Here is a 72,089-nt window from a genome sequence, read left to right as displayed (position 1 = left end):
ATCAACACGCATAGTAGAGTGGAGAGTGTCCGGTTCGTGACCTTCGTTTGGCCGTCGGTTTGAGGATGGTATGCCGAAGAGAACAAAAGGTTGATTCCGAGCTTGGCGCATAAGGTCTTCCAAAAGTAGCTCAAGAACTTGACGTCAGGTCTGAGACAATAGTCTTGGGCACTCCATGGAGTCGCAAGATTTCCCTACAAAAAAGATTCGCAACATGTGAAGCATTGTCTATCTTGTTGCATGGGATGAAATGAACCATTTTGGAGAATCGGTCCACAACAACAAACACGAAATCTTTGCCGTTTTGAGTTCGAGGCAAACCAAGCACAAAGCCCATGCTAATATCTTTTCATGGGTGATATGGAATAGAAAGTGGCATATAGAGACCACGGGATTAAGCTTTTGACTTAGCTTTGCGTCATGTCGAGCATCGGTTGGTGAAGCATGAGACGTTGCGGTTGGCCAAAAATAGTTCTTGTAGAGCGTGGAGAATGTCTTGTCACGTCCAAAGTGTCCCATTAGTCCACCTCCATGAGCCTCTTGCAAAAGTAGCAAACGAAGAGAAGACTCGAGGATACAAGTTTGCCTTAAGAAGGCTAGCACAAACTGGGATACATATCGAAAGAGGCGCAGGCCTCCTGCCTGGGATCCTCCTAAACTACTCCTGGTCGTCATCAGCGGGCTGCACGTAGAGGTAGGCACCTCCAGAGTAGTAGGAGTCGTCAACGGTGGCGTCTGGCTCCTGGACTCCATCGTCTGGTCGCAGCAATCGGGTATAGAAAGGGGGAAAAGGGGGAACAAAGCAACCGTGAGTACTCATCCAAAATACTCGCAAGCAAGGAGCTACACTACATATGTATGCATTGGTATCAAATGGAAAACGGGTATCATATGTGGGCTGAACTGCAGAATACCGGAATAAGAGGGGGATAGCTAGTACTGTCGAAGACTACGCTTCTGGCCACCTCCATCTTGCAGCATGTAGGAGAGAGCAGAAGGTAAGTTCACCAAGTAGCATCGTGTAGCATAATCCTACCCGGCGATCCTCTCCTCATCGCCCTGTTAGAGAGCGATCACCGAGTTTGTATTTGGCACTTGAAAAGGTGTGTTTTATTAAGTATCCAGTTCTAGTTGTCATAAGGTCAAGGTACAACTCCAAGTCGTCCTGTTACCGAAGATCACGGCTATTCGAATAGATTAACTTCCCTGCAGGGGTGCACCACATTTCCCAACACGCTCGATCCCCTTTGTCCGGACACACTTTCCTGGGTCATGCCCGGCCTCGGAAGATCAACACGTCGCAGCCCTACCTAGGCTCAACAGAGAGGTCAGCACACCGGTCTAAATCCTATGGCATAGGGGTCTGGGCCCATCGCCCTTTGCACACCTGCACGTTGCGAACGCGGCTAGAGAGCAGACCTAGCAACCTCCATTACAAAGGAAGTTGCGTTACGCAGTCCAACCCGACGCGCGCCGCTCAGTCACTGACGTCACGAAGGCTTCGGCAGATACCACGACGTCGAGTGCCCATAACTGTTCCCGCGTAGTTGGTTAGTGCGTATAGGCCAGTAGCCAGACTCAGATCAAATACCAAGATCTCGTTAAGCGTGTTATTTTGAAATAACCACGAACGCCGACCAGGGCCAGGCCCACCTCTCTCCTAGGTGGTCTCAACCTGTCCTGTCGCTCTGCCACAGTGTAACAGTCGGGGGCCTTCGGGAACTCAGGCCCACCTCTACCGGGATGGAGCCACCTGCCCCTTCAGCCCCCCAACATCGGAATCACTCGCGGGTACTCAATGAGCCGACCTGACTTTAGTCACCATCTGTATAGTATGTATATATGTATAAGTATATACCCGTGATCACCTCCCGAGTGATCACGGCCCGATAGTATAGCATGGCAGACGAACAAGAATGTAGGGCCACTGATGATAAACTAGCATCCTATACTATGTTGGGGAACGTTGCAGAAAACAAAAATTTTCCTACTCGTTTCACCAAGATCATCTAGGAGTTCATCTAGCAACGAGTGATTAGATGCATCTACATACCTTTGTAGATCGCGAGCGGAAGCATTCAAAAGAACGGTGATGATGTAGTCGTACTCGACGTGATCCAAATCACCGATGACCAGCGCCGAACGGACGGCACCTCCGCGTTCAACACATGTACGGAACAGCCACGTCTCCTCCTTCTTGATCCAGCAAGGGAGGGAGGAGAGGTTGAGGGAGATGGCACCAGCAGCAGCACGACGGCGTGGTGTTGATGGAGCTGCAGTACTCCGGCAGAGCTTCGCTAAGCACTATGGAGGTGGAGGAGGTGTTGGGGAGGGAGAAGGAGGCAACCAAAGGCCAAGGCGTTCAGGTATGAAGTCCCTCCTCTCCCCCACTATATATAGGAGGGCCAAGGGGGGTGGCCGGCCCTAGGAGATCCAATCTCCTAGGGGGTGCGGCGGCCAAGGGGGGTTTCCCTCCCCCCCAAGGCACCTAGGAGGTGCCTTCCCCTCCTAGGACTCTTTCCCCCTCAAACCCTAGGCGCATGGGCCTATGTGGGGCTGGTGCCCTTGGCCCATTAGGCCAAGGTGCACCCCCTACAGCCCATGTGGCCCCCCGGGACAGGTGGACCCACCCGGTGGACCCCCGGGACCCTTCCGGTGGTCCCGGTACAATACCGATAACCCCGAAACTTGTCCCGATGCCCGAAACAGGACTTCCCATATATAAATCTTTACCTCCGGACTATTCCGGAACTCCTCGTGACGTCCGGGATCTCATCCGGGACTCCGAACAACATTTAGGTTACTGCATATACATATCCCTACAACCCTAGCGTAACTGAACCTTAAGTGTGTAGACCCTACGGGTTCGGGAGACAAGCAGACATGACCGAGACGACTCTCCGGTCAATAACCAACAGCGGGATCTGGATACCCATGTTGGCTCCCACATGCTCCACGATGATCTCATCGGATGAACCACGATGTCGAGGATTCTATCAACCCCGTACGCCATTCCCTTTGTCTATCGATATGTTACTTGCCCGAGATTCGATCGTCGGTATCCCAATACCTCGTTCAATCTCGTTACCGGCAAGTCACTTTACTCGTACCGTAATGCATGATCCCGTGACCAGACACTTGGTCACTCTGAGCTCATTATGATGATGCATTACCGAGTGGGCCCAGTGATACCTCTCCGTCATACGGAGTGACAAATCCCAGTCTTGATCCATGTCACCCAACAGACACTTTCGGAGATACCCGTAGTCTACCTTTATAGTCACCCAGTTACGTTGTGACGTTTGGCATACCCAAAGCACTCCTACGGTATCCGGGAGTTACACGATCTCATGGTCTAAGGAAAAGATACTTGACATTGGAAAACTCTAGCAAACGAACTATACGATCTTGTGCTATGTTTAGGATTGGGTCTTGTCCATCACATCATTCTCCTAATGATGTGATCTCGTTATCAATGACATCCAGTGTCCATAGTCAGGAAATCATGACTATCTGTTGATCAACGAGCTAGTCAACTAGAGGCTCACTAGGGACATGTTGATGTCTGTTATTCACACATGTATTATGATTTCCGGATAACACAATTATAGCATGAATAAAGACAATTATCATGAACAAGGAAATATAATAATAATGCTTTTATTATTGCCTCTAGGGCATATTTCCAACAGTCTCCCACTTGCACTAGAGTCAATAATCTAGTTACATTGTGATGAATCGAACTCCCATGGAATTCTGGTGTTGATCATGTTTTGCTCTAGGGAGAGGTATAGTCAACGGATCTGCTACATTCAGGTCCGTATGTACTTTACAAATCTCTATGTCTCCATCTTGAACATTTTCACGAATGGAGTTGAAGCGACGCTTGATGTGCCTTGTCTTCTTGTGAAACCTGGGCTCCTTGGCAAGTGCAATAGCTCCAGTGTTGTCACAGAAGAGCTTGATCGGCCCCGACGCATTGGGTATGACTCCTAGGTCGGTGATGAACTCCTTCACCCATATTGCTTCATGTGCTGCCTCCGAGGCTGCCATGTACTCCGCTTCACATGTAGATCCCGCCACGACGCTTTGCTTGCAACTGCACCAGCTTACTGCCCCACCATTCAAAATATACATGTATCCGGTTTGTGACTTAGAGTCATCCAGATCTGTGTCGAAGCTAGCGTCGACGTAACCCTTTACGACGAGCTCTTCGTCACCTCCATAAACGAGAAACATTTCCTTAGTCCTTTTCAGGTACTTCAGGATATTCTTGACGCTGTCCAGTGTTCCTTGCCGGGATTACTTTGGTACCTTCCTACCAAACTTACGGCAAGGTTTACATCAGGTCTGGTACACAGCATGGCATACATAATAGAACCTATGGCTGAGGCATAGGGGATGACGCTCATCTCTTCTATATCTTCTGCCGTGGTCGGACATTGAGCTGAGCTCAATTTCATACCTTGCAACACAGGCAAGAACCCCTTCTTGGATTGATCCATATTGAACTTCTTCAATATCTTATCAAGGTATGTGCTTTGTGAAAGACCTATGAGGCGTCTCGATCTATCTCTATAGATTTTGATGCCTAATATATAAGCAGCTTCTCCAAGGTCCTTCATTGAAAAACTTTTATTCAAGTAGGCCTTGATGTTGTCCAAGAGTTCTATATCATTTCCCATCAAAAGTATGTCATCTACATATAATATGAGAAATGCTACAGAGCTCCCACTCACTTTCTTGTAAACGCAGGCTTCTCCATAAGTCTGTGTAAACCCAAACGCTTTGATCATCTCATCAAAGCAAATGTTCCAACTCTGAGATGCTTGCACCAGCCCATAAATCGAGCGTTGGAGCTTGCACACTTTGTCAGCATTCTTAGGATCGACAAAACCTTCCGGCTGCATCATATACAATTCTTCCTTAAGGAAACCATTAAGGAATGCCGTTTTGACGTCCATTTGCCATATTTCATAATCATAGAATGCGGCAATTGCTAACATGATTCGGACGGACTTCAGCTTCGCTACCGGTGAGAAAGTCTCATCGTAGTCAACCCCTTGAACTTGTCGATAACCCTTAGCGACAAGCCGAGCTTTATAGATGGTCACATTACCATCCGCGTCTGTCTTCCTCTTAAAGATCCATTTATTTTCTATGGCTCGCCGCTCAACGGGCAAGTCAGTCAAAGTCCATACTTTGTTTTCATACATGGATCCTATCTCGGATTTCATGGCTTCCAGCCATTTGTCGGAATCCAGGCCCGCCATCGCTTCTTCATAGTTCGAAGGTTCACCGTTGTCTAACAGCGTGATTTCCAAGACAGGGTTGCCGTACCACTCTGGTGCGGAACGTGTCCTTGTGGACCTTCGAATTTCAGTAGGGGCTTGATCAGAAGTATCTTGATCATTTTCATTAACTTCCTCTCTAGTCGGTGCAGGCACCTCAGGAACATTTTCTTGAGTTGCGCCATTTTCCGGTTCAAGAGGTAATACTTCATCAAGCTCTACTTTCCTCCCACTTACTTCTTTCGAGAGAAACTCTTTCTCCAGAAAGGACCCATTCTTGGCAACAAAGATCTTGCCTTCGGATCTGAGGTAGAAGGTGTACCCAATAGTTTCTTTTGGGTATCCTATGAAGACGCATTTTTCCGACTTGGGTTCGAGCTTTTCAGGTTGAAGTTTCTTGACATAAGCATCGCATCCCCAAACTTTTAGAAACGACAGCTTAGGTTTCTTCCCAAACCATAATTCATACAGTGTCGTCTCAACGGATTTCGACGGAGCCCTATTTAAAGTGAATGCGGCAGTCTCTAAAGCATAGCCCCAAAAAGAAAGCGGTAAATCGGTAAGAGACATCATAGATCGCACCATATCTAACAGAGTGCGATTACGACGTTCGGACACACCATTATGCTGAGGTGTTCCAGGCGGCGTGAGTTGTGAAACTATTCCACATTTTCTTAAGTGTGCCCCAAACTCGTGACTCAAGTATTCTCCTCCACGATCTGATCGTAGAAACTTGATTTTCCTGTCACGTTGATTTTCAACCTCACTCTGAAATTCCTTGAACTTTTCAAAGGTTTCAGACTTGTGTTTCATTAAGTAGATATACCCATACCTACTTAAATCATCAGTGAGGGTGAGAACATAACGATAGCCACCGCGAGCCTCAACACTCATTGGACCGCACACATCAGTATGTATGATTTCCAATAAGTCGGTTACTCGCTCCATTGTTCCTGAGAACGGAGTCTTGGTCATTTTACCCATAAGGCATGGTTCGCACGTGTCAAATGATTCATAATCAAGAGACTCTAAAAGTCCATCAGCATGGAGCTTCTTCATGCGTTTGACACCTATGTGACCAAGGCGGCAGTGCCACAAGTATGTGGGACTATCATTATCAACCTTACTTCTTTTGATACTCACATTATGAACATGTGTAGCATCACGTTCGAGATTCATAAAGAATAAACCATTCACCATAGGAGCATGACCATAAAACATATCTCTCATAAAAATGGAACAACCATTATTCTCAGATTTGAAAGAGTAGCCATCTCGAATTAAACGAGATCCTGATACAATGTTCATGCTCAAAGCTGGCACTAAATAACAATTATTAAGGTTTAAAACTAATCCCGAAGGGAGATGCAGAGGTAGCGTGCCGACGGCGATCACATTGACCTTGGAACCATTCCCGACGCGCATCGTCACCTCGTCCTTTGCCAGTTTCCGCTTATTCCGCAGCCCCTGCTTTGAGTTACAAATGTGAGCAACTGCACCCGTATCAAATACCCAGGAGCCACTACGGGCACTAGTAAGGTACACATCAATTACATGTATATCACATATACCTTTTGTTTTGCCGGCCTTCTTATCCGCTAAGTACTTAGGGCAGTTCCGCTTCCAGTGACCGCTTCCCTTGCAATAAAAGCACTCAGTCTCGGGCTTGGGTCCATTCTTTGGCTTCTTCCCGGCAACTTGCTTGCCGGGCGCGGCAACCTCCTTGCCGTCCTTCTTGAAGTTCTTTTTACCCTTGCCTTTCTTGAACTTAGTGGTTTTATTGACCATCAACACTTGATGTTCCTTCCTGACTTCTACCTCTGCTGATTTCAGCATAGCAAATACCTCAGGAATGGTCTTTTCCATCCCCTGCATATTGAAGTTCATCACAAAGCTCTTGTAGCTTGGTGGAAGCGACTGGAGGATTCTGTCAATGACCGCATCATCCGGGAGATTAACTCCCAGCTGAGTCAAGCGGTTATGCAACCCAGACATAGTGAGTATGTGCTCACTGACAGAACTGTTTTCCTCCATCTTACAGCTGAAGAATTTGTCGGAGACTTCATATCTCTCGACCCGGGCATGAGCTTGGAAAACCATTTTCAGCTCTTCGAACATCTCATATGCTCCATGTCTCTCAAAACGCTTTTGGAGCCCCGGCTCTAGGCTGTCAAGCATGCCGCACTGAACGAGGGAGTAGTCATCGAAACGTGCCTGCCAAGCGTTCATAACATCTTGTTCTGCAGGGAGAACGGGTGCGTCACCAAGCGGTGCTTGTAGGACATAATCTTTCTTGGCAGCTATGAGGATGATCCTCAGGTTCCGGACCCAGTCCGTATAGTTGTTGCCATCGTCTTTCAGCTTAGTTTTCTCTAGGAACGCGTTGAAGTTGAGGACTACGTTGGCCATTTGATCTACAAGACATATTGCAAAGATTTTAGACTAAGTTCATGATAATTAAGTTCAACTAATCAAATTATTAGTGAACTCCCACTTAGATTAGACATCCCTCTAGTCATCTAAGTATTACATGATCCGAGTTAAACTAGACCGTGTCCGATCATCACGTGAGACGGACTAGTCAACATCGGTGAACATCTTTATGTTGATCGTATCTTCTATACGACTCATGCTCGACCTTTCGGTCTTCCGTGTTCCGAGGCCATGTCTGTACATGCTAGGCTCGTCAAGTCAACCTAAGTGTTTGCATGTGTAAATCTGTCTTACACCCGTTGTATTTGAACGTCTGAATAAAACACCCGATCATCACGTGGTGTTTTGAAACAGCGAACTGTCGCAACGGTGCACAGTTAGGGGGAACACTTCTTGAATTTATTGTGAGGGATCATCTTATTTACTACCGTCGTTCTAAGTAAACAAGATGCAAAACATGATAAACATCACATGCAATCAAATAATAAACGTGACATGATATGGCCAATATCACATAGCTCCTTTGATCTCCATCTTGGGGCTCCATGATCATCTTGTCACTGGCTTGACACCATGATCTCCATCATCATGATCTCCATCATCGTGTCTCCATGAAGTTGCTCGCCAACTATTACTTCTACTACTATGGCTAACGCGTTTAGCAATAAAGTAAAGTAATTTACATGGTGTTTCTCGATGACACGCAGGTCATTAAAAGAATAATGACAACTCCTATGGCTCCTGCCGGTTGTCATACTCATCGACATGCAAGTCGTGAATCCTATTACAATAGCATGAACATCTCATACATCACATATAGATCTTTCATCATTCATCACAACTTTGGCCATATCATATCACAAACCACTTGCTGCAAAAACAAGTTAGACGTCCTCTAATTGTTGTTGCAAGTTTTACGTGGCTGAATTAGGGTTCTAGCAAGAACGTCTTCTTACCTACGTTAAAGCCACAACGTGATTTGTCAACTTCTATTTACCCTTCATAAGGACCCTGTTCATCGATTCCGCTCCAACTAAAGTGGGAGAGACAGACACCCGCCAACCACCTTATGCAACTAGTGCATGTTAGTCGGTGGAACCGGTCTCACGTAAGCGTACGTGTAAGGTTGGTCCGCACCGCTTCATCCCACAATACCGCTGAAGCAAGAAAGGACTAGTAACGGCAAGAAAGTTGACAAATCTATGCCCACAACAAATTGTGTTCTACTCGCGCAAGAAGAACTACGCATAGACCTAGCTCATGATGCCACTGTTGGGGAACGTTGCAGAAAACAAAAATTTTCCTACTCGTTTCACCAAGATCATCTAGGAGTTCATCTAGCAACGAGTGATTAGATGCATCTACATACCTTTGTAGATCGCGAGCGGAAGCGTTCAAAAGAACGGTGATGATGTAGTCGTACTCGACGTGATCCAAATCACCGATGACCAGCGCCGAACGGACGGCACCTCCGCGTTCAACACACGTACGGAACAGCCACGTCTCCTCCTTCTTGATCCAGCCAGGGAGGGAGGAGAGGTTGAGGGAGATGGCACCAGCAGCAGCACGACGGCGTGGTGTTGATGGAGCTGCAGTACTCCGGCAGAGCTTCGCTAAGCACTATGGAGGTGGAGGAGGTGTTGGGGAGGGAGAAGGAGGCAACCAAAGGCCAAGGCGTTCAGGTATGAAGTCCCTCCTCTCCCCCACTATATATAGGAGGGCCAAGGGGGGTGGCCGGCCCTAGGAGATCCAATCTCCTAGGGGGTGCGGCGGCCAAGGGGGGTTTCCCTCCCCCCAAGGCACCTAGGAGGTGCCTTCCCCTCCTAGGACTCTTTCCCCCTCAAACCCTAGGCGCATGGGCCTATGTGGGGCTGGTGCCCTTGGCCCATTAGGCCAAGGCGCACCCCCTACAGCCCATGTGGCCCCCCGGGACAGGTGGACCCACCCGGTGGACCCCCGGGACCCTTCCGGTGGTCCCGGTACAATACCGATAACCCCGAAACTTGTCCCGATGCCCGGAACAGGACTTCCCATATATAAATCTTTACCTCCGGACTATTCCGGAACTCCTCGTGACGTCCGGGATCTCATCCGGGACTCCGAACAACATTCGGGTTGCTGCATATACATATCCCTACAACCCTAGCGTAACTGAACCTTAAGTGTGTAGACCCTACGGGTTCGGGAGACAAGCAGACATGACCGAGACGACTCTCCGGTCAATAACTAACAGCGGGATCTGGATACCCATGTTGGCTCCCACATGCTCCACGATGATCTCATCGGATGAACCACGATGTCGAGGATTCTATCAACCCCGTACGCTATTCCCTTTGTCTATCGATATGTTACTTGCCCGAGATTCGATCGTCGGTATCCCAATACCTCGTTCAATCTCGTTACCGGCAAGTCACTTTACTCGTACCGTAATGCATGATCCCGTGACCAGACACTTGGTCACTCTGAGCTCATTATGATGATGCATTACCGAGTGGGCCCAGTGATACCTCTCCGTCATACGGAGTGACAAATCCCAGTCTTGATCCATGTCACCCAACAGACACTTTCGGAGATACCCGTAGTCTACCTTTATAGTCACCCAGTTACGTTGTGACGTTTGGCATACTCAAAGCACTCCTACGGTATCCGGGAGTTACACGATCTCATGGTCTAAGGAAAAGATACTTGACATTGGAAAACTCTAGCAAACGAACTATACGATCTTGTGCTATGTTTAGGATTGGGTCTTTTCCATCACATCATTCTCCTAATGATGTGATCTCGTTATCAATGACATCCAGTGTCCATAGTCAGGAAATCATGACTATCTGTTGATCAACGAGCTAGTCAACTAGAGGCTCACTAGGGACATGTTGATGTCTGTTATTCACACATGTATTACGATTTCCGGATAACACAATTATAGCATGAATAAAGACAATTATCATGAACAAGGAAATATAATAATAATGCTTTTATTATTGCCTCTAGGGCATATTTCCAACATACTAAGCATTAGGATTACAGGTAAAGGTAACAATAGTAGTAGCAAGGACAGGCTATGCATCAGGATAGGATTAACGGAAGCAGTAACATTCTACACTACTCTAATGCAAGAAGTAGAGAGAAGAGTAGGCGATATCTGGTGATCAAAGGGGGGGCTTGCCTGGTTGCTTTGGCAAGAAGGGTTCGTTGTCGATGTAGTCGATCACAGGGATACCATCAGCGGTGTCAGGGTCTACCGGAAAGAAGTAACGGAGGGGGGACACAATAAATAACAGAGCAATCAAAGTATCACAAAGCATATAACAAGACAATACGCGGTGCTAGAGGTGACCTAACGCGGTACTAGGTGATACCAGCAAAGGGGGGAAACATCCGGAAAAGTATCCCCGGTGTTTCGCGTTTTCGGACAGATGAACCGGAGGGGGAAAGTTGTGTGTTCTCTATGCTAGGGATGCCTAGTGGTCGAATGGGCTACGTATCCGGATTCGTCTCGTCGTTCTGAGCAACTTTCATGTATAAAACTTTTTCATCCGAGTTACGGATTATTTTCTATGATTTTTTCAAAGATTTAACAATATCAGGAAAAAATCCTTGAAATTTTGCTAAGTCTGAGAATTCGTAAATTTTAAACATCTTTTAGCTATTTTCAAAAGGCTACAACTATGGATCTGTACCTCTAATGATTTTGTGCCTTATATCAATTTTAAGCATTTCTCTGCGGTTTGCATGTTAGTAACACTTCCCTCCATATTAGAGTTCATTTGTTTGATCAGCAACAGCTCTAAAGTAGCTATGAATATAAAGCTATTTTTCAGTTTTGTGAATTTCATAGGATTTAAACCGCGCACCAAATGGATTTGGTCCGGTGGAAAGAATTGAACCCTGTCAAGTGTACTACACGCCCATATTTATTTTAGCTATGTTAAGCTTTGTTTAGTTGCTGTTTTGAGGCTGTTTAGAGGGCCACTCAGCGTAATAGCCGTAGAGCTAGCTAGCGCTACAGTAACATTCAGTTACTGTAGCAGCAGCAGCACGGCAAGCAGCAAAGCAAGCAGTGGCGTCCAGCGCCAGGAGCAGCGACGAAGCAGCAGCGGCGGCCAGCGACAGGAGCCAGCGCACGGGGGGAGGCGCCCAGGAGCAGCGGGCGGAGCGGGCATGCGACCAGGCCACGCGCGGGCGCGGGCGCGGTCGGGGCCAAGGGCCTGTGAGGACGGCGGGCGCAGCTCCGGGCAGGGGATGGGATGGCGGCCATGGCGACTATTTGGACCGAGGCCTGCTCCTACAAGATGCGGGCGACGCAGTGAGCACGGTGGTGGTGGCGGTGGTTCGAGCAGAGGTGACGTAATCCAACGGCGGTGACGAGCAGTGACGGCGGCCGGAGCTCGGGCACGGACGAATCCGAGGCCGTGGAGCACCGCACGATCCGCGCGGGGTCGCGTTGGGTGCCTGGGTCAGCGCCGAGCACGCCAGAGAGCTCGAACATGAGCTTAGCACCCGGTGGCCGCGGCGGCGCCATGAACGGCGGTGGCTAGATTCGGGACGACGACGGTTACAACTACGGGCACGGAATCAAGCTAGAGAGCGAGGGAGAAGATCCTCATGCTTACCACGGTCCTGTAGAGGTGCACGAGTGGGCTCGGGGAGGTCCGATGGCGGGGTAACGACGACGGTGATCGAGGCGGCCGAAGGTAGAAGAAGGGGTCGATGCAGAGGCTCCCAACTCCAACAGGTGGCACCAGAAGACGAGGAGGACGATGGCGGAGCTCGTGAACACGTCGGCGAGGCGAAGGGGGTTCGGTGGCCGCGTGGGCGTGCTCGACACTGGCGGCGATGGTTCGGCCTTGCTCGTGGAAGAGGAAAACGATAAGGGAAAGGAAAAAAACTGAGGCGCTAGGGTTTGTCCATAACGACGGAGGCTTTATAGGTCGTCGGCACGTGGCGATCTCGCCACGGACGGGCTCCCTGCGCCCATGGTGCGAGGGGTGAACAGGAGGAAGAAGGAGGTCTCTTGATGGGCTGGACCGGGCACTATTGAACTAGAGCCCACTACCACAGTAGGACTTGGTTCTTTTTTTACTGTTTGCATTTTCTATTCTGTTTTGTATTTTTCTTAGCTAGTGTGAATTTTGTTCAATACTAAAATTGGCACACAAATTATGCACAATGGAGTGGTGACGCACAAACAAAGTTTCAGAGCTTTTGTAAAGTTTAAATATATGTTTTTGAAATTGAAAAGGTCAACTAAATTGTTATTGGCACCATTTTGAACAGATTAGGAGCATTTAATCCTGTCAAATGATGTTGGCTTCTAAAATCTAAATACGTAGTGAATTTTTGTAACTCATCGAACATTTTTGTTTTACCATTTGAAGAAATAATAATTTGACTTCATTTTAAATTTAAATTTGAATTGGGTTTGGATCAAAGTGAGGTTTAGAAAATTAAATGCGATGACATGGCACCATTAGGAGGGAATTACTGTAGCTTAATTATCCGGACGTTACAATAGTGTGCCTTGTATCTTCATGCATCTTCTTGAGGTAGTTCACTCGGGCACTCGCGTCCATGTTGATGCGCTCTTGTAGTGGTAGAGGAAGAATGTCCAATGGGGACAATGGGTTGAAACTATAGACGACCTCGAATGGGGACTTGCCGGTAGTCGAATGTCTTGCACGGTTGTAGGCGTACTCGGCGATGGGTAAGCACTCCTCCCACACTCCTTGATGTTCTTCTTGATCAACACGCATAGTAGAGTGGAGAGTGTCCGGTTCGTGACCTTCGTTTGGCCGTCGGTTTGAGGATGGTATGCCGAAGAGAACAAAAGGTTGATTCCGAGCTTGGCGCATAAGGTCTTCCAAAAGTAGCTCAAGAACTTGACGTCCGGTCTGAGACAATAGTCTTGGGCACTCCATGGAGTCGCAAGATTTCCCTACAAAAAAGATTCGCAACATGTGAAGCATTGTCTATCTTGTTGCATGGGATGAAATGAACCATTTTGGAGAATCGGTCCACAACAACAAACACGAAATCTTTGCCGTTTTGAGTTCGAGGCAAACCAAGCACAAAGCCCATGCTAATATCTTTTCATGGGTGATATGGAATAGAAAGTGGCATATAGAGACCACGGGATTAAGCTTTTGACTTAGCTTTGCGTCATGTCGAGCATCGGTTGGTGAAGCATGAGACGTTGCGGTTGGCCAAAAATAGTTCTTGTAGAGGCGTGGAGAATGTCTTGTCACGTCCAAAGTGTCCCATTAGTCCACCTCCATGAGCCTCTTGCAAAAGTAGCAAACGAAGAGAAGACTCGAGGATACATAGTTTGTTAGCTCTCATAAGATAATCATCTTTGAGGTAGTATCGTTCCCAAGATGTATGTGTCAAACACTTGGCATAAGGAATATCAAAAGTAGGATCATGCGCATACAAGTCTTTTATGTGCTCAAAACCGATGGCATTCAATTCTAGTTGGGTAACAAGCATGCATCTACGGGAAAGTGCATCTACCACAACATTCTCTTTGCTTTTTATGTACTTGATGACGTAAGGAAATGACTCGATGAATTTAGTACACTTAGTATGACACTTGTTTAACTTAGTTTGACCCTTAAGATACTTAAGTGTTTCGTGATCGATGTGGAGAATGAACTCATGAGGACGGAGATAATGCACCCAAACATGCAATACTCGAACTAAAGCATATAGCTCTTTGTCATAGATAGGGTAATTGAGTTGCGCTCCAGAGAGTTTTTCACTAAATTAAGCTATGGGGCGCTTCTCTTGCATTAACACACCTCCTATGCCATAACCGCTAGCATCACAATGTATCTCAAATGGTTTATCAAAGTTGGGTAATTCAAGCAAAGGAGCATGTGTAAGCAAATCCTTAAGCTCATTGAATGTGGTATCTTGGGATGGTCCCCAAACAAAAGGTGCATTATTCTTACTTAAAGCATGTAAAGGTAAAGCAATGGTGCTAAAATCCTTCACAAATCTACGATAGAAACCGGCTAGACCAAGAAAACTTCGCACTTGTTGTAAATTTGTTGGTTGGGGCCAAGTTTTAATGGCATTGATCTTAGAGTCATCTACATGCACACCCTTAGAAGATACTACAAAACCAAGAAAACAAGCCTATCAACACTGAAAAGGCATTTATCCATATTAGCATAAAGGCCCTCTTTTCTAAGGGTTTGCAATACGGTTCTAAGATGGGTGACATGATCTTTAAGAGATTTGCTAAAGACAAGAATATCGTCAAAGTAGACCACAACAAATACACCAATGTAGGGCCTAAGAACAAAATGCATCACTCGCATGAAAGTACCGGGTGCTTCGGATAAACCCATTGGCATAACAAGCCATTCATATAAGCCAAATTTGGTCTTAAATGCGGTTTTTCATTCATCACCTTCTTGGATGCATATTTGATACTAGCCACTTTTAAGGTCAATCTTAGGGATAATGGTGGCTGCGCTAAGCTCATCTAGCATGTCGTCTAAGCATGGAATAGGATACCTATAGCGGACCTTGATAGAGTTGATAGGTCTACAATCGGAACACATGCGATAAGTACCGTCTTTCTTGGGAACAAGGATTACCGGAACGGCACAAAGGCTCAAGCTTTCTCGGACATGGCCGTTGTCGATGAGTTGTTGTACTTGCTGTTGGATCTCCTTGGTTTCCTCTGGGTTGACTCGGTAGGGAGCCTTGTTAGGAAGAGGTGCTCTGTGGATGAGGTCAATTCGGTGTTTGATGCCTCGAAGAGGAGGTAGACCCGGAGGTAGCTCGTCGGGGAATACATCTTGGAATTCCTGCAAAAGAGAAGATAACACTAAAGGTAGATTGTGAGAGGTGTTAGTCTTTGGTGCTTCGTCCTTGCACAAGAGGACATAGTGCATAAAACTTGTTGGGTTCTCACACACTTCTCTCATCTCACTTTTGGCGGAAAATAATACTAAGTTTTTCTTGTTGCTCATCTTGGAGGCACTCAAATTGGGCTTGTGGCGCTCGCTCTCTTTTTGGTGGCTCACTCTCTCACTATTCTCTCCACGATGGGTGGTGGTTTGCTTGTCGGCGATTACTTGACTTGGAGACATAGGTCGTAGCACGTACTCCTTTCCTTTCATCTTGAAGCTATAGTGGTTTGTTTGCCCATTGTGGATGACGCCTCAGTCGAATTGCCATGGTCGTCCAAGAAGAAGGTGGCAAAAGGACATTGGAACGACATCACACTCCAAAGTATCTTGAATAGTACCGGAGTCGCTTAGCCACTGAACCTTGTAAGGATGCGGGTGCTTCATCTTGACCAATTGGAGCTTGGAGCATAGTTCTTCACTCGCCAAGTTATGGCAACTTCCTCCATCGATGATGACCTTCACGGACCTTCCATTGATGCCCGCCTTGGTGTGGAAGATATGTGATACGTCTCCAACGTATCTATAATTTTTTATTGTTCCATGCTATTATATTATCAACTTTGGATGTTTATGGGCTTTATTATACACTTTTATATTACTTTTGGGACTAACCTATTAACCCAGAGCCCAGTGCCAGTTTCTGTTTTTTCCTTGTTTTAGAGTATCGCAGAAAAGGAAAATCAAACGGAGTCCAATTGACCTGAAACTTCATGGAACTTATTTTTGGAAGGAAAGCAACCCGGGAGACTTGGAGTCCACGTAAGGGAAGCAACGAGGAGACCACGAGGCAGGGGGCGCACCCTCCACCCTCGTTGGCCCCTCGTGCCCCCCCCTGACGTACTTCTTCCGCCTATATATCTCCATATACCCTAAAAACATCCGGGAGCACAATAGATCGGGAGTTCCGCCGCCAGAAGCCTCTGTAGCCACCGAAAACCAATCTAGACCTGTTTGGCACCCTGTCGGAGGGGGCAATCCCTCTCCGGTGACCAACTTCATCATCCCGGTGCTCTCCATGACGAGGAGGGAGTATTTCTCCCTCGGGGCTGAGGGTATGTACCAGTAGCTATGTGTTTGATCTCTCTCTCTCTCTCTCTCTCTCTCGTGTTCTTGAGGTGGTACGATCTTGATGTATCACGAGCTTTGCTATTATATTTGGATCCTATGATGTTTCTGCCCCTCTACTCTCTTGTAATGGATTGAGTTTTCCCCTTGAAGTTATCTTATCGGATTGAGTCTTTAATGATTTGAGAACACTTGATGTATGTCTTGCTGTGCGTATCTGTGGTGACAATGGGATATCACGTGATTCACTTGATGTATGTTTTGGTGATCAACTTGCGGGTTCCGCCCATGAACCTACGCATAGGGGTTGGCACGCGTTTTCGTCGTGATTCTCCGGTAGAAACTTTGGGGCACTCTTTGAGGTTCTATGTGTTGATTGAATATATGAATCTAAGATTGCGTGATGCATATCGTATAATCATACCCACGGATACTTGAGGTGACATTGGAGTATCTAGGTGACATTAGGGTTTTTGGTTGATTTGTGTCTTAAGGTGTTATTTTAGTACAAACTCTAGGGTTGTTTGTGACACTTATAGGAATAGCCCAACGGATTGATTGGAAAGAATAACTTTGAGGTGGTTTCGTACCCTACCATAATCTCTTCGTTTTTTCTCCGCTATTAGTGACTTTGGAGTGACTCTTTGTTGCATGTTGAGGGATAGTTATACGATCCAATTATGTTATTATTGTGGAGGGAACTTGCACTAGTGAAAGTATGAACCCTAGGCCTTGTTTCAACACATTGCAATACCGTTTACGCTCACTTTTATCATTAGTTACCTTGATGTTTTTATATTTTCATATTACAAAAACCTATATCTACTATCCATATTGCACTTGTATCACCATCTCTTCGCCGAACTAGTGCACCTATACAATTTACCATTGTATTGGGTGTGTTGGGGACACAAGAGACTCTTTGTTATTTGGTTGCAGGGTTGCTTGAGAGACACCATCTTCATCCTACACCTCCTACGGATTGATAAACCTTAGGTCATCCACTTGAGGGAAATTTGCTACTGTCCTACAAACCTCTGCACTTGGAGGCCCAACAACGTCTACAAGAAGAACGTTGTGTAGTAGACATCAAGCTCTTTTATGGCGCCGTTGCCGGGGAGGTGAGTGCTTGAAGGTATATATTTAGATCTTGCAATCGAGTCTTTTAGTTTCTTGTTTTATCACTAGTTTAGTTTATAAAAGAAAACTATAAAAAATGGAATTGAGTTTGTGTCATACGCTTCTTCTTTTTAATATCTTTCGTGAGTACGATGGAAAGGAAAGTGTTAGAAGAAGAATGCACTAAAATGTTTGGCACTAAATATTTGAATGATGAGCATGATTGCAATGTTGTTAGTACGAATTCTTTGAATATCCATGATACTAATGATGATTGCACTAGTTATGATGTCTCCTATAAACATGTCAATTTTTGTGGAGTACATTGGGTTTGTAAGTACACACCAAATAGGGAAGATAGATATTGCAAGAGGCATAAGTACTTAGAAACTAAATTTTTGCAAGAAAGGCTAGATGAATGTGCTGAAAATTTTAATTATCTTGGCCATATTTGTGAGGTTTGCAATGAACATGATCATTTCAGTACCCAATGCAAATTGTTTCATGATCGTATCGTGTCCAAAAATTGTGATGAATTGATTTCCCTTCCACATCATAATGAACTTAGTTTGCTCTCGGGTTATGAAGAAATGAAACGTATAACTAAGGATATTACAAAAATTTCCCTTGATAGAGTTCTTCATTTTGATCTAGAGGAAATTTATATGTATTGTGCCGTGAATTGTATTGAAAACCCTTATATTGCTAATTACATAAAGAAAAGAAAACAAATAGAGGATGAAGAGAATAATAATGAAAGGGAAGAGAATTCCCAATACCCTCCTATTATTTCTTATGATGAATCAGGTAATGAGGAGGAGCCTCCTATTCAACCAATCTCATTAATAAGGAGCTCCAAAAATAGGATTGAACCCACACATGATGTGGTGAAGAAGAAGAAAAGAAAAAGGAAGAGAGGTAAAAAGATATCTCTCCCAAATAATGCAGCTCCTATTACTATTGTGCCTCATGAAAATATAATTGTGGAAGATAATGATACTTCTTATGATCTTGAAAATCTTTTTGGCACTTGCTTGGAAGAATATGATAATTGCTATACTATTGGTGCTATCCATACTATTAATGATGAGATTGATTATGCTTATGATATGAAAAGGCCCAAGCTTGGGGATGCTATGTTTGATGAAGATGATGTTTTTGAGAATATATTTGCTGCAATTAATGTTTGTCCCAAGCTTGGGGATGCTATGCTTAATGAAGATGATATTTTTAGTCTCCCAAGTTCTGATATGCAAATTTATAATGATGATAGCATGCCTCCTACTTATGATAATTATTGTGATGATACATATGCTATAAAAAGTAGTGATGATTATATTTATAAAAATTGTCATGATTATGATTACCCTTTTTCTGAACATTACTCTTTTAATGTGGAAACAATTTATAGTATTCAAGTCTCTTATGATACTCCCACTATTCCGAATGAGAAATTTTTTGCTTATGTGGAGAGTAGTAAATTTTCTATGCTTGTAGATCATGAAAAGAATGCTTTAGGTGCTGGTTATGTTGTTTAATTCATTCATGATGCTACTGAAAATTATTATGAGGGAGGAATATATGCTTGTAGGAATTGCAATAATATCAAGTTTCCTCTCTATGTGCTTAAAGTTTTGAAGTTATGCTTGTTTTACCTTCCTATACAAGTTGATTCTTGTTCCCATAAGTTGTTTGCTCACAAAATCCCTATGCATAGGAAGTGGGTTAGACTTAAATGTGCTAGTCATATTCTTCATGATGCTCTCTTTATGTTTCAATTCTTATCTTTTATGTGAGCACCATTGAAATCATCATGCCTAGCTAGGGGCGTTAAACGGTAGCGCTTGTTGGGAGGCAACCCAATTTTATTTTTGTTCCTTGCCTTTTGTTCCTGTTTAGTTATAAATAATTCATATAGCCTCTGTTTAGATGTGGTTTTAGTTGTTTAATTAGTGTTCGTGCCAAGTAGAACCTTTGGGAAGACTTGGGTGAAGTCTTTATGATCATGCTGTAAAAAACAGAAACTTTAGCGCTCACGAGAATTGCTGCCATTTTTATTTGAAGAGTGCTATTCAGTTAATTATTTTTGCAGATGATTAATAGATAAATTACTCATGTCCAGAAATTTATTTTAGAATTTTATGAGTTCCACAAGTATACGTTTGGTCCAGATTACTACAGACTGTTCTGTTTTTCACAGATTCTGTTTTCGATGTGTTGTTTGCTTATTGTGATGAATCTATGAGTAATATCGGAGGGTATGAACCATCAATAAGTTGGAATACAGTAAATATTACACCAATATAAATAAATAATGAGTTCACAACAGTACCTTAGTTGTGATTTATTTTCTTATACTAACGGAGCTTACGAGTTTTTGTTAAGTTTTGTGTTGTGAAGTTTTCAAGTTTTGGGTAAAGATTCGATGGACTATGGAATAAGGAGTGGCAAGAGCCTAAGCTTGGGGATGACCAAGGCACCCCAAGGTAATATTCAAGGACAAACAAGAGCCTAAGCTTGGGGATGCCCCGGAAGGCATCCCCTCTTTCGTCTTCGTTCATCGGTAACTTTACTTGGAGCTATATTTTTATTCGCCACATGATATGTGTTTTGCTTGGAGCGTCATTTTATTTTATTTAGTTTTGCTTGGTTCCTGAATAAAATACAAAGATCTGAAATTCTTAAATGTTAGAGAGTCTTCACATAGTTGCATAATTATTCGACTACTCATTGATCTTCACTTATATCTTTCGGAGTAGTTTGTCATTTGCTCTAGAGCTTCACGTATATCCTTTTAGAGCACGGTGGTGGTTTTATTTTATAGAAATAGATGAACTCTCATGCTTCACTTATATTATTTTTAGAGTCCTAACAGCATGGTAATTTGCTTTGGTTATGAAACTAGTCATAATATGATGGGCATCCAAGAGGGATATAATAAAAACTTTCATATAAAGTGCATTGAATACTATGAGAAGTTTGATACTTGATGATTGTTTTGAGATATGAAGATGGTGATATTAGAGTCATGCTAGTTGAGTAGTTGTGAATTTTAGAAATACTTGTGTTGAAGTTTGTGATTCCCGTAGCATGCACGTATGGTGAACCGTTATGTGATGAAGTCGGAGCATGATTTATTTATTGACTGTCTTCCTTATGAGTGGCAGTCGGGGACGAGCGATGGTATTTTCCTACCAATATATCCCCCTAGGAGCATGCGCGTAGTACTTTCTTTCGATAACTAATAGATTTTTGCAATAAGTATGTGAGTTCTTTATGACTAATGTTGAGTCCATGGTTTATACGCACTCTCACCCTTCCACCATTGCTAGCCTCTCTAATACCGCACAACTTTCGCCGGTAACATAAACCCACCATATATCTTCCTCAAAACGGCCACCATACCTACCTATTATGGCATTTCCATAGCCATTCCGAGATATATTGTCATGCAACTTTCCACCATTTCGTTTATTATGACACGCTCCATCATTGTCATATTGCTATGCATGATCATGTAGTTGACATTGTATTTGTGGCAAAGCCACCATTCATAATTCTTTCATACATGTCACTCATGAGTCATTGCACATCCCGGTACACCGCCGGAGGCATTCATATAGAGTCATATTTTGTTCTAAGTATCGAGTTGTAAGAGTCCCAGTGAGGAAAGGATGATGGAGACTATGATTCCCCCACAAGTCGGGATGAGACTCCGGACGAAAATAAATAAATAAAAGAGTCCAAAGAAGCCCATAAAAAAGGAGAAGGCCCAAATAAAAAAATAATAAAAATGAGATAAAAAGAGAGAAGGGGCAATGCTACTATCCTTTTACCACACTTGTGCTTCAAAGTAGCACCATGATCTTCATGATAGAGAGTCTCCTATGTTGTCACTTTCATATACTAGTGGGAATCTTTCATTATACAACTTGGCTTGTATATTCCAATGATGGGCTTCCTCAAAATGCCCTAGGTCTTCGTGAGCAAGCGAGTTGGATGCACACCCACTAGTTTATTTTGTTGAGCTTTCATACATTTATAGCTCTAGTGCATCCGTTGCATGGCAATCCCTACTTACTCACATTGATATCTATTGATGGGCATCTCCATAGCCCGTTGATACGCCTAGTTGATGTGAGACTATGATCTCCTTTTTGTCTTCTCCACAACCACCATTCTATTCCACCTATAGTGTTATATCCATGGCTCACGCTCATATATTGCGTGAAGATTGAAAAAGTTTGAGAACATCAAAAGTATGAAACAATTGCTTGGCTTGTCATCGGGGTTGTGCATGATTTAAATATTTTGTGTGGTGAAGATGGAGCATAGCCAGACTATATGATTTTGTAGGGATAGCTTTCTTTGGCCATGTTATTTTGAGAAGACATGATTGCTTAGTTAGTATGCTTGAAGTATTATTATTTTTTATGTCAATATTAAACTTTTGTCTTGAATCTTATGGATCTGAATATTCTTTCCACAATAAAGAAGAATTACTTAGAGAAATATGTTAGGTAGCATTCCACATCAAACATTCTGTTTTTATCATTTACCTACTCGAGGACGAGCAGGAATTAAGCTTGGGGATGCTGATACGTCTCCAACGTATCTATAATTTTTGATTGTTCCATGCTATTATATTATCAACTTTGGATGTTTATGGGATTTATTATACACTTTTATATTATTTTTGGGACTAACCTATTAACCCAGAGCCCAGTGCCAGTTTCTGTTTTTTTCCTTGTTTTAGAGTATCACAGAAAAGGAAAATCAAACGGAGTCCAATTGACCTGAAACTTAATGAAACTTATTTTTGGAAGGAAAGCAACCCGGGAGACTTGGAGTCCACGTAAGGGAAGCAACGAGGAGGCCACGAGGCAAGGGGCGCGCCCTCCACCCTCGTGGGCCCCTTGTGGCCCCTCTGACGTACTTCTTCCGCCTATATATCTCCATATACCCTAAAAACATCTGGGAGCACAATAGATCGGGAGTTCCGCCGCCAGAAGCCTCCGTAGCCACCGAAAACCAATCTAGACCCGTTCTGGCACCCTGCCGGAGGGGGCAATCCCTCTCCGGTGGCCATCTTCATCATCCCGGTGCTCTCCATGACGAGGAGGGAGTAGTTCTCCCTCGGGGCTGAGGGTATGTACCAGTAGCTATGTGTTTGATCTCTCTCTCTCCCTCTCGTGTTCTTGAGGTGGTACGATCTTGATGTATCACGAGCTTTGCTATTGTATTTGGATCCTATGATGTTTCTCCCCCTCTACTCTCTTATAATGGATTGAGTTTTCCCCTTGAGGTTATCTTATCGGATTGAGTCTTTAATGATTTGAGAACACTTGATGTATGTCTTGCCGTGCGTATCTGTGGTGACAATGGGATATCACGTGATTCACTAGATGTATGTTTTGGTGATCAACTTGCGGGTTCCGCCCATGAACCTATGCATAGGGGTTGGCACGCGTTTTCGTCGTGATTCTCCGATAGAAACTTTGGGGCACTCTTTGAGGTTCTATGTGTTGATTGAATAGATGAATCTGAGATTGTGTGATGCATATGGTATAATCATACCCACGGATACTTGAGGTGACATTGGAGTATCTAGGTGAAATTAGGGTTTTGGTTCATTTGTGTCTTAAGGTGTTATTCTAGTACGAACTCTAGGGCTGTTTGTGAAACTTATAGGAATAGCCCAACAGATTGATTGGAAAGAATAACTTTGAGGTTGTTTCATACCCTACCATAATCTGTTCGTTTGTTCTCTGCTATTAGTGACTTTGGAGTGACTCTTTGTTGCATGTTGAGGGATAGTTATATGATCCAATTATGTTATTATTGTGGAGGGAACTTGCACTAGCGAAAGTATGAACCCTAGGCCTTGTTTCAACACATTGCAATACCGTTTACGCTCACTTTTATCATTAGTTACCTTTCTGTTTTTATATTTTCAGATTACAAAAACCTATATCTACTATCCATATTGCACTTGTATCACCATCTCTTCGCCGAACTAGTGCACCTATACAATTTACCATTGTATTGGGTGTGTTGGGGACACAAGAGACTCTTTGTTATTTGGTTGCAGGGTTGGTTGAGAGAGACCATCTTCATCGTACACCTCCTACAGATTGATAAACTTTAGGTCATCCACTTGAGGGAAATTTGTTATTGTCCTACAGACCTCTACACTTGGAGGCCCAAAAACGTCTACAAGAAGAAGGTTGTCTAGTAGACATAAATATGACATCTTTGGTCTTCGTCTTGTTGATGTTGAAGAGTCAAGACCTTGGAGACAACGAGAGCGGGGCTCGAATCTTCATCACAAAAGACTTGATCATCTTCATCCTCATTCACGCGCCGGTGCATGGCCACTTTCTCAAGGGCTTCCATTTCCTCTTCACTCATGGAGTCATAGGTACCGTCGTCATTGAGGATCATGGTGCGCTTGTTGGTACACTCGAAGGACTTGTGGCCTCGGCCGCCGCATGTGAAGCATTTGATTGAACTTGTCTTGACGGTCTCGTCGATTGAAGTAGATGATGATGAAGCTCTCGGCTTGAAGTTTCTCGTAGTAGGAGGACGAGTTGAAGATGTCGAAGTTTTCTTGGAACTTTACTTGTCGCCGTTGCTTGTCGAAGGTGGTGGAGTCATGGAAACTTGGTTGTTGTAGCCTTATGTCTTGGAAGAGTATTTGGCGTACTTGAAGTCATCTTGCACTTGACGCTCCGTCCATGGTAGCTTGGTGTACTAGCTTGATGAGGTTGGCGTAAGGTTGGAAGTCAGCGATCTTCTTGATAGGATGGTTGAGTCCATTCAAGAAACGTGCCATCGTTTGCTCATCATCTTCAGTGACATTGGCTCTTATCATGTCAATTTCCATCTCCTTGTAGTACTCTTCAACGGTCTTTGTTCCTTGCTTGAGGAGTTGGAGTTTCTTGAAGAGGTCGCGGTTGTAGTATGTTGGCACAAAGCGCGCTCTCATGACATCCTTCATTTGATCCCATGTTGTGATGGGTGGTTCACCTCTTGCCTTTCAGCGCTCAAGGACTTGCTCCCACCAAATGAGGACATAGTCTTGGAACTCAAGGAATGACATGGAGATCTTCTTCTCTTCCTCATAGTTGTGCAAACGGAAGATCTTGTCAACCTTCAATGCCCATGAAAGGTAATCTTCGGGGTCATTGCTTCTAGTGAACTTGGGCATGGTGAACTTGAGCTTGCCATAGCGTTGCTCTTCATTGTGTTGGGGTCGGTGGTGATGACGCCGTTGATTTGGGTGGTTGTGAACCTCATGTTGCTCTTGGCGTGGAGGATTTCCATTGTCTTCTTGCTCTTGGCGAACTTGTGCTTCTTGTCGAGCTTGTGGTTCGAGAGGAGCTTGTTGTTCTTGTCTAGCTTGTGGAGGAGCTTGAAGAACTTTACGATGCACTCATGCTTGATATATTATTTCTTGAACTTCGTCGCGAAGTGCTTCTTCTTCTTCTTGACGTGTTTGACGGTTCCGGTTGGCAACGACGCGATTTGTATGTCAGAGGGCACGGAGCGCCTCAAGTGCTTGAGCTTCACGTTGTTCTTGTTGTTGACATAGAGCGATGTCATCTTGTTCATCTTGATGTTGGCATTGCCGTTCTTGCATTAGCTCTTGTTGGCGTCATTGTTCTTGTGCTTCCTCTTGTTGGTGTTGACGTTGCCTTCCTTGTGCTTGCGTGAATGTAGCTTGATTTTGATGATGTCGATATTCTTGCTCTTCAAGTTTATCTTGTTGACTATTGTGGTGTAGAGGGTTGCGGTTTGCTTGGTGGTCTTGGCGCGTGGCTTGTCGAAGAGTGTTGGACGTCGGTGTACTTGAACGGGAGATGGAGTTGATACGTCTCCAACGTATCTATAATTTTTGATTGCACCATGCTATATTATCTACTGCTTTAGGCAATATTGGGCTTTATTTTCCACTTTTATATTATTTTTGGGACTAACCTATTAATCGGAGGCCCAACCCAGATTTGTTGTTTTATGCTTATTTCAGTGTTTCGAAGAAAAGTAATATCAAACGGAGTCGAAACGGAACGAAATCAACTAGAGAAGTTATTTTTGGAACAAAAGCCACCAGATAGACTTGGACTCCACTTCAGGAGATATGGGAGGTGCTCACAAGGGGGGGGCACCCCCTGCCTCGTGGGGCCCCCGTAGCTCCACCGACGTACCTCCTGCACCCATATATACCTACGTAACCTAAAACTTCCAGAACGCAAGATAGATCAGGAGTTCCGCCGCCAGAAGCCTCCGTAGCCACCGAAAACCAATCTAGACCCATTTCGGCACCCTGCCGGAGGGGGCAATCCTTCTCCGATGGCCATCTTCATCATCCCGGTGCTCTCCATGACGAGGAGGGAGTAGTTATCCCTTGGGGCTGAGGGTATGTACCAGTAGCTATGTGTTTGATCTCTCTCTCGTGTTCTTGAGGTGGTATGATCTTGATGTATCGCGAGCTTTGCTATTATATTTGGATCCTATGATGTTTCTTCCCCCCTCTACTCTCTTGTAATGAATTGAGTTTCCCCTTTGAAGTTATCTTATCGGATTGAGTCTTTATAGATTTGAGAACACTTGATGTATGTCTTGCCGTGAATATATGTGGTGACAATGGGATATCACGTGATTCACTTGATGTATTTGTTTTGGTGGCCAACTTGCGGGTTCCGCCCATGAACCTATGCATAGGGGTTGGCACACGTTTTCGTCGTGATTCTCCGGTAGAACTTTGGGGCACTCTTTGAGGTCCTTTGTGTTGGTTGAATAGATGAATCTGAGATTGTGTGATGCATATCATATAATCATGCCCACGGATACTTGAGGTGACATTGGAGTATTTAGGTGAAATTAGGGTTTTGGTTGATTTGTGTCTGAAGGTGTTATTCTAGTATGAACTCTAGGGCTGTTTGTGACACTTATGGGAATAGCCCAACGGATTGATTGGAAAGAATAACGTTGAGGTGGTTTCGTACCCTACCATAATCTCTTCGTTCGTTCTCCGCTATTAGTGACTTTGGAGTGACTCTTTGTTGCATGTTGAGGGATAGTTTTATGATCCAATTATATTAGTATTGTTGAGAGGACTTACACTAGTGAAAGTATGAACCTAGGCCTTGTTTCCTAGCATTGCAATACCGTTTACGCTCACTTTTATCACTTGCTACCTTGCTGTTTTTATTATTTCAGATTACAAAAACCTTTATCTACTATCCATATACCACTTGTATCACCATCTCTTCGCCGAACTAGTGCACCTATACAATTTACCATTGTATTGGGTGTGTTGGGGACACACGAGACTCTTTGTTATTTGGTTGCAGGGTTGGTTGAGAGAGACCATCTTCATCCTACGCCTCCTACGGATTGATAAACCTTAGGTCATTCACTTGAGGGAAATTTGCTACTGTCCTACAAACCTCTGCACTTGGAGGCCCAACAACGTCTACAAGAAGAAGGTTGTGTAGTAAACATCAAGCTCTTTTCTGGCGCCGTTGCCGGGGAGGTGAGTTCTTGAAGGTATATCTTTAGATCTTGCAATCAATTCTTTTAGTTTCTTGTTTTATCACTAGTTTAGTTTATAAAATAAAATTACAAAAAATGGAATTGAGTTTGTATCATACGCTTCATCTTTTTAATATCTTTCGTGAGTATGATGGAAAGGATAATTGTGCTCAAGTGCTAGAAGAAGAGATCTCTAAAATGTTTGGCACTAAATATTTGAATGATGAGCACGATTGCAATGTTGTTAGTACGAATTCTTTGAATATCCATGATGCTAATGATGACTGCACTAGTTATGATGAAAATACCTCCTATAAACATGTCAATTTTTGTGGAGTAGACTGGGTTTGCAAGTACACACCAAATAGGGAAGATAGATATTGCATGAGGCATAAGTACTTAGAAGCTAAATTGTTGCAAGAAAGGCTAGATGATTGTGCTGAAAATTTAAGTTTTCTTGGCCGTACTTGTGGACTTTGCAATGAAAGTGGTCATTTAGTTATCTGATGCATATTGTTTCATGATCTAATCGTGTCCAAAAATTGTGATGACTTGATTTCCCTTGCACACTATAATGAACTTAGTTTGCTTATGGGCTATGAAGAAATGAAACATATAACCAACTATCTTCCAGAATTTGCCTGTTATAAACTTCTTGGTTTTCATCTAGAGGAAATTTATATGTATTTTGCGGTGAATTGCATTGAAAATCCTTATATTGCCAACTACATAAAGAAAAGAAAGCAAATAGAAGATGAAGAGAATACTAATGAAAGGGGAGAGACTTCCCAATATCCTCCTATTATTTCTTATGATGAATCAGGTAACGAGGAGGAGCCTCCTATTCAACCAATCTCATTAATAAGGAGCTCCAAAAAGAGGATTGAACCCACACATGATGTGGTGAAGAAGAAGAAAAGAAAAAGGAAGAGAGGTAAAAAGATATCTCTCCCAAATAATGCTACCCCTATTACTATTGTGCCTCATGAAAATATAATTGTGAAAGATAATGATACTTCTTATGATCTTGAAAATCTTTTTGGCACTTGCTTGGAAGAATATGATAATTGCTATACTATTGGTGCTATCTATACTATTAATGATGAGAGTGATTATGCTTATGATATGAAAAGGCCCAAGCTTGGGGAAGCTATGTTTGATGAGGATGACATATTTGAGAATATATTTGCTGCAATTAATTTTTGTCCCAAGCTTGGGGATGCTACACTTAATAATGATGATATTTTTAGTCTTCCAAGTTTTGATATGCAAAGTTGCTACTTATGATGATTATTGTGATGAAACTTATGATATAAAGAGTAGTGATGATTATATTTATAAAACTTGTCATGATTATGATTATCGTTTTTCTAAACATTACTCTTTTAATGTGGAAACAATTTATAGTATCCAAGTCTCTTATGATACTCCCACTATCCCGAATGAGAAGAATTTTCCTTATGTGGAGAGTAGTAAATTTTCTATGCTTGTAGATCATGAAAAGAATGCTTTAGGTTCTCGTTATATTTTAGAATTTATTCATGATGCTACTGAAAATTATTATGAGGGAGGAATATATGCTTGTAGGAATTGCAATAATATCAAGTTTCCTCTCTATGTGCTTAAAGTTTTGAAGTTATGCTTGTTTTACCTTCCTATGCAAGTTGATTATTGTTCCCATAAGTTGTTTGCTCACAAAATCCCTATGCATAGGAAGTATGTTAGACTTAAATGTGCTAGTCATATTATTCATGATGCTCTCTTTATGTTACAATTCTTATCTTTTATGTGAGCATCATTGAAATCATCGTGCCTAGCTAGGGGCATTAAACGATAGCGCTTGTTGGGAGGCAACCCAATTTTATTTTAGTTCCTTGATTTTTGTTCCTGTTTAGTAATAAATAATTCATCTAGCCTCTGTTTAGATGTGGTTTTATGCTTTTAATTAGTGTTTGTGCCAAGTAGAACCTTTGGGAAGACTTTGGGAAAGTCTTTGTGATCATGCTGTAAAAAACAGAAACTTTAGTGCTCACGAGAATTGCTGTCATTTTTATTTGGAGAGTGCTATTTAGTTAATTCTTTTTGAAGATGATTAATAGATAAATTCCCCAGGTCCAGAAATTTATTTGAGAATTTTATGAGTTCCAGAAGTATACGTTCGATCCAGATTACTACAGACTGTTCTGTTTCTGGCAGATTCTGTTTTTCGTGTGTTGTTTGCTTATTTTGATGAATCTATGGCTGGTAAAATATTTTATAAACCATAGATAAGTTGGAATACAGTAGGTTTAACACCAATATAAATAAAGAATGAGTTCATTGCAGTACCTTCAAGTAGTGTTTTGTTTTCTTTCGCTAACGGAGCTTACGAGTTTTCTGTTAAGTTTTGTGTTGTGAAGTTTTCAAGTTTTGGGTAAGGATTCGATGGACTATGGAACAAGGAGTGGTAAGATTCTAAGCTTGGGGATGCCCAAGGCACCCCAAGAAAATATTCAAGGACAACCAAGAGCCTAAGCTTGGGGATGCCCCGGAAGGCATCCCCTCTTTTGTCTTCGTTCATCGGTAACTTTACTTGGAGCTATATTTTTATTCGCCACATGATATGTGTTTTGCTTGGAGCGTCAATTTATTTTGTTAGTATTTGCTTTCTGTTATTTATAATAATTTTTTTCATCTTTTATTTCAATAAAAGTGGCATTGATAGCCTTTACTATGCCTATTTTAGAAGTATACATGTTGCTGTTTGAAAACAGAAAGTTTACCGTTGTTGCAATAATTCCCTAGAAAAGTCAGAATGTGATAAAATGTTGAAACCTTTTGCATATTAAGATCTGATAAATTTAGTACAGTGGGAATTTTATTTAATAATTGTTGGAGCTAGGGAAGTATGGATGTTGCAGCATTCTTTACAAACTATCCTGTTTAGGCAGATTGCTGTTATGTTTGCATTGTTTGCATATGTTTGCTTCTTTAATGATTCTATTTGAGGATAGGACTATTAAATATGCAGAGTAATTTAGTATGCAATGTTGAATAATAATTTTATTGATTTTTACAGTAGAGTATGATAAGGTTTTGGCAATGGTTTATACTAACTTATCTCACGAGTCCTTGTTGAGTTTTGTGTGGATGAAGCTTTTGAGATTTAGGGAGACCGTGATATGAGAGGAATTAAGGAGAAACAAAAGCTCAAGCTTGGGGATGCCCAAGGCATCCCAAGATAATATTTCAAGAAGTCTCAAGCATCTAATCTTGGGGATGCCCCGGTTGGCATCCCACTTTCTTCTTCAACAATTATCGGTTAGTATCGGTTGATCCTAAGTTTTTGCTTCTTCACATAATGTTTGCTATTCCTAGAATGTCATTTTATTTTGCTTTTCTTGCTGTTTGAATAGAATACCAAGATCTGAAATTATTAAATGTTAGAGAGTCTTCACATAGTTGCATAATTATTCGACTACTCATTGATCTTCACTTATATCTTTCGGAGTAGTTTGTCGTTTCCTCTAGTGCTTCACTTATATCTTTTTTAGAGCATGGTGTTAGTTTTATTTTATAGAAATAGATGAACTCTCATGCTTCACTTAGATTATTTTGAGAGTCTTAATAGCATGGTAATTTGCTTAAAATCCTAATATGCTAGGTATTCAAGAATAATAAAATTCTCTTATGAGTGTATTGAATACTATGAGAAGTTTGATACTTGATAATTGTTTTGAGATATGGATATGGTGATATTAGAGTCATGCTAGTTGAGTGGTTATGAATTTGAGAAATACTTGTGTTGAAGTTTGTGATTCCCGTAGCATGCACGTATGGTGAACCGTTATGTGATGAAGTCGGAGCATGATTTATTTATTGATTGCCTTCCTTATGAGTGGCGGTCGGGGACGAGTGATGGTATTTTCCTACCAATCTATCCCCCTATGAGCATGCGCATAGTATTTTGTTTCGATAACTAATAGATTTTTGCAATAAGTATGTGAGTTCTTTATGACTAATGTTGAGTCCATGGATTATACGCATTCTCACCCTTCCACCATTGCTAGCCTCTCTAGTACCGCGCAACTTTCGCCGATACCATAAACCCACCATATACCTTCCTCAAAACAGCCACCATACCTACCTATTATGGCATTTCCATAGCCATTCCGAGATATATTGCCATGCAACTTTCCACCATTCCGTTTATTATGACACGCTTCATCATTGTCATATTGCTTTGCATGATCATGTAGTTGAAATCGTATTTGTGGCAAAGCCACCATTCATAATTCTTTCATACATGTCACTCTTGATTCATTGCATATCCCGGTACACCGCCAGAGGCATTCATATAGAGTCATCTTTGTTCTAGTATCGAGTTGTATCATTGAGTTGTAAATAAATAGAAGTGTGATGATCATCATTCAATAGAGCATTGTCCAAAACAAGAGAAAGGCCATAAAAAAAGGCCAAATAAAAAAATAAAGGCCAAATAAAAAAAGGCAAAATAAAAAAAATAAAAATAAAAGGGACAATGCTACTATCCTTTTACCACACTTGTGCTTCAAAGTAGCACCATGATCTTCATGATAGAGAGTCTCCTATGTTGTCACTTTCATATACTAGTGGGAATCTTTCATTATACAACTTGGCTTGTATATTCCAATGATGGGCTTCCTCAAAATGCCCTAGGTCTTCGTGAGCAAGCGAGCTGGATGCACACCCACTAGTTTCTTTTGTTGAGCTTTCATACACTTATAGCTCTAGTGCATCCGTTGCATGGCAATCCCTACTCACTCACATTGATATCTATTAATGGGTGTCTCCATAGCCCGTTGGTACGCCTAGTTGATGTGAGACTATCTTTTCCCTTTTTGTCTTCTCCACAACCACCATTCTATTCCACCTATAGTGCTATGTCCATGGCTCACGCTCATGTATTGCGTGAAGATTCAAAAAGTTTGAGAACATCAAAAGTATGAAACAATTGCTTGGCTTGTCATCGGGGTTGTGCATGATTTAAATATTTTGTGTGGTGAAGATGGAGCATAGCCAGACTATATGATTTTGTAGGGATAGCTTTCTTTGGCCATGTTATTTTGAGAAGACATAATTGCTTAGTTAGTATGCTTGAAGTATTATCATTTTTATGTCAATATGAACTTTTTTCTTGAATCTTTCGAATCTGAATATTCATATCACAAGTAAGAAGAATTACATTGAAATTATGCCAACTAGCATTCCACATCAAAAATTATCTTTTTATCATTTACCTACTCGAGGACGAGCAGGAATTAAGCTTGGGGATGCTTGATACGTCTCCAACGTATCTATAATTTTTGATTGCTCTATGCTATATTATCTAATATTTTAGGCAATATTGGGCTTTATTTTCCACTTTTATATTATTTTTGGGACTAACCTATTAACCAGAGGCCCAGCCCAAGTTTGTTGTTTTATTCCTATTTCAGTGTTTCGAAGAAAAGGAATATCAAACGAAGTCGAAACGGAACGAAATCAACTGGAGAAGTTATTTTTGGAACAAAAGCCACCAGATAGACTTGGACTCCACGTCAGGAGATACGGGAGGTTCTCACGAGGGTGGGGGGGCGCCCCCCTAGGGCGCGCCCCCTGCCTCGCGGGGCCCCCGTAGCTCCTCCGACGTACCTCCTGCACCCATATATACCTACGTAACCTAAAACTTCCACAACGCAAGATAGATCGGGAGTTCCGCCTCCAGAAGCCTCCGTACCCACCAAAAACCAATCTAGACCCGTTCCGGCACCCTGCCGGAGGGGGAAATCCTTCTCCGGTGGCCATCTTCATCATCCCGGTGCTCTCCATGATGAGGAGGGAGCAGTTCTCCCTCGAGGCTGAGGGTATGTACCAGTAGCTATGTGTTTGATCTCTCTCTCTCTCTCTCTCTCTCTCTCTCTCTCGTGTTCTTGAGGTGGTACGATCTTGATGTATCGCGAGCTTTGCTATTATATTTGGATCCTATGATGTTTCTTCCCCCCTCTACTCTTTTGTAATGAATTGAGTTTCCCCGTTGAAGTTATCTTATCGGATTGAGTCTTTACAGATTTGAGAACACTTGATGTATGTCTTGCCGTGAACATATGTGGTGACAATGGGATATCACGTGATTCACTTGATGTATTTGTTTTGGTGGCCAACTTGCGGGTTCCGCCCATGAACCTATGCATAGGGGTTAGCACACGTTTTCGTCGTGATTCTCCGGTAGAACTTTGGGGCACTCTTTGAGGTCCTTTGTGTTGGTTGAATAGATGAATCTGAGATTGTGTGATGCATATCGTATAATCATGCCCACGGATACTTGAGGTGACATTGGAGTATCTAGGTGACATTAGGGTTTTGGTTGATTTATGTCTTAAGGTGTTATTCTAGTATGAACTCTAGGGCTGCTTGTGACACTTATGGGAATAGCCCAACGGATTGATTGGAAAGAATAACTTTGAGGTGGTTTCGTACCCTACCATAATCTCTTCGTTCGTTCTCTGCTATTAGTGACTTTGGAGTGACTCTTTGTTGCATGTTGAGGGATAGTTTTATGATCCAATTATGTTAGTATTGTTGAGAGTACTTACACTAGTGAAAGTATGAACCATGGGCCTTGTTTCCTAGCATTGCAATACTGTTTACGCTCACTTTTATCACTTGCTACCTTGCTGTTTTTATTATTTCAGATTACAAAAACCTTTATCTACTATCCATATACCACTTGTATCACCATCTCTTCGCCGAACTAGTGCACCTATACAATTTACCATTGTATTGGGTGTGTTGGGGACACAAGAGACTCTTTGTTATTTGGTTGCAGGGTTGCTTGGGAGAGACCATCTTCATCCTACGCCTCCTACGGATTGAACACCTTAGGTCATCCACTTGAGGGAAATTTGCTATTGTCCTAAAAACCTCTGCATTTGGAGGCCCAACAACGTCTACAAGAAGAAGGTTGTGTAGTAGACATCAGGAGTCGGAATGACGACTTGAGTGGCTTCGTCGTGAGTAGGGCGACGAGGTAGAAGAGCGGTTGACCATCATGGTTCCAATATCGTCTTTGAGAGAGGCCATGAATGTGTCAAAGTAGTCTCTTTTACGTTGCTCGGATTGTCATAGGTCGATGGCGAGGTTGTCGATGCGGTCGCCCAAAGCTTGTTGTTGTTGTTGATGCAAGCTCGTTGTGCACCGAAGAGGTGGCTCTTGGTGACGTAGGAGGTTGAGTCGCTGTCTTGCTCGATGAAGAGTGGATTGGTAGAAGAACTTGGCCTATCCATCATTTCAAGCAAATATGTGAGTGGGAGAAAGAGAAGAACTTATACCAAATGTACCTTGACCAATGTTGAAGATGGATCAATGATCACTCAAATGTGTAACAAGGAAATAACACAATTGGTACCAATTCTTGTCGGTTCTCACACCTACACACATGAAAGCCTTTGGTGGAGCTTGGTTAGGATGGTGGCACAAAATCTTATGCAATTGTTAGTGAGACTCAATGATGTGGAAAAAGATTCGCAAATTTGCAAATGCAACAAGTAGACCAATAGCAAGTAGTGGTACATGGAAATGCACACACAAATAGATAAATGAGGTCGTGCAACCAAAAATGAGCTCAAAAGTGGAATCCATGGAAAATGCTCGTGTTGCAAAACACTAGAGAGACGCTAGCACGATTGCAAAACAGGCGGATACGAGACTTGTGCACAACCTACTAAGCAAAAATGCAACGACTTCTATCCGAAGTATGCTATATGTATGGTGTTCCTATGATATGATCCATGATGATCGAGTATGAAAATCTTAATGTAGTATGATGCTATGGTTCTTGCTTAAAATGTATTTGCTTATCTCTTCCTTTTGCTTAAAAGCTTGTTTGGCTCTTTCACTTTTGAGCTCTTTCTCATGCAAGACTTCACGAACCAAGATGGCAATTGAGTATATGCTATGACAACCTTGTGACACAAGATGATGATATCAAGATATGTACCAAGATGATATGGTGTGTATCCAATGGGAGCTATGATCACTAATGTGCACAAGTAACATTGCCGGCAATACACAAAGGCTAGTCTCGATAGGAAAGTTACGCAAAATGGTCTATGGGGTTATCAATGCAATGGCAAGGTGTCAACAAAGATGTCGTCGAGGTTACCGTCCTTGCTTACGGTTGAAGGTGTCAATATTGTTGAGCGGGTGTTGTTGATGACGATTCCATGGCGAAGATGAGCGGTGGTGATGTTGATGTCGAACCGTCCCTAAGTTGCCGAAATGTGTTAGGAAACAGAAACCGCAACTCAAATGCTCAAAACAAAAATGTGTCAAAATTGTCGGAGTTGGTAATGGTAAGCGGTGGTGTTTGCGGAAAGCGGTGGTGGTATGCGGAAGTGATGGTTGTATGCCCGGTCAAAATTGGTGAGAGTTAGGCGGGAAACGGAGTGGTGGATGAAAGTGATGCTGCTAGGGGCTGGATGTCCGGGCTTGAGGGCCGGATGTCCGGGGTGGCCAGATGTCTGGGGGTCACGGGCCAGATGTCCGGGCTCTGGTTCCGTGGATGAACTCGATGAACTCACGGGGAAAAAGGCAATTCGGGGGCAAATTTTGAGAGATTTTGTGGAGGAAAATTGGGGAAAAGATGGGGAAAGCTAGATCTACTTGCAACACACGAAATCCGCGTATCAAATCCAATAAAACTTCATCACACCAAAAAATCACAAAAAAATTTGGGGGCTATTTTTGTGGGGATTTTCAAAATTGGGGAAGAACGCAACAAAATTAGGCTAGAAAACAAGGGATAGGGGCTCCAAATTCGTGATCAACCAAGGCTCTGATACCAAGATGATGTAGGGTGGAAACCCTAGGGCCGACCTTTCACGATTGGAGCGGATCCTATGAAGAAGACGAGGGGAAAACATGAGGGGAAAACACGAGGGGAAACACGAGAGAAATCACTCAAACTAACAAGATTCGATTACACATGTGCTAGATCCTCGAAACATAAAGAGATGCATGATCCACGATCAACAAAGGACGATACATAGGGTAACTAGTTCATCTCTATGAGGACGTCTTGAAGGTCTTCCCATGAGGGGTCTTGAATCCAAGATGGATCTTCTCCGTAGAGGTTGCGGTCTCTCTCGGTGGAGTAGATCCGGATGGATGAGCAAAGCTCTATCTCTCAAATTAGCTATCACATTGCTGCCCCTAGAAAGAGGGAGGAGGATGAGTATATATAGTCTAGGTGGGCGAAGGGGTACATGGGCCTCGGCCCTTTATTGTGTGCAGACAGACGGAGCCGGACGTCCGGGCGTCGGGCCGGATGTCCGGGCCTTCCTGGGGAGCCGGATGGCCGGGGCTGGGGCCGGATGTCTGGGCAGTCGGGTTGGGTCTTCTGTTCTCTAGATAGGCTTGTCTGGATGTCCGGGCTTGAAGCCGGATGTCTGGCGGCTCGGGAAGAGCCGTATGTCTGTACCCTTGGCCGGATGTTCGGGCAGACGGGCTTGTCCTTCTGCTCTCTGGATGGGCTTCTCCGGATGTCCGGGCTGGATGTCGGATGTCCGGGGTGGCCGCCGGATGTCCGGGGTGGCCGCCGGATGTCCGGGCCCTGTAGACTTGGCCGCTGGCTCGCTGTTGCAAGCGACACCTCCAGGGGCTGGATGTCTGGGACCTGGGAGCTGTTCTTGACTCCTTACGTTGGTTCTCTTCATCCGTAAACTTGGAGACTTGTCCGTCTTCATGCGCATCTTCGAGAGAGTCCTCTTGGTACATAATCATGCATAACATTCCGGACTTAGGTAGTAGCCATGTCTCGAGAGGGTCATATGGAATATCACTAAGGAGAGATGTCACCTCGTTCTCGAGAGCTCTAGATCGTGCTCGTGTAATCGGTCCTCTTGGCACTTGGAGAGACGATGGTAGGTCCATGGGGATGACCATAGGATGCTCCGCATCAATTTCTCAAGGAGCTTTTGTTAAATTCTTTTAATTCGCTATTCTCCCTAATTGTTAAGGGCAGAGACTAGGCGCTCGTGTACTGGCCCAAAGTTTCGGCCAGTCGTCGTGCTGCAGTCCGATCCATGCATCGTAGGCTGCCCGATCCGCTAGGTAGGACGTTGCGCGCGTCTTCTTCGTCTCTGAAAAGATCTCCTTCCATCCCCGTCAGCCACACGCAGAGCAGACGAGATCCTCGCGGCTCGAGCGTCGTTGTCGTCTTTCAGCACGAGGCGTGCCATTACAGCGTGTGCTTCACCCCCGTTTCCAGCGTAGACGCTCGCCGCCCCAGCATGGGTCTCCTGCATGCCTCATCCCGCCGCCTCGCTGTCGAGGCTTGCCATTGTCACCATCATCCCAGGGTCCATCGTCGATGATTCATGGTCACTATGGTTCCAACATATACCAGACACAGTTCCAACATTCTAGCGGAACAGTTGTAGCATCCATCACGCGGTCACTGCGGTCATCATTGTAGCAAAAATCTCGCAGGTTGTAGTACTTTGGACCACTCGTGGTAGCATATTTTGGTGTCGGTTGTAGCACCACCAAAATCGCTGGGTCGCTAGCACCTCACCTCATGTTGTTGACTGGCCTATTAACTTAGTGCCTAGTGCCAGTTGCTGTTTTTTTGCCTGTTTTTGGTTTTCCAGAATATAAGTACCAAACGAAGTCCAAATGCCACAAAACTTTTTGATGATTTTTTTCTGGACATAAGAGACCCTGTAAGCTTCGGGAGGGGACGGGAAGATGGAGCAGTGGCCCACGAGGCACCAGGGCGCGCCCAGGTGGGTAGGGCACGCCCTAGTACCTCGTGGGGCCCATGTGGCTCCTTTGACCTAACTCCGCCTCTATAAGTTCTCTAAAATCAGGAAAGCAGTAGAGGAGTCCACGAAATATTTTTTCTGCCGCCGCAAGGCTCTGTTCTCGAGAGATCTCATCTAGGGACCTTTTTAGGTACTCCGTCGGAGGGGGAATCAATCACGGAAGGGCTCTACGTCAACCTTGGCTCTACGTCAACCTTGTTGCCCTTCTGATGATACGTGAGTAGTTTATCACAGACCTATGGGTCCATATTAGTAGCTACATAGACTTCACCGTGAAACTACTGTTTCAAGATAATTTCCAGTGGATGGCATCTGGCTGCTCAGTAAGTTGAACATCCATCAACCCGCGGACCTAAGTTACATGCATGCATCCAAATCGTGCAGCTCAATTGCTCTCAACCACTGTATATGGTACACCTAGTGAGCTAATTAATTGCATTCATATGTCCATATATGCGGCCAGATGGAGACCTAGTTTGGAATCAAATCCGACAGTCATGCATCATTGATATCTCTGCTGGAGTGTTCATCAATCAAGTTGAGTAATGCTACTAGCTATGGCTGGGCAGATGTGGAGCACACTAGTTTGTGATACTTCACACATGGATGAATGCATGATTCATATACATGTTGAGTGTATATGAGCTTCTTTCATGTTCATACGGGTGCGGCTTGGGAGGCAGAGGAAGTCCAGGATTCGCGTAAAGAGTCACTAGCAGCAGAAATGAACTTCACATAGGCTTGATTTTCTCCGTGTTGCATATCGACATCACCATGTCAATTCGTCTTTGAGAAACATGGTCCGTAGATTTTTGAGAGCTTTATAAAACTGAAACAGAATTGTTAGTCAATACACACAAGAGGGCAGATACAAGAAGGAACATTCTCTTCCCTCAAAAAAAGAAGGAACGTTCCCCAACAGAGAGACATTCTCATGAATTCTAGCATAGCTCGCCAGCCCGTGTGCCACTTTGTTGCTCTCTTTTAGGACGTACTGTACTCAATTTTCCACTCAACGAAGTAGGCGAGGAGATTCCTTGGTTCTTGGGAGTACTTTCGGAGGGGTAAGTACTCGAAAGTACTCCCAGTACTGCCCCAATCACCAGAACAAAGATACAGATAAAATGAATTTGAGGGTAATGCCGAACGGAGTGCTGTATTTCTGCTGTTTCCTGTTTGGCAACTAATTTTACCTTCATTTCTAGATAGAGAATATCTTCTTAGTATATTATCTAGTTCTGGCTAATGTTGCATGACTTATCTTGCTTACAACTAGCTCGATCTAAGAATTGCAAGACACAAGTTTCAGATAAACACTTCTCTGTTCTGAGCGATGCATGGCATCAAAGTCAAACTGGACAACTGAAACTAGCTCATCGTTGCCTTCCATCCGGGCCTCATTCTTTGATCTCCTCTGGCCCGAGCAAGGATAGTCATTACTACAGAAAAAAACGTATAAACTGACAATCTCTTGAAAGTATATGTATACCATCTTCAAATAATATTGGGAAGCAAGATTGTTGTCTCATGTTGGCTGGATGAAAAGATCTTTAATTATAAACTATTTACCTTCAAAGTGAAATAAATTAATTATATATTTAAACGTGGGAATTATGTTTGTGCAAATATCTTGCAAATATTGTTCTCATGGTGCTCAGCTCCACCGATGCGCCATATATAGCTCAAGGTACCTATATGCTCGGGTCGAATGTTTCGTCCCGAGTGTCAACCGTGGGAAAGTGTGTCCTCCGTGTTTCACTAGTTTCAACCAGGGTTTTGGTTACCGCACTAACAATTCGGTTACCGGGCAGTAACCGCAGATCTCGGTGCCCTACGAGAAATCACCTTACTGAGCAGAAAATCCTGAATTTTTGAATTTAAATAAAATTTAACTGAATTTTGGATTAATTTTATCTAGATACAAAATTCATTCAAAAAATATGTTTGTTAAATACTTGGTATTTCTCTTTATTGGTTACGGAGGTTACCGAAAATTTGGTGCCCCACAAGATTTTTTTTTCATCTGGGATCCAAAACCTTGGTTTCAACGAGTGTTTGGGGCACTCGGTAGCGAGTGTATACCTACTCTGAGCGCTCTAGACAGTTATCTTCTTGACATCTTTTATTGTAGTTGCTGGTTCTTGATAATTGCAAGATATGATATACCTCATCTTTTTCTTGAAGTAAATAAAATGAGAGAGTTAGGAAAATAGTTGTTGGCGTGGAAACTTTAAGCTTTTTGGCTTCAAAACTGTAAGTTATAAGAACCGCCGGACGACTTAAAGCCATGTTCAGCAATGCGTAGGAGCTTTTTGCCAAAAAAAAGAAGGCAAGACGAGGCTAGGAGCCATAAACTAGAGGACTTTCTTTTCAGGTCACACGATACAAACTCTCGCGCTAACTTTTTCTTGTTCACAGCACAATGCTCTATCTATTTTATGGCCATGAGCTCGAGCTTGGGAGTCACAGGAAATTTATAAGACCGACATGCGAGAGAAATCGTGCATGAGTTCTACTCGATTGGGTGAACATGCATTGAGCCTTCGATGCTCTTTAAATGGCTTGGACACCAACATGAACATGTAAAAAAATCATTATTCTCTTATTTGTTTCAAATTTACTGTTCATCTAAGAAGCAAATGCACCCGAGAGCCAAAATAATGCACCCGTTACACCCATGAGTGTCTGATCAAGCCCCCCACAAGAAATAAGGGCTTTGGCATGATGACCATGTCATGTTTATTCCAGTGACCAAGTTACATGCATGCAGAGGACGGTACATTCTACCGTGCAGCTCAATTGCTCTCAACTACTATATATGGTACATTGGTACAACTAACTAGTTAATGAATTGCATTGATGGTGATACGTCCATATATGTGGCCAGATGGAGAGATAGCTTGGAATCCAAATCAGACAGTCCTGCATCATCGATATCTCTATTGGTTAGTTGTATTCATCAATCAGGTCGAGTAGTGCTACGAGCTACAACTAGGCAGATGTGGAGCACACTAGTTCGTGATACATCACAAATATGCATGAATGTATGATTCATGTATATGAACTCTTTCATGTTCATAATGGTGTGGCTTGGGAGGCAGCCGAAATCTAGGACCCGCGGAACCAAATGATCATGCTTGCAAAACGCGAAGAGTCACCACCTGCAGGAAGAAACTTCGCATAGGCTCGATTTTCTTAGAGTTGCGAATCCAAATCACCATGTCGATTGGTCCTCGAGAAACATGGTCCGTAGATTTGTTTTCTCCGAGAGAAAGGACAGCTTTGTAAAACTGAAACAAGAGGGCCAGCAAGGAGCCGGAGCCCCGGAGCCACATCAGCAATATCAGCGTGACCTGCCCCGACGCATAGTACCAGAAGTCCGACACCGACTACAATGGAATAAACCCCTAAAAAAGATTACGATGGAATATTGCAGTTGATCACATATCCAACTCATTTTTCTTTCTGTAGAGAGCTTTGACATACGGGTTCCAATACAATTCTAGGGAGCATTTCTTCTGCGCGCCAAAAATGTTATTGCAATTATAAAACATATGATCTTTCTAGACATGTTCACATACAAATGTTATCTGCGCATGTTTATGTGGAAAGCCCAAACATTTCAATCTGTGCAAAAAGATACAAGCTGAATGCCATTTTTGTGGCATTTCCCGACCACCAGATTAATGTTTTTTACTGCTGAAACACTATTGTTCCGTCGCACATTAAAGTTGTTAAGCACACTTTGGATAGCAACATGAACATTAAAAAAAATCATTTTTGCTATTTATTTTAAATTTACTATTCATCTCAGGAGCAAATGCTCTCCATAGCCAAAACAGTATGCCTTTTTTGGACCGAAGGGTGTCTTTTTTTCTAGAGAAAAGGTAGGGTGTCCGACATTATAAATAAAGCCAACCAGCCAAGTCACCAAGAACCAACATGGTTACGAAAACAAAACCGCCCACACAAGGCAAACATGCACGCAGGCCCCAAAATGATACAAACTCTAGAAGATCCAACCGCATCAACCTCCAGGCGGTTGGCTCGACCGGATAACAGGGCTCAGGGAGGTAGCAGATGCACATATCTTGGCAATGATGTCGATCGATGAGTTCGTTGGTGTCTGCCTGCTTAGGTAGCAGCTTCCATTGCTGTAAGAGAGCAGCCAATTTGAAAAGACAATCAGCCAAGCGGTTATGGAAAACATGCTCAATTGTAAACTTATTCCTGGTGGTCGAAAAACACCAAGAAAAGGCAGCAAAAGCAATCCAGAAGACCCGAGCAACTTGTCCAGCCAGCGCAGACGCAATCTGTAAAAGTTCATCCCAGTTCGTGGGGTTTCAGTTGCGATTGAACCATTCTCGGACACAACTCCAACCAAACTTGGCGAGAACACAAGTGAAAATGACTTGCTTAGTATCTTCTGTCTCTCCACAAAGAGCGCAAGCTGTGTTCACGTTACCGTTTCGCTTGATGATTTGGTCGGACGCCGGAAGTTTACGACGAATCGCTTGCCAGAGGCAAATGCTAATTTTGAGCGGGATACGGGAGCACCAGATGGCCTTAAACCGAGAATCCTGCCGTCCACGAGAGAACTTAGTGTATGACGACTTAACAGAGAAGCGCCCAGAGGTATCTCCCGTGGAGAAGAGCGCCGCGGCGCCCGTCACCCAGCGCTGCTTCCTACACCCTGGTCGCCTCAGCCAGGGGCGGACCTAGGCGGACCTAGGATAAAAACTGACTGGGGGCGCTCGTCTATGTAAAACTCATGAATATGTTTACACAATCGTATAAACGTATAGCACTTTTCATGCATAAAAAAATCTAGCATTTTTCCTATAACAATAAGATACTTCATCCACGTTCAAAACAGAAGATACTTCATCCACTAATAACATCACAAATTTACCATTAAAATAAACAAACCTTACACTTTATATCCCAGTTTTTATATGTAGCAAAAGATAATATTTGTCTGACATAAATGCCAACAAGTGATACATCATCTAGTAGTAACATGATAGGTTTGGCACTAAACTGAAGAAATCTTACAAGAAGGCTTTATATCCCAATGATTTCATAGGTGGCAAAAGGTAATATTTGTCTCCAAGACAAATGGCATTACCTGTGAAGAGAAAACACAGATTAGGACAATGCATTTGAATACTATGGAGATGGTAAATATAAAAAGGGTGGAAGGTATTAGACCATTACGTTTCATTTCTCCCACGACGATGTTTCATCTTATGGAAACGATCAACAATCACTTCATTGGTAATTGTGTCCAGCAGCTCCTTCTCCACGAAGCAAATTAGGCTATGGCTCAAATAATCATCACCAATTTTGTTACGCAAAGCATTCTTCACAATCTTCATCGCTGAAAAACATCTCTCGACAGTGGCAGTGGCAACAGGCAGAGTTAGAGCTAGCTTCAAAAGCCGATATACCAAAGGATATGAGAGATTCTTCCTAGTATCCACCATCAGTTTAGCCAAGTCACTTATTCTGTCCAAGCTAGAAAACCTTGTATCATGGAGTATATTATCTATATAGAGTCCAAGTTCATGCTCAAGAGTCACCATATCTTTGTGATTGAAGTCATCAGGATAAAACTTTGCTAATTTCAGTAACTTCTCCTTGTCAAAATGACAAAATAAATCACTTGGGCTCAAAGCAGACATGCATAGAAGCAACTCAGAATTTACCTTATTAAATCTGTCATTAAACTCTTCTCCTAACAGATCGAGCACAGCAAAGAAACAGTCGACACGATAATAATGTTCATTGCTAATGCCAGTCTTTTGTCGTGGCTTCTTTGGGTTAACATAGGCATCTTCCATGTCAAGCACTGGAATGTCATGCTTCTCACAAAAACAACATACCTTCTTCATAAGGGAATCCCACACCTCATTGGTTCTGAGTTTTTCTAACTCTCGTTTTGTTGATTCCACATCTGAAATAGCATTTACAATGTCTTTATTCTTTCTCTGTAAGGTTTTTGACAGCCCATTTGTTAAAGCTAATATCATCATCATCATGTGTAAGAAAAATGCAGAATCAAAGGTCTGGAAATATTTTAGAAGACCTCTAGCTTGCCGCCTCTTTCCGGTATCTGTGCCATCTTTCTCGACATATTCTAGTACTTTGACCACAGATGAGAACATCTTGGACAAACCCAACAGTGTTTTATAATGGGAGTTCCATCGAGTGTCACCTGGTCTTTGAAGAGATAATTCTTGATTCAGTCCAGTCCCCGTAGCAATCTCTCCACATCCTATTGCTTTTCTCACTTCTTCTTGGTGATGCTCACGAAGTTGGTCTTTTCTCTTGCAAGACGCGCCCACGACATTCAGCAAAACTGAAACCATATCAAAGAAATCTCCGACCTCGAATATCTTCTTTGCAATAGCCACAACAACCAAGTTGAGTTTATGAGCAAAACAATGTACATAATATGCTGATTTGTTTTCATTCATAATTTTAGCTTGCAAACCATTAAACTCACCAGACATATTACTTGCTCCATCGTAACCTTGGCCTCTAACTTGTTCAAGATTCAGCCCAAGTTGTGAAAATAATAAATCTATGCAAGACTTGAGATAAGAAGCTGTTGTCTCCTCCACATGAACAACACCAACAAACTTCTCTTGGACCAGTCCACACTTATCAAGATATCGGAGAACAACCGCCATTTGTTCTTTGTCGGAAACATCCCTACACTCATCAACTAATAAGCTAAACACACCATTACCAATTTCTTTCATCACATGACCTAGTACTTCTTTTGCAAAGCACTCGGTAATATCTCTCTGAATTTTGGGAGACAACATTTGATTATTATTTGGAGCATTCTTGAATGCCTTAGCAACAGCATCATTTTTCTTAATAGTGTAGTCCATCAACTCAAGGTAATTTCCTTTATTTTCAGAATCTTTAGATTCATCATGGCCACGGAAAGGTTGTCCCTGATGCAACAAGTATCGACAAACATCAATTGTGGCATTTAACCTGATGAGATGCTCATTCTTTTCAATTTGGCTTTGTCTATTCCAGGCTGCAGGGATTGATTGATCTTGCTTTAATAGATCCTCGCAATCCTTGAGTGCTCTGTTGTGAAAGCTGTTACGATCACCGACGTGAGTTACAAATCTCTCTGTCTTGTTCCAACAGTTGAAACCTTCTACTACAAATGCATCATGCCCATGGTGGTTGTCTTTAATGTTGTCCCTAAACAAATAGCAGCATAAGCAATAGGCTTTGTGCTCCTTCTCGCTGTACTCTAGCCAATAAGCATAATCATCATACCAATCCGGATTGAATCTCCTCTTCTTTTTCTTCTTCCCAATCTCCCTGTATGGAAATTCCAACTTGCGGGGCTGATTAGGTCCCCAAATCAAATACTTCCTTCTTATCTCATCACGTTGGTTGGGGTGATAATCTGCCATTCGCTTCCTTTTAGCTGGATCGCGAGGGAGCTTATTCAAATCAACTAGTTCAGGCACAGCAGAATTATGTTTTGCTGCAGGTCTTGATGCATTACTACTACCACTTGAATTGTTGCTGGTGATAGCCCCCTGGGGCTGGGTGGTGGTGTTGGCATTTGCTGATTTCTTTATCAAATACTTCTCCATTATCTTCCCTTCTCTTCCCTATAAAATAATGGAAGCACAAATTGTAAAAGTTTAGATACAAAACATTCTAGTGGAGCAGACTAGCAGGCCAGCAAAAGTACTAGTAGTAGAATGGCATGCCAGATTGAATTCCATAGAAATTTTCCAAGTACAAGTAGTGTGTCACACTAATCCTATAATTTTTTGGTAGAACCAACTGTACATGGCTACATGTCTGATAGAGACATAGAGTAGTACTACTGTACTAGTACGAACTGCAAGTTTTCATTTGATTTGATATGAGATAAACCATGGAATCAACTGAAGAATAAGGACCAAAGTGTAGTCAGGCAACAGCAAGCAAAATAAAGAACTAAGGGGAGTTTAGTAGTTTGGGATAAGGAGATGAGGAGATGGTACAGACCTGATCAGAGATGAGTTGCTGAGGATGTTCAGTTCATCCGTTGCTGCTGTACACTCGTCGACGGTGGTGCCGCTGCTGCTGGCGGCGGGCGGGCGGTGGCCGGCGACCGGATGGCACAGGACTGGCACCCGCCAAGCCGCGATCCACCAATGGTCCAACCAAGCGGTGGCCGAGGGCTTGCCTCTTCGTTTTTCTCGCTATTAATTGTGAGCTCCTAGAGTGAAGCGGTAGGCGGCAGCAGGGTACACGCACGCCTTCTACCTTGAAGTTTTTCCTTGATTAGCTTTTTGTATTGGGCTTTATAGAAAGGCCGAACTGGAAGGGAGTGGGGGCACCTGCTATAGCCCGACTGGGGGCCTGCTCGCTAGCATCGGGACGTAGTACGAAGAGGACGATGAATCGAGTGGGGTCCTGGGCCCCCACTCGCCACAACATGCGTCTGCCCCTGGCCTCAGCCTCGTTGAGACGAGGACTAGGTTTTCCTCCCTGTCGCCATGCAGGGACAACATGGGAGGAGAGAGAGAGCGCGCGCGATAGTACCAAAAGTCCGACACGGACTACAATGAAATCTTTCCCTACTAATAAAGCAATTACTGCTTCTGGTCGTACGTCGTCGATGCTTTGGCAAAAAGCTCCTCTGTTTTGTAGTATTCAACCCGCAGTCCTTTCTTAAGTGAGAAAACGTTTCGTTCAAACATTTTACAAATAAATCCTTATAGTTTACCGTATTCAACCCACGGTCCTTTCTAAATTGAAAAAAAGCACGCCAGAAAACACACACGAGAACGGGCTCTCCTCTCCCTCGCCTCCCGATCCCAACCGCCAGGCGCTCGATCTGGTGCTTCGCCGGCCACCCGGGGGCGGCGTCGATGGATCTGGCGGCGGGTGCGGCGTCTTGCTCCGGTGGCGATGGTGTCCTGCTAATGCAAAGAGACCAGGGCATGAGGGAGAGAGGAATAAAGGAGGAGAAGGGGCACAAGGTGAGGGAGGCGGTCGCCGGCGGCGGCGGCTCCGGTGACCGGCCGGAGGGAAGGGAGAGGAACTCCTGTTGAGGCGGCGCAGCTTGGTGCACGCTGGTTTCTCCGGATCGACCCCCTACTCAGATCTGCACGCCCCTGATGATTGGAGGTAGGGTAATCACTCTCCTCTTTAAAACTAGATCATTTTCTTCTTTGGTCTGGAAAACATAAATCCTTAGACACCCAACGGTATGTTTCAACATGTTTTTTGCCTTGATTTGATGTAAAAAGGATCTAATTTCTCTTCCCGCTTATGTTCTGGATTTCATCTTTTCTCCTTTCTCTGATTTACTCATACACGACTCCTGACTTGGTGCATGTGTCTGCTGAATCTTCCTACTGCAGGTGTGCCTTTCACATGTTCGTTGAGTTGCAGCAACAAGGACAGATGGCCATCTTCACAGGTTATGCCCCTTACTGTAATTTGCATTCAGTTATGTGCAGTAATAATGCCATATTTGTTAGCCTGCTAGCTGTTTCCAGATTTTTTTAGACATGATTGACTGCTTCTACACAAAAAGAGTTTGTCGAAAATAAGAGCAATCCCATTGTTGCTACAGAGCCTGAAGATTCTTTGCCTTTCTTTGAACGGTTTCAGTTTTTTCTTTCATATGGCTACAATTATTTGATTGGTCCATGTAGATTTAGGCAACATGAGATGAGCCGATGATATATATTGTAATATACGATGTCTATTGCTACAAGTGTTGATGTCTTGGTGATGGCAGGTTTTGCAAGTAATTGAAATGCTTTTTGAGTAGAGGATAATTAGAGATATAATGTTCTACCTGATCTTGAGGTATGTGAAAGTGAACTTGGTGATTTTGAGTAATTCTAAGAGTATACATCTCATCTATCAGGTATCCTTTTTTGAGTAATGCTGAGAGGATACATCTCATCTATGAGGAATTAATCCATCTCGTTTTCTCTGTGTTTACCTTGTTCTACAAATGGCTAACTAGGTAATGATTATTGATAGCTAATGACATGAGGGAGAGGGGGACAAGCCCCTTTAGCTACTGCAATGCGGTTGTGCATACAAATGTGCTACTCATATTCCACTTTTACACGAGCTAGGCGCGAGAAGCAGGTTCAGAATTCAGCTCCATTTGATTTACATTTAGATCATCTTGCTGCAACACCATCACTTTTCTTGATAGCAAACAACAATTTTTAGTAATCATATATAGCTTTTCTTTGGTTTGTTTATTCTATTATACCATAGATATCATGAGAAACTGTTAATCGCTTAAGGAGGGTGTTCTGTTCACTCAAAATCAACCGCCTAATGGTCTGATTAGTTTATGTATGTGAAAATTTATTTTAATAATTATAGTTGCAATTTCCAGTCAAGGCATATGTTCTTTTATACTTTTATAGTGAGTCTACAATAGGTTGAATAGATTCGATGAAGTGACGCCAAGCTTCTGGCATTCTCTGTGACAAGAGAGTGCCACAAAAGCTAAAAGGTAAGTTTTACAGGACGGCGGTCCGACCCGCAATGTTGTATGGCGCTGAGTGTTGGCCGACTAAAAGGCGACATGTTCAACAGTTAGGTGTGGCGGAGATGCGTATGTTGAGATGGATGTGTGGCCACACGAGGAAGGATCGAATCCGGAATGATGATATACGAGATAGAGTTGGGGTAGCACCAATTGAAGAGAAGCTTGTCCAACATCGTCTGAGATGGTTTGGGCATATTCAGCGCAGGCCTCCAGAAGCTCCGGTGCATAGTGGACGGCTAAAGCGTGCGGAGAATGTCAAGAGAGGGCGGGGTAGACCGAATTTGACATGGGAGGAGTCCGTTAAGAGAGACCTGAAGGATTGGAGTATCACCAAAGAGCTAGCTATGGACAGGGGTGCGTGGAAGGTTGCTATCCATGTGCAAGAGCCATGAGTTGGTTGCGAGATCTTATGGGTTTCACCTCTAGCCTACCCCAACTTGTTTGGGACTAAAGGCTTTGTTGTTGTTGTTGTTGTTGTTGTTGTTGTTGTTGTTGTCGTCGTCCGCTTAGGTTATAAGGGGAGCCAGAGAGGTGAGGGAGGTGACCAAAGCGGCAGCGGCCTTGGGGTGCCGAAGAAGAGTGCGTAGGAGGATGGAAAGGGGCTCGTATACGACGGCTGGAAGAGGTAACCTAGGATTTCGTGGTGCTCTACTCTATACCTCATGCTCGGATGATTGTACTTTTCGTTTTGACTGATCAATTGGGTTAATTCTGTATGAGTTGGGTAGCATCTTGAGCTCAAAAGGTTCTCTACTCCATCCAAATATTCTGCTAGATTTGATTAGAATTTGTGTTTATTAAAACATGCACCAAGAGGATCTAGGCCAAGCAATAACAAATTATGCAGCTGCACCTAAACATCTTAATACCACAAGATGGTCACTATGGAACTACATAGCTTCGGCTCGTCACTGGTTACCATAATTTGTAATGTGGCGATTGATGGATGTGCATAGATAGATTATATACCTACATGGTACTTTCTGGGTATGTGTATAGAGGAATCCCTCATGTATTTAGATTGTTTGCTTAACTATTACTCTTCTCTATTTTCCGACTTTGTGATAACTTAATATAAATTACATTTTGTTTTGAAATAAAAGGATATGTGATGGTAATTGTGTTGTGTTCTATCAACAGAACTATGCTCTCCTAAACCTGAATGGGCCAGAAGTGACAAGACAGACAGATCTGGCAGTCAATTATTCTTCAGTTTCGGTTGTGATGTTTCAACATGAGTTCAGAGTGTTAATGCTTTGCTGATGCGAGGAGGTGAAGTTGTATGCTACCAGAGTGCAGATATTTCTTTGTATGTTTGCTTTCAAGAAAAGATGGATGTGTGTTGTGACTGTGACAGATGGTTCTACTGGATATGTTGTTGGGTTTATAACAAGAAGCATTGGTAAGGATATCAAAATACAAGAGAATGCTGCAACGACCAAGGTGCCATATATATATCGAAGGTGCTCGCAAACTTCCTTCGACTGGTGTGGCCCTGTTGCTTTCTTATTATAATGATAGTAGAGTTCAAAAGTTCTAGATGGCAGTGGTATATCAGTATCTTATTTCACTTTCATCGCTTCTATAAAAGCTAGATAAAATGATCTATATCACTAGAATCTATTGCCTTGCACATACTCCCTCTGTCCGGAATTATTTGTCGTAGAAATGGATGTATCTAGACATATTTTTAGTTCTAGATACATTCATTTCTGTGACAAGTAATTCGGGATGGAGGGAGTATTTGTCTACACAAACACTTGTATTCCTTTTTACACTGAATTTCCTTTTTGTTACAGGAGGATTCAGAATATGAAGTTACTGGAAACATTGTTGGAAGTGTTGGTCTTGAGAGCACATAAAAGGATTCATCGTTTCTTATAAAAACATTACAATCATTCAAAGAAGAAGAAGCCATTCTTTCCAATGTTTACATATAAGATATACCAGTACATCCCAATTGGTAGGGCCCCTCCACTGATAAGCTGGATATCCTTTTAACAAGTGGCTCGGAGAGAATAAAGCGTTAGATTTTATCATACTTTTACAGTTTAACATGTCAAAGAAGGGAGAGGAGACACCAGCGGATGGCAAGATGGATGAACTGTTGGACAGTGTTAGCCTTAATTACCTAATTCCTAATGAAGTGGAAAACTTTATGACCAGCATAGAAAATGTGCAACACTCTTCTTCTGAGCATGAAGGGCAGAATGATGATTTCGAAGCAAATATCATTGAGCAAGATGATGAACACATTGGAAAGATTTTACTAATCTTGCTGTTGCATGCAAAGACATTGGTGATGTCATATCAGAAGACCCACAGAAGGTTTAGGTTTCCGAGGGCAAGCAGAAATAAGTGATAGCTATGTCGGTATTATAAATAATGGCAACACATATTTACCTACTAATAAAGCGGCTACCGCTTCTGCCCGTCCGTCATTAAAACTGCCCCTAAAGTTGCAAATAATTACCCACCTATGCCACCGGTAAGTGAGAAAAACGTTTGGTTTCTTTTTTTTCCGCGCTCACCCATAGCTCAATAAGAGAAGATCCCCTAATGTACAACGACCATCTGAGCAGCGCACTGGTTGGTTCCTTGACCTACCGCACTAGTGGGTTTGATTCCCACACCCACCCTTTTTATTTAAAAAATCAATTACTTTTTGAAATTTTCATATCTTTGAAACCCTAACTTCAAATCTGACATGCCATATATGAAAATTCATCAGAAAAATTCTAGATTCCAAATATGCTACTATCATTAATTTTTAAAATTATGTTCAGGGTGTAAACTTAAATAACACCTTCTTTGTATGATGAGATATTTTAGAAATGCCAATTACATATGTTCTTATAGATTGATTATTTTTGGTGGAGCTATCATATATGTTTGCAACCAAATTAAGTCTTGAACTGAATTATGATTGCAAAAACACACACACACACACACACACACACACACACACACACACACACACACATTCGCGTCGCGTCGCATATATATGCGCTAGGTATATTCGCTCCGTCCGGAAAAACTTGTCCCTCAAAGAGATATACCTAGCACTAACTTGGTACTAGATACATCCATTTGAGGAACAAACTTGGGACAAGTTATTTTGGACGAAGGGAGTATATGAAAACACTTATGCACATGTTATCATTAAATACTAAAATGTAATTTGCTATTTTCATTCTAATGCAATATTTTTTTGCGTCACCGAGAAACAACAACAAATGCGTAAACATATATTGGCAACTAGGTAGATATTTGTGTTGTATAATGAATTCTAAACACCTTCAGTACACTTCAAAAAATCATCACACCTTTATGTCACCACTTATCATGTTGCTTGTTTTTTTAGAAAAGTTATCATGTTGCTTGTTGCGTGGCATCATGAAAGATTTCAAGGGATTTGCTGATGTCCTCAAGTGTGTGTATGAGGCGTGAATTTTTTTTCTCCCGTTGCAATGCACGGGCATATTTGCTAGTATTATGTAAACACAATTCTGCAGTATTTTCATTGTTTATCAGAGCTCAAAGAAATCTTAATAATTTGTGAAGACGTATGAGTGCTCGGGGCTGATGTTCTATGGTTGATTTCGGGATGTGTAAGAGCAGGGCGAATACCACTATATCATACTCTCTTGACTGGGATGAGCTTCGCTTTTTTGTAGAAAAGTGATAGAATAAGAATTGTGATTTCTGCTGCTATTATGATATGCTTTTCTGATATTCTTTGCTGCCACTCTTTGTTGTATCAATTATTTGTTGTGTGAACCATGTGGCGGGTCAAGCTCAGATGATTCAGATAGGATAGAATGGGCGTCGGAAATCGCCCGTGACATTCTAGGTGAATTCTAGCCGTTGCTAGCAAGGCCTTTGGTAATTTCTATATAATTTTTTTTCCCGTTGCAACGCACGGGCATTTTTCCTAGTAGACCCCTAAAAAAGGACTACAATGGAATATTGCAGTTGACAACATATCCAACTCATTTTTCTTTCTATAGAGATGCCTTTGACATACGGGTTCCAATACAATTCTGCAGAGCATTTGCTTCTGCACGCCAAAAATATTACTACAGATGTAAAACATATGATCTTTCTAGACATGTTCACGTACAAATACTATCTGCTCATGTTTATGTGGAAAGCCCAAACATTTCAGTCTGTGCAAAAAAAAAGCTGAATGCCATTTTTTTGGCATTTTCAGACCACCAGATTTATTTTTCCTAAATTCTTTCCGGTGTGCACCATCTGGACGAAACGGGCCGCCGGTCTTGCATGCATGTATGTATTAATTTTTTTGTCTTCTAGTGCATGTGATTGTTATCATTAAATGTGTTCACACTGATTACCTCATTTTAGAAAGAACAGATTCAGACACATTCATTTCGGAGTTTCAAATTTTAAAAAGCCATATCTTTCAAACCACGCATCGGAATTGAAATCCGTTTTCACTGCTGGAAACTCTTGCAACGAGATCTTTGAAACTAGATCCCGCATGGGTATATTTCGATGAAATTTTTTCGATGCCAACTTTGGTGCTATATCGTGCAACTTTATTACTGTATTGTGCAACTTTATTACTACATCGTGCAACCTTTTCCAAAACCAATTTTTGGATATGCATGATTCAACTTCCCATGAGATTGCAATCTAGCAACCATGACAACTTTGATGTGCAACTAGTCTACAGTCCTGACCAACTACCTAATAGTCGATGTGCAACCCTTCTTTGTACTCGTGGATGTGTAATTTTTCACTGTTGGCACACCCTACCCCCACCCCCCTACAAGTGATTTGTGCAACTTAGTTTATTGTTCAAACCAAATGCCTATTAGTCAATGTGCAACTCATTGCCCTTCCTATTTGTGGACATGTATTTTCAGTTGGCGGGGGCGACAAACAGAGTTGCACATAGTCTGCTAGGTAGTTGGCCAGGGCAACATATGAAGTTGCACATCTCACATGTAGAGACGGTTGAATGGTGAAAAATTGGCATTCACCAGGGTATTAAAAAGTTGCATATAAACAGAGTGCTACAGTTACAAATCTTACTAGCAGGGGTGGTTTGGGTCGGGTGCTAGCAGGGAAACTACACATCCATGGGGGTACGAGAGAAAGTTGCACATCACTGTTAGACAATTGGCCATGGCAGTATCTGAAGTTGCACATCCACTGTTAGGCCGCTGGCCGATGCAGCAAACAGTGAAGCACATCCACGGGCAGGGGAAAATTGCACATCAACTACTATGAAGTTGGCCTGGACAACACAGGAAGTTGCACATCTCACTAGAAGGAGGTAGTTTGGGGGTGGAGGTACCATAATTGAAAACTGCACGTCTATGGTGTAGGAGAAAAGTTGCACATCCCTGTCAAGTAGTTGCACATCGACGGCTAGGCAGTTGCACAAAACGGAGACAAAATTGCACAAGAAAAATTTCGTCGAAACATATCCATGCGGGATCTTGTTTTGAAGAGCACGTCGGGAGGGTTCCAACAGTGAAAACGGATCTTAATTTTGATGCGCGGTTTGAAAGTTATGGTTTTTTAAAAACTGAAAACACAAATTAAGTGCGTTCCCTTCCGTTCACATGAATGCTTTGCAATTATTTATCCTCTTCACATATGTTCAAACATGTTTACTTTTTCTAATATGAGTCATGGAGACAAAAACTTACCTTTTTCGGCCGGCCACCACGGAGGGCTAGTGGGCAGCAGGCCGCTAGATAGTCGCGTCCTTCTTGTTTTTGCTGCTGAAACACTATTGTTCCATTGCACATTAAAATTGTTAAGCACACTTTCGACACCAACATGAACATTAAAAAATATTTGTTTTCTATTTATTTTGAAATTACTGTTCATCTCAGGAGCAAATGCTCTCCATAGCCAAAACAGTCAGTGGCGGAGGCAGGGGGTGCCAGCATGGCCTGGCCCGGGCCAACATGCAGATCTTTTCAATACATAAGTGATTACCTGCTGCTGATATTGTGTATTATGGTGATTTGTTTTGCTTTGGCCCTCCCTAACATGATTTAACATCAGTTGGCCCCTCTCATTAAGTTTTTCTGGCTCCACCACTGAAAACAGTATGCCCTTTTTAGACCCACTAGTGTCTGATCAAGCCTTCCACAAGAAGAAGGGTTTGTTTTAGATTCAGAGGCTTCCGAGCTTTAGCATGAGCAAGCCAAGTTACATCCCAACGACCAAGTTACATGCATGCAGAGGACGGTACATTCTATCCTGCAATTTTTTTGGCGATGATTCTATCGTGCAACTCAATTACTCTCAACCAATATATATGGTACAAGTAGAGAGTAAATTAATTGCATTAATGATGATGTGTCCATATATGTGGCCAGATAAAGAGATAGCTTGGAATCTACTCCCTCCGTTCCAAAATAGATGACCCAACTCTATACTAAAGTTAGTACAAAGTTGGGTCATCTATTTTGAAACGGAGGGAGTACATAAAACAGTGTTGCATCATCGATATCTCTATTGGTTGAGTAGCTATGACTGGCAGATGTGTAGCACGCTAGTTCGTAATACTTCACACATGCATGAATGCATGATTCATATGCATGCTGAGTGTATAACTGTATATGAACTTCTTTCATATTTCTACGGGTGCGGCTTGGGAGGCAGCGGAAATCCAAGACTCGCTAATCCTTGAGAAGATGGAAAGAGTCACCAGTGGCAGAAAGCAACTTCGCATAGGCTTGATTTTCTCCATGCTGCATTCTAGATCAGCCTGTCGACTGGTCCTCAAGAACACGTTTTCCAACACAAATAATTAGTACGTGTGGAGATTCTGGCACTGCTTGCCAACTAGCATAGCAAGCCAGCCCGTGTGCCGCTTTGTTGCCCTCTCTTCGGACATACTATCTCGGTATTAAAAGATAAGATGTTTTTGTAGTTCAAGTTGAACTGCAAAAACATCTTATATTTTGGTAAGGAGGGAGTACTAAACTTTCCACTCAATGAAGTAGGCGAGGATATTTCTTGGTTATTGATACTCAACGCACCATCTTGAATGATTTGTCGTCGTTGTCTCTAAAGCCTATGCGACGGGTTCACAGTCAACCCCAGGGATTAGAGGGCCAGCACGGAGCAGGAGCCTCGCATCCACAGCAGCAATTGCAGAGTGATTCATCCCGTCGCATATATAGGGAAAGTTGCAGACCAGCCGAGATAGTGATCGCTCCTTCCTGGTTCCTCGCCACCATTCCTACTCTGGTGTTTCTTTTGCCAACGCGCAGCACCAGACATGTTCTGTTTTCCTTTCACATCCTGGCCACATCTTGCAGACATCGTCAACCCCCAAGTTCGTCTCACCCTATTGGCCTTTACACCATCCTTGCATCGGGTACTATTTGATAAGTAGTAACATGGCCAAGTACTTTGTAAGTAGGAGCTATATGTGCTAGGAACTACTCCCTCTGTCCCATAATGTAAGATGTTTTTTGATACTAGTCTAATGTCAAAAAAACGTTTTATATTATGAGACGGAGGGACTATTTTTTTTTAAACACAATAGGGAACTTTCTTTTCATGTCGCATGACACAGTAACATGCCAAATATTCCCCTTTTAGGTTCACACCGCAGTGCTTCGTCTCTTTTTTTATTCATGAGCCAGGCTTGGGAGTCACCTGGAAATTATATGACCGAGACAAGCCAGAGAAAAGTGTGTGTGCTCTACTCCGACATGGTGTGGGCCAGTGGATTGCATGTTCATCCAGAATCACGGTTGTACTTGTCATAGCTCCGACCTCTGAGCCTAGCTTGGATGCTCTTTCAAATGGCTTTGGTCGCCCTTCTCTTGACAAAAACAACTACTGTGTACATGTTCATCTTTCAAGTTTTTGTGTATTGATGACGTAAGGGAATACCTACTAGGACCGGGCTGGCTGCGTACTAATCTATAATAAGAAGACAGCTTGAATTGAGGTGAACAAAATTATTTTCTGCTCCCTCTGTTCTAAAATACTTGAAGTTTTAGGTTTTTTCTAGGTCCACATATTTAAGTTTGAGCAAGTCTACTGAAAAATATCTACAACACCAAATTAGTTTAATTAGATTCATCATAAAAAATATTTTTATAGTATACATATCTGACATCGTAGATATTAATGCATTTTTCTATATACATGGTCAAACTAAAAAAAGTGTGTCCTTACCTAGAACGGAAGAAGAGGCTGGAGAACTTTTTGTTACATAGTATGCACAGTTAAATTGAAAAAAATAGCATTTTAATTCTCAGCATCATGAGTTGACACATCTTGGCTTAGAACGATGTTGGAATTTTACAGTTCAAGTCTTCAACTCAGTTTTCTTTCTAGAGATATCTGTAGCTCATTTGATTCCCTGAGTTTCTGCTCAACAGCTCAAGCCTCTCACTAGAAGAAAATAAAAGGAAGAAGCTTGTTTTAGGTCTAAATTTAGAGGCTTCTGGACTTAGCATGACCATGCCCCGTTTACATTTGAATGAGTAAGGTACATGCATGCAACGTTAGCTGAGGATGCCACATTCATTCTATCGTGCAGCTCAATTGCTTCCAACTACTATACGATACTACTAGCTAGCTTGTAATTTATCGCATTGATGGTAATATCTCCATATATATATGGCTAGATGGAGAGAGAGCTTGGAATACAAATCGAACAGCCATATGTCATTCATACCTCGAATAGTTGATCAAAGTCATCAATCGAGTCGAGCAGTGTTACTGGCTACTGACTATGCGGAGGTGGAGGCACACTAGTACTACACGATAATCCAAACATCATTGCGTGGTTCGTATATATATGTATGTATGAACTCCTTGCATGTCCACGGGTGTGGCTTGGGAGGCAGCGGGAATCCAAGATGCGCAGGAATCCAACTTCAGTCTTGCAAATCACAGAGACTCGGTGCCGGTACAAAACAATTTTGCATAGGCTCGATTCTCTTCATGTCGCATATCTAGATCACCATGTCGATTTCCTCGAGAAATGCGTGTGTCAACACAAATGAGCAGTGGAAGCCTGAACTCAAACCCTCCGGAGTAAGGCACGTCGCTCGCAACACAACAGACGTGAACTGTCGGGCATTGATCTGTCTCCACTCTGAAGTCTGAACTCAAAACCTGGAACACCTCTTATCTGCTTATAATTATTTAGGATGAGCTGGAAGGTGCCAGCTGTATTAAAATCTGAATGTTTGAGATCACAGCTATCATGAACTAGTTGAACGCTTGTAAAAATCGAAACAGTATTAGTACAGTCATTACACACAAAGATGGTAGACACAAGAAGGAACACTCTCCAACAGGGAAGTATTCCCGTGAATATAATTCTAGCATTGCTTGCCAGCCCGTGTGCCACTTTTTTTGCTCTCTCTTTGTACGTACTGAACTTTCCACTCAGCAATTTAGGCAAGGAGATTTATTTGCTTCTTGATATTCGTCGTCCTTTCTGGTTCCTCGCTTTGGTACAACCTCCCACTAAACGTAATATTAAAAAATTGGTATGGGTATTGAGATTCGATCACCATACATCTTTCTTTTGCTCCGACCACACTAACCATCTAGGACTGCACACTTATTACTAACTTCCACCGCTTTTAATTCTTGTTGTGCACCAAACGTGACGTTAAAAAAAGGCAGCGGCTTGTTTTCTTCCCAGGTTTTGTTTGGCCGGTTTTCTACTGTTTAATTTTTCCTGCTATTTTTTTTTCATTTTTTCCCTGTTTTTAAATTCGTGATTTTTCTAAATGGTGAACTTTTCTTAAATTCACAAAACTTTTTCCAGGTTTGTGAACTTTTTCTCACTATATTTTTTTTTCTAGTGTTTCTTTGTCATTTTTTCGTTTCTTTTTCAAAAGATGCTCGCACTTTAGAAATTTTTGTTCAATTTTTTTTGCCTTTTTCAATTTTTTCTCAAAAATACAAATTTTCCAATTTAAAAAAATGGTACCGAAATTTCAAAATAATGTTTCCTGTCTTCCAAAATTGCTTAGAATACTACAATACTACCATTTATTTAAAAGTAAGAACAAAATATTTAATATGAACATTTTTTGAATTTTTCAATCATTTACTAAAAACCACTAACAAATATGGAATTTCACAATATTTAGAAAATTATGAAAAATTTGAAACCTATTTTTTTAGTTTCACTGAACATTACTTCTATTTCTCTAGAATTATTTTTCAAAACAAGAACAGTTTTGACATTCCAAACAAATTTTGATAGTGTGAACATTATTTGAAACTCCCAAAAAACTGGAGCCATTTGATGTGTGTCGGAAAGAAAGCGGGCTCTCGAGCGGAGCCTTTTTGTCTACCTGGACAACCGATGTTGAACATGATGTTTTTTTGGACATCATTCAAATGACCCCAACTTTTGCCACGAGGTGGGCATACCCATGGTAGGCATTCATGCCATGTTTGAACAATTTCCGACACTGTATGCATGTCGCGACATGTCCGATCATTTATCGGCCTTTTTTTCACTAAGAAAACTGCAGAAATTGTAAAATTTGTCGAACAACCAAACAACTTGGCATGATACCTTGAATTGGTCATACAAGACCATGAAAAAAATCTTTCACCAATTCCAAAATAGGGAGTTTCAAATAATGGCCACACATTCAAAATTTGTTCATAAAAAATGACCATGTTTCTAAAAAATATCCAAAAAATACAAAAAATGTTTGAGGAAATTCAAAAAATAGTTTCAATATTTTTTTGTATTTTTATTTTTTATTAGGTTCCAATTTTTTTAATGTTTTCCTAAAATTGAAAAATGCACGTGTTCAAAAATTTGTTCACTCCTTTTAAAAATGTTTGTGTTCTGACATTCTGAGCAACTTTGAAAGACACAAACATTGTTTTTGAAATTTTGTATAATTTTCTGAAAATCCAAATATTTGTATTTTATGATTTTTTTGGAAAAGTGAATATTTTTGAATTTTGAACAGGTTTTTAAAAGCACGAGTATTTTTTTACAAAAGAAAAGGAAGCAAAAAAGGTAAAACAAAACAAATAAAAAATCAACAAAAAAGCGTAAAAAATAAAAATAAATAATAGGAAAAAGACTAATTCGAATATGGGCCGGCCCAGCGAAACCGGGGGCTTCCGTGAACTAAAGAAGAAGAAAGGAAGAAAAAAATTAACATGCAGAAGTGTTAAGATGTCTTGATTGGTTAGTGCGGTTCTCTATGAATTAAGAGGTCATGAGCTCGATTAATGTCACTTGCACATTTTTTTTGAAGTTTAAAAAGAAAGAAAAAAAAGCTGAGGACGCCGTCCATGGGCGGTATGTATGCAGGCCGCATATCGCCGTGGGCGACGTATTTTTAAAAAAGGACCATCCTACATTTTATTATGAAGGGGTATGGAGAGATCTCCTCCGTTGATGTGTTTAGGGGGATTGTATCAAAGCGGAAGTGTTATGTAGTTATGTGACTAGAGTGGTTATAGAGGCGTCGCCTTTTGCATGTATTACCTCTGTCCGGAAATAACTGTTATGGTTTTAGTTCAAAATAACGAACAGAGGGAGTATTGCATTATTCCTCAAGTGCCATCAGAGCTAAAGCATTCGCATGATTTTGCTTCTGATCTCAGGCCAGCAGTGAAGAAGAATTAGCAGCTAATCATGCCCATTATCTGAACTGATCTCACTCAGAATTGCTGGAAAAAATTAGAGGTTTATAATCTGGGTGGTGCTACCTCCTTGTGGAACTTGTGGTGTTTACAAAATGAATTTTGCTTTCAAGAGAGAACTTGGATCAATGTACATTGCATCTCGGGCAAGCTGGGTGCATCAGTGAAAGTGTTGAGCAACGAATCACAATTGATGCTGCCGATGTTGTGTACTCCCTCCGTCCCATAATATAAGAGTGTTTTTTTACACTACACTAGTGTCAAAAATGCTCGTATATTATGGGACGGAGGGAGTACCTTCTTGCTGGATCGCCAGCGTGGGGAGCTTCTGAGACATGCTTGGGATAGTGATTCCGATGAATGCATCCAATGAGGAACGTCGTGATCACAAAGGGCTTCTACGTGGAGGTGATTCGCCATGATCTGGGAGCTTCGTGTGTATGCTTTTGTCTACTGCATTCCCCTGTGTTATTGTAATAAAAATCATGGCGTGGCCGTAGAGCCTTGAAACATTTAAACCTGGCTTGCCAATTGTGAATTTGTCTGTTTTCGGTTTCATCAATTAAAAGGTTGAACCACGCGGAACCCCTTTCACTAAAAAAAACAGGCCCGCTATTTTGCTCCCGGTGAGAACACATACGGTACTCTAGCCTTGACGGCTTCCGTGAGGAGCTCAAGTCTTTGATTGTAGTTGCAGGTTTTCTTGATAATTGCAAGATATGGTATATCTCATCTTTTTCTTGGAGGATCTCACCTTTTTGTTGGAGGAAATAAAATGAGAGAGTTAGCTAGGACTTAGGATTGCTGGCGAAAATTTACGAGGGTTTTGGCCGTCAAAACTGTAGGTTGTAAGGACTGTTGTACAACTTAAAGCCATGTTTAGCAATAAGTAGGAGTCTTTTGCCAAAAAAAAGCAAAGGAGGCAGATACAGACATGTGTGCTAATTTTTGATTTCTTGTTCACATCACAATGCTATGTCTACTTTATGGCATGATTTGTGGCTTGGGAGTCACGTGTAATTTGTATGATCAACAATCTTGAGAACTTGTATGAGTTCTACTTGACATACCCGGCCCGGTGCATTGCATATTTATCATATAAATGGTGTTGTACTTGAGATAGCTCCGAGCCTTCGATGTTGTTAATGGCTTGGTTGACCTTTTCTTGACCGTAACATATACCCTAAATGTCCATTTTTCACTTTTCTATGTTGTGATGTAAGGGAATGCCTAGTAGGACCAGTTAGCTACTGACTTGACTGAAACACAACTCGAGCCGCGCATGCTAGACAGCCTCCTTTTATGAGAAAAGAGCTAAGGAATTTTTGCAGTTGATCGAGTCTTCAATGCACTTTTCTTTACTAGAGTTATCATTACCATATTTGAATCCCGAGTTTTCGCTCAGGTCTCCCCCACGAAAAAGAAAAAAATAACTTCTTTTAGGCTCGGAGGCTTCTAGACTGTTATGGAGAGGATCCTACATTCTGTCGAGCAGCTCAACTGTTCCCAACTACTATGTGGTACCATTAGATTTAGTAATTATTGCATTGATGGTGATATCACCATATATGTACCAAGATTGAGAGAGTTTTGAATCCGAATCGCATAACCATATATGACTGATATCTCAACAGGTCAGGTAGCATTACTCCTTCCAACTATGTAGGGGTGGAGCACATCAGTACACAATATACCACGCATAAATGCTGCTTCATACAAATGTTTGTTGTATATGATCTATTTACATTTAATGGATGCGACTTGGGAGGCAACGGGAACACAAGTTGTCCAAAGTCACATGATCATAGTTGCAAGATGCGAAATCGCGACAGGGATACAAGAGATATTGCATATGTGTGATTTTCTTTGTGTTGCACATCTAGATCAGTTGTGACAAACAAGGGGTGACGCTAATCGGTTACCGCTCATGGGTCACACGACTTCCACCAGTCAGAGGTGGATGGAGCACCAACATTTGGGCCATACATAGCCGATGCAAGATACACTATAGGCTAGATGGAGGACTATGAGTGGCTTTGCACCAAAAACTGAAGCTTTGGGTGAGCATATATAGCAATCCAGTAGTGGTGATACTTTATTTCAATTAGTGTATGTTATGGGTTGAATATTTTGATGATTAATGTATGTCTTTTATCATATATTTAAAAAAACTAGATGATTATCCATGCATTGCTGTGGAATTGGATATATAATTTCTAAATATTGTGTAGAAAACTGAACTATGTGAGAAATTTATGCATAAGAAAAATAATCTTAACATAAAAATTTGTGCATGTCACAATCAAATGCAATCTGTGTTTTTAAATGGAGGTGTAAGTTTTGCATCATTCATTAATTAAGCAAACGGGAGTTACCCGGTTAATTCACAAAAAACCGTGTGAAAACCTTCACAAACTTGCTCACCCATGTGAACTCCCAAATAGTGGAGCCACAGGACCACAAAGGCAGACTGACAAACACAACCGATACAAAACCACTTCGACCCCCAATACTTTGATCAAAACATCACCAGGGAATCCCCATTGGCTCACTACAACTTAAGAAGAGTACAACGACAAAGAAAACACGAACGCATCTGAGCACACATTTGCTGCCTAGAAAGGTGTATCATGGAATCACCTGTGCTTCCCCATTATCGCCACCCCTTTTACCTTTGCACTTGCTAGATTTGTTCTTGAGGATACAAGATTGAGATTGAGCACCATCCTTCTTGCATTTGTCCTTCCGATTCATTATACTTCAAGTGGCATCCTATCATTTTTTCGGATTTGACATCCAAGTTAGATAAGTATTCAACAACCTTGATGGTGAACATGTTCGAGGTTAGGTAGCAGCACAAGCACAACAACATCGTCACGCATATGAACATCATCACTCACATGAACCAACAACCATTCTGATTATAGCAACACCCTAACCAGCAATGTGATCATAGCAAGAACACCCTAACTAGCATTGTGATTCTATCAAGAACACCCTAACTACCATTGTGATTCTACCAAGAACACCCTAAATACCAATCTACATTACCGTGATAGCAAGAACAATCTAGTGAGTGTAGGGCAGTAGCACGAACACCCTAAGCACACATAGCATGTCTTTGAATCGATTGGATTTGAATCGATACCAATCAAGTGCAATCGAATCCAATCGATTCAAAATGAGGCAAAACGCTAACTAATAATGGGAGCATAGGGAACAAATAGCTTACCGGAGTCTGAGCGGTTGACTATGGAGGGAACGCTGGCCACAAACCAAACCCTGACGGGAGCAGGGGTCTGGCCCACATAGATGACCCAAAAATTATAGGGCCCTAGCCACTGCATCATTGCTCCTCGTGACGCTGTTGGGGGATGTAGTAATTTCAAAAAAATTCCTATGCACACGCATGATCATGGTGATGCATAGCAACGAGAGGGTAAGAGTGTTGTCCGCGTACCCTCGTAGACCGTAAGCGTAAGCATTATGATAGCACGGTTGATGTAGTCGTACGTCTTCACGATCGACCGATCCTAGTACCGAAAGTACGGCACCTCCGCGATCTGCACACGTTCGGCTCGGTGACGTCCCACGAACTCTCGATCCAGCTAAGTGTCTAGGGAGAGCTTCGTCAGCACGACGATGTGATGACAGTCGTCGCAGGGCTTCGCCTAAGCACTATGATGATATAACCGAGGTTGATTATGGTGGAGGGGGGCACCGCACACAGCTAAGGGATAAATGATCAACTTGTGTGTTTATGGGGTGCCCCTGGCCACCTATATAAAGGATGGAGGGAGGAGGAGGCCGGCCCTCATAGGACGTGCGCAAAGTGTGGAGTCCTACTAGGACTCCCTAGTCCTAGTAGGATTCCATCTCTCACATGGAATAGGAAAAAGGGAACGGAGAAGGAGAAGGATGGAAGGGGGCGCCCCCTTTCCCTAGTCCAATTCAGACCAGTCCGTGGGGAAGGGGCACGGCCACCCTTGAGGCCTTTCTCTCCTTTCCTGTATGGCCCATTAAGGCCCAATACGAATTCCCGTAACTCTCAGGTACTCCAAAAAATACCCGAATTACTCGGAACCTTTCCGATGTCTGAATATAGCCTTCCAATATATCGATCTTTACGTCTCGACCATTTTGAGATTCCTCGTCATGTCCCCGATCTCATCCGGGACTCCGAAAAAACTTCGGTCATCAAATCACATAACTCATAATACAAATCGTCACAGAACGTTAAGCGTGCGGACCCTACGGGTTCGAGAACTATGTAGACATGATCGAGACTCATCTCTAGTCAATAACCAATAGCGGAACCTGGATGCTCATATTGGTTCCTACATATTCTACGAAGATCTTTATCGGTCAAACCGCATAATGATATACGTTGTTCCTTTTGTCATCGGTATGTTACTTGCCCGAGATTTGATCGTCAGTATCTCAATACCTAGTTCAATCTCGTTACCGGCAAGTCTATTTACTCGTTCCTAATGTATCATCCCGCAACTAACTCATTAGTCACATTACTTGCAAGGCTTATAGTGATGTGCATTACCAAGAGGGCCTAGAGATACCTCTCCGGTAGACGGAGTGACAAATCCTAATCTCAATCTATGCCAACTCAACAAACACCATTGGAGACACCTGTAGAGCATCTTTATAATCACCCAATTACGTTGTGACGTTTGATAGCACACAAGGTGTTCCTCCGGTATTCGGGAGTTGCATAATCTCATAGTCAGAGGAACATGTATAAGTCATGAAGAAAGCAGTAGCAATGAAACTGAAACGATCATAATGCTAAGCTAACGAATGGGTCTTGTCCATCACATCATTCTCCAATGATGTGATCCCGTTCATCAAATGACAACACATGTCTATGGCTAGGAAACTTAACCATCTTTGATTAACGAGCTAGTCAAGTAGAGGCATACTAGGGACACTCTGTTTGTCTATGTATTCACACATGTACTAAGTTTCCGGTTAATACAATTCTAGCATGAATAATAAACATTTATCATGAAATAAGGAAATAAATAATAATTTTATTATTGCCTCTAGGGCATATTTCCTTCAGACACAAGCGATGGAGGAAAGGGCATGGTCGTTGATGCTCTCTACGCTCATCGGAGCAAGGGGAGAAAACCCTCGCACAGGGGTAAAAGAAACTTGACTGGGCATGGTTGTCGTAGTCGTAGTTCTTCCCCGTGCCGCCGCAGCAGACGAGCTTCCCTTCGCAGCCACACCGACCGGCACGAATATTGTCGGTGGGTTAATTAATGTCCGCTGACTGCCGCCTAGTGTAGATGGGGGAGGGGTCCCGGATAGCCAACATGAGGTCAATCCATTGTCGGGCCTAGCCGGTCACCCACCCGTGTTGCATGGGATTGTTGTCGGTGATTATGGGAGTGAGACGCTGTAGTTGAGGGTCCTCCATCTAAGAGCACGAAGGGGCGGTGAGAGAGAGGAAGTGTGGTGTGAATGGGAGTGGGCGGTGACAGGAGAGAGTGGGAGGACTTATGAGACGTCTCATCGTCTCTCCTGCTTCCCAACATGTGCAAGCGAGAGCCACACGTGGCTCAAACGAGCATGCCTTGCGAAAAATGGCAGAATCAGTCGTTCTCGCACAGTCTGGTCCGAGACTGCTTTAAGTTCTCTGCGGGTCAAGAAACACATGCAGTCTAGCCTACCAAACGTCATTTTTTTGTGGCATGCTGGCCTGGTTGGGTTGCGTGCAGCCTACCAAGCACGCCCTATAAGACCGAGACAAGCAAGAGAAAAGTGTATATGTTCTACTCTAACACAACGCGAGCCAGGGGATTGCATGTTATATCCAGATCTGCAGTTTTACCTGACATAGCTCCGACCTCCGAGCCTTTGATGCTCTTTTAAATGGCTTTGGTCAGCCTTGACAACAACAAATAATATACATGTTCATCTTTCACCTTTTTGTATTGATGTAAGAGAATACCTAGTAGGACCGGGACGGCTACATACTAATCTGATCAAGACAGCTCGAGCTGAGGTGAATGAGATTATTTCCTACCCCTTCCGTTCCGAAATACTTGAAGTTTTAGTTTTTTCATGGTCCAACATAATTAAGTTTAAGCAAATCTATTGAAGAATATACCAACATCTACAACACCAAATTAGTTCAATTAGATTCACCCTAAAATATGTTTTCATACTACTAGCACATATGCCCGTGCGTTGCAACGAGAGAGAAATTATTATGCCCACTGTACATAGAAACAACTGTCATCATGGTATAATAAAATCTGAAAGTGCCACCTAAATATGTTTGTACGTTGCAGCGGGAGAAAACCTCACCTCACTCTCCCATCCCAGTAAGCAAATGATGATTTAAGCCTAAACACGGCCTAAAACATAAGCGATGATTTGATTTACGATACACATCAATTATTCCCAGATGAATAAAAATTGGGTGCTTTCAACAATCAGTAATATAGAAAAGCTAACCTTGATTGATCAATGTGAGCTTGCACGGGTAGTTGTTCAGTTACTCCTTTGCATATACCAAGATATGCAAATTAGCATAAGTAAGTGTCAGTTTTCCTGAAAGCACGATGAAATGAATAATATGATTTTGGCCTTGAAGATGACCAAAAAAAAGTAATTCTCTTTGAAGATGAACAAAGAAAGGTAACATGCATGCCAATCTGCATTGCACTGAGAGGATCCCAATCCTTGCAAAATATTTCTCTAGCACACTTCGAGTTATGCAAAATCCATATCATGTCAGATAGAAATACATGCCGGCGAAAAAACAGAATTGAAGGAATATGAAAATAACTCATTTTCTCCTCCTTATAGAACAATTATTTATTGTGAGTCAGTTAAGCTATGAAAACCTGATGCATGGATGCTCAGCTAGGAAGAGCAGAAAAGAAAAAATATCAAGCAGCTATTAATAAAAGACTAACTTAACTCATTGAAGCTAGGGTTGTGCACCTATTAGTTGAAGCACGTGCAAGTTCTCAGGGAGCAATTAATCCAGCCATGTAGTCGCCCGCGGATCGATCCATCAGCTTGCTTAACATGTACTCATGTGTTTAGCTAGGAAAGAATCAATGTAGCCGGCACCCTGCAGCTTGTAGCTAGTTTGAACTCCCTTGTATATATTTTTGGGTCAGGTTACGACGTGCGGCCGGCCACTTCGCTTTTGTTTCAATTAAGTTTCCTTTAAATGTATGTCCTGGTTTTGTTCGTATTGTCTCTTGGGTCCAATACGAACCACCCTGGGAGTCTACCGTCTCTTAGGTCCCAAGAAGGCCACAACCACTGCCTTTTTGGCCCACATAGCCGGTTACTGGCAAGTCACCGGCCTCAAAATGGGGATCAAGCCCCGGCCTCTACATCTAGTGATGCACTCAGCCGTATTATTAATGCAAAGTTCGAGGGTACGAGACAAACACACCTGAGGCTGAATGCCTTCTGACTGTACCCCCCTAGGCTACCACTAATCTTATGACCAAAGGAAAAAACAAAAAGAAAATACATAACTTCTAATCAAAGCCTTCAAGAAGGAATTACCACACGTGCCCAAATGATAACGAGTTCGGTCGGACGTGGAGCTCAGGATTCTCATCCCCAAAGATGAACCTCAAGCCACCGCCTTCAACAAGGACACGACACAGAAAGTGCGCATGGACGTTGCCGTAAATGCTTTTCATCAGAGTGTGTATACTCGATGTAGACGCTTCTACCATCATCAACTGTCACTAGTAGAAAAAGAATCAAACGTGAAGCACATTAGTGCCGGTTTGAATTTGAGCCGGCACTAATGTGTACATTAGTGCCGGTTCCAATGGCTAGCCGGGCCGCTCTCATTAGTACCGGTTCGTGGCGAACCTTTAGCATCGGTTCGTGCCACGAACCGGCACTAAAGTGAGTGGTGGCGGGATGTTGTCAGTCCGGAGCCCCTCCAGCACCTTTAGTACCGGGTCGTATCACGAACCAGTACTAAAGGTCGTCCTACATAGACCCTTCGTCCACCCGAGCTCGCTCTGTTCTTCCCCTTTCCCCTCTCCTCTCTGTTCTTTCCCCTCTTCCTCTCAAGCTCATCACACATTTTGCCCAAGATTTGAAGGCCCCCATCCATTCAAATGATCACAAAGGTTAGCAACTCTTTCCTTTCATCTCTCATTGCTAGATTAGCTCGCGCAATGCTTTATATAGTGATTGATTTTTGAGTTTAGTAATTTGGGAGGAATTATATATATGTGCTAGTATTTGATTTATATGCAATTTGAGGTCAAAAATAACACTTAGTTTTGCATATGTAGGTGTGGTTTACTTAGTACCTTCTAAATCTCCGTCGTAACCACCGTCGATCGCTCGCAACATCCCGTCGCTGGCACCACCTTGTGGTGAGCCTCTTGTTCATGAAGTTTTATATATAAAAAATGATGTTTGTGTGATTTGGATATATAGTTACTCGTATAATTATCTTACCCATACGTTGTTTGTTATGCATAGTGTCATGGTTTTGATATCCATCCCCGTCGGCCCTCGTCCTGGTTATGATTCGGATGTGGTATATTCTCTTTTAAAACTATTCATTGCATTTCGTGTTTATGACAAATTATGCCCATCAAGTTGACATAGATATTTGTATGTAGGAGGTAGTTGAACCCGAAATTCCAACTGACCCTATTATCGAGAGGTTAAATTTAGTTGAAAGAGAAAACGAGGGTTTGAAGAAAAAATTGAAAAGAATTGAGGGGGAGAAGATGGAATTGGAGTTGCATGTTGCCAATGTCGTCGATGATCACAAGATTAAGATGGAGAAAATGCGCTTGAAGATTAGAAAGATTAGAAAATATGCCATTCATAGTGAGGCTTGGTATCATTATGCTGTTGGATCAATTGTTACCTTAGTTGCGATCTTGATCGCATTTGTTGTTGCATTTAAATTCTTTAGCTAGAGAGTTATTTGTTTGTTGCATTGAAGTGTTGTATGCTCTTTATGTATGAACTTTATGTATTGTATTAATTTGATGTTTTCGGTGCTGTGTATTGAAGATGAGCCGGCAATGGATGTACGATGACCGATGCTCTCCCGAGTTTATTAATGGCGTGCATACTTTTCTGCTTGCGGCTGAGGCAAACAAGCGAGCAGATGGTTTTATGCATTGTCCATGTGCTGGCTGTAAGAATCTACGTCAAGAACCATTCACGTCCACCTGTTTGAGTCCGGTTTCATGCCCCACTATAATGTTTGGACCAAGCATGGAGAAAGAGGGGTTATGATGGAAGACAATGAAGAAGAAGAGGACGACGACAGCTATCCTGGCCATGGGTTCCCTGAATACGATGATACAACAATGAGGGAAAAAGCTGAGCCGGTAATGCGGGAAGAAGCTGAGCTGGCAATGCAGGAAGAAGCTGAAGAAGAGGCATCGGATGAGCCCGTTGATGATCTAGGTCGGGCCATTGCCGATGCAAAGAGAAACTACGCAAGTGATTTGGAGAAGAAGAAGTTGCGGCGCATGTTAGAGGATCACAAAAAATTGTTGTACCCGAATTGCGAAGGTGACAAGAAAAAGCTGGGCACCACACTGGAATTGCTGCAATGGAAGGCAGAGAATGGTGTATCTGACAAGGGATTTGAAAAGTTGCTGGTAATGATAAAGGATATGCTTCCAAAGGACAACGAATTGCCCGAGAGTACGTACCAAGCAAAGAAGGCTGTCTGCCCTCTAGGGTTAGAGGTGCAGAAGATACATGCATGCCCTAATGATTTCATCCTCTACCGCCGTGAGTACGAGTATTTGAACGCTTGCCCGGTATGCGGTGCATTGCGCTATAAGATCAGCCGCGATGACCCTGGTGATGTCGAGGGCGAGCGCCCCAGGAAGAAGATATATTCCTGCCAAGGTGATGTGGTATGCTCCTATAATACCATGGTTGAAACGTTTGTTCCAAAACAAAGAGCATGCCAAGGCGATGCGATGGCACAGAGAAGACCGTAAGAAAGACGAAAAGTTGAGAGTACCCGCTGACGGGTCGCAGTGGAGAAAAATCGAAAGAAAGTACGGGGAGGAGTTTGCAGATGACGCAAGGAACGTATGGTTTGGTCTAAGTGCAGATGGCATTAATCCTTTTGGGTAGTAGAGCAGCAACCATAGCACCTGGCCTGTGACTCTATGTTTGTATAACCTTCCTCCTTGGTTGTGCATGAAGCGGAAGTTCATTATGATGCCAGTGCTCATCCAAGGCCCTAAGCAACCCAGCAACGACATTGATATGTACATAAGGCCATTAATTGAAGAACTCTTACAACTGTGGAATGGAACAGGTGTACGTGCGTGGGATGAGCACATGGGGGAATAATTTGACCTAAAGGCATTGTTGTTCGTGACCATCAATGATTGGCCTGCTCTCAGTAACCTTTCAGGACAGACAAACAAGGGATACCGCGCATGCACGCACTGTTTGGACGATACCGACAGTATATATTTGGCTAATTGTAAGAAGAATGTGTACCTGGGACATCGTCGATTTCTTCCGAGCAGGCATCCCGTAAGAAAGAAAGGCAAGCATTTCTCCGGTGAGGCGGATCACCGGACGAAGCCTCGCCACCGTACTGGTGCTGATGTACATGATATGGTCAAGGATTTGAAGGTGGTCTTTGGAAAGGGTCCTGGTGGACAACCTGTTCCGAATGACGCTGACGGACGCGCACCCATGTGGAAGAAGAAATCTATATTTTGGGACCTGCCCTATTGGAAAGACCTAGAGGTCCGCTCCGTAATCGATGTGATGCACGTGATGAAGAATCTTTGTGTGACCCTGCTTGGCTTCTTGGGCGTGTATGGGAAGACAAAAGATACACCTGAGGCACGGGAGGACCAACAACGTATATATGCACGGAAAAGACGGCATACATCAGGGTCATGCAAGCTACACTCTTACCAAAGAAGAGAAGGAAATCTTCTTTGAATGTCTGCTTAGTATTAAGGTACCGTCTGGCTTCTCGTCGAATATAAAGGGAATAATAAACATGGTAGAGAAAAAGTTCCAGAACCTAAAGTCTCATGACTGCCACGTGATTATGACGCAACTGCTTCCGGTTGCATTGAGGGGGCTTCTACCGGAAAACGTTCGATTAGCCATTGTGAAGCTATGTGCATTTCTCAATGCAATCTCTCAGAAGGTAATCGATCCAGAAATCATACCAAGGTTAGAGAATGATTTGGTGCAATTTTTTGTCAGTTTCGAGTTGGTGTTCCCACCATCCTTCTTCAATATCATGACGCACGTCCTAGTTCACCTATGCGAAGAGATTAACATTTTGGGTCCTGTATTTCTACACAATATGTTCCCCTTTGAGAGGTTTACGGGAGTCTTAAAGAAATATGTTCATAACCGTGCTAGGCCAGAAGGAAGCATCTCCAAGGGCCACGAAAATGAGGAGGTCATTGAGTTTTGTATTGACTTTATTTCTGACCTTAAGCCGATTGGTGTTCCTGAATCACGGCATAAGGGCAGACTGGATGGAAAAGGCACGCTAGGAGGGGAACAAATAATATGTATGGACGGACATTCTCTCACTGAAGCACACTACACAGTTCTACAGAATTCTGCCTTGGTGGCTCCGTATATGGATGAACACAAGAATTTGCTACGCTCCAAACACCCGGAGCAGTCTGATGACTGGATT

The 72,089-nt window shown here is 42.6% G+C and overlaps 1 protein-coding gene and 2 long non-coding RNA genes across 4 annotated transcripts; 2 read left to right on the top strand and 1 right to left on the bottom strand.

Annotated features, from left to right (window-relative positions):
• Nucleotides 1-43,403: 43,403 nt before the first annotated feature.
• LOC119315648 (zinc finger MYM-type protein 1-like) lies at nucleotides 43,404-45,824 on the bottom strand. The gene has a single exon (XM_037590187.1). It carries the CDS (start codon nucleotides 45,822-45,824, stop codon nucleotides 43,404-43,406), a length of 2,421 nt encoding a protein of 806 aa, XP_037446084.1.
• Nucleotides 45,825-47,216: 1,392 nt separating this feature from the next.
• LOC119318781 lies at nucleotides 47,217-48,839 on the top strand. Of its 2 annotated transcripts, none has more exons than XR_005154244.1 (3): nucleotides 47,217-47,355; nucleotides 47,592-48,045; nucleotides 48,226-48,839. It is a non-coding gene; the product is annotated as an uncharacterized LOC119318781 (long non-coding RNA). The 2 variants fall into 2 exon arrangements; XR_005154243.1 differs by having other exon boundaries at nucleotides 48,209-48,839.
• A 397-nt stretch (nucleotides 48,840-49,236) lies between these two features.
• Nucleotides 49,237-51,147, top strand: LOC119314918. The gene is made up of 3 exons (XR_005152504.1): nucleotides 49,237-49,376; nucleotides 49,892-50,214; nucleotides 50,551-51,147. It is a non-coding gene; the product is annotated as an uncharacterized LOC119314918 (long non-coding RNA).
• Nucleotides 51,148-72,089: the final 20,942 nt, after the last annotated feature.

Source organism: Triticum dicoccoides, chromosome 6A (assembly GCF_002162155.2).
Source record: "Triticum dicoccoides isolate Atlit2015 ecotype Zavitan chromosome 6A, WEW_v2.0, whole genome shotgun sequence".
NCBI lineage: Eukaryota > Viridiplantae > Streptophyta > Magnoliopsida > Poales > Poaceae > Triticum > Triticum dicoccoides.
The sequence above is the reverse complement of the archived record's forward strand: the minus strand, read 5'-3'. Positions and strand labels throughout refer to the sequence as shown.

Excerpts from the sequence above, each read along its gene's own strand:
- LOC119315648 (XM_037590187.1), bottom strand. The coding sequence starts at position 45,824 with ATGGAGAAGTATTTGATAAAGAAATCAGCAAATGCCAACACCACCACC.